At 45.1% G+C, this 72089-nt stretch overlaps 1 protein-coding gene across 2 annotated transcripts; it reads left to right on the forward strand.

Moving 5' to 3' along the window:
• Window positions 1–47320: 47320 nt before the first annotated feature.
• LOC133901244 (uncharacterized) lies at window positions 47321–50026 on the forward strand. Of its 2 annotated transcripts, XM_062342541.1 has the most exons (4): window positions 47331–47457; window positions 47536–48076; window positions 49291–49429; window positions 49507–50026. In XM_062342541.1, exons 2-4 carry the CDS (start codon window positions 47554–47556, stop codon window positions 49514–49516), a joined length of 672 nt encoding a protein of 223 aa, XP_062198525.1. In that variant the 5' UTR covers window positions 47331–47457; window positions 47536–47553; the 3' UTR covers window positions 49517–50026. The 2 variants fall into 2 exon arrangements, with proteins under 2 accessions (XP_062198524.1, XP_062198525.1); XM_062342540.1 differs by lacking the exons at window positions 49291–49429; window positions 49507–50026 and adding an exon at window positions 48647–49284 and having other exon boundaries at window positions 47321–47457.
• The last annotated feature ends 22063 nt before the right edge of the window (window positions 50027–72089 follow it).

Consider the following 72089-nt stretch of genomic DNA (forward strand, 5'->3'; position numbering starts at 1 on the left):
CTATCTAAATGTGCTTTAGGCTTATCTAGTGTGTCTACTCTACTATTTAAGAGAATTGCAAGGTAAATTGCAAGTAAGTAAATGCGGAAACATAAATGAGGTAGAGACAAATTTGGCACGACGGATTTTTATCCTGTGGTATCGGTAGTGCACAAGCCACCCCTAGTTCATGTTGGAGCTCCACAAAGGATATACTCCTAGTCGCTAAGTCTCTTCCGATCATGGCTCTTGAGATACTAAGTCACCAGGACAAGGCCTCAAGCACGATGAGCCACCAAGCCACCATGGCAAGGTCTCACTACTAACTTCTCTTCCGGCCACTTGTACGCCGTCTTCACTTTGGAGCTTTAGTCACAATGATAGGGGCCTCCACGTCCCCGCACAATCCTCTTGCCGCTGCTCCACACAAGTCGGAGGGTCAACAAGTTACTGATGAGTCACAAAGACTCCAAGGCGCCGGCGTACCTCTCGGTACACTTTTGGATCACTCATTGATCCACACTCTAGGTTGCAGCACCTAGCAACTCTTCTCTCTAGGCCTATAAGAACTAATCACTCACTAATGGTGTGCTTAACCACCTTGGATGAACACATTATGTTCTTGGATGGCTTGGATGTCTTCTTAGGTGTACAAGGGTTTCTCTGGACTCCAGCAACTTCGAATGATTGAGTGGAGGGGTATTTATAGCCTCAACCTCACAGACTAGCGTTATCCCAACGGCTCAAATATTCTGTGAACACTGGATGATCCGGCGCTAATAGAGGTACAAGCACCGGACCATCTGGTGTGTGCATTCTCAGAAACTAGCCGTTGGAACTCCATTCAGAGTTCTTCCAAACACCTAATACTCCGGTGTATACATCCTCTTCATCACCAGACTATCCGGTGAGTTATCCTGAGTCAGACTGTGCCAAACTTCTTCTCTACACAAAATACTCCATTGTGCACTGTCTTCATCACTGGACCTTCCGGTGTGTTGAACTTCTCCTTTTCTGCAATTTCCACACCTTCCGTTAAATGCTCCGGTGAAGTCTTCGGTGTGTTATCCATCTCATCACCGGATCATCTGATGCTTTATAATCTATTTCCTCTGAAAATACCAAGCTTCTGTTAAATGGTCCGGTGTACATATCTTTTGATCGCAGGACCTTCTGGTGAGTGCAATCCACTATGACCCCTTCTAACAGAATTGTTCCGGCATGTATATTCCTTACCACTGGATCATTCGGTGAGGCAAATTGTCTCTAGACATAATGCTCTGGTGAGTGCAATTCTTCCAGCGCCGGACCTTCTAGTGAGAATAATTTCTCTGGGACTTTTTCCAATTCAATCAAACTTTGTCCCGGCTGCAGTGGTTTCTTGATGTATTGCATCCACGAGACCTACTAACATATATTGTTGACAAACATGTTAGGCCATTTTTGCTACATTCCTGGGTGCCTACTCTGGGTACTACCAGGTGTGGATGGCGATGGAGGATGAGAGTAAGACCAGCTTCATTACCCCCTTTGGGGTATACTGCTACGTCCGGATGCCCTTCGGTCTTCGGAATGCTGGGGCCACCTTCTCTCGCCTAGTACACAAGGTACTACAGCAACAACTGAACCGCAATGTCGAAGCCTACATGGATGACATCAGGGTAATAAGTTAGCTCAAAGCCAACCACGTTACCAACCTACAAGAAACATTTATAGCCTCCGGGCTGCAAGCGTGTGGCTGAACCTGGAGAAGTGCGTATTCGGCACTAAGGCTGGAAAGAAGCTAGGATATCTCGTCTCCTAAAGAGGCATCGAGGCCAACTCGGGCAAGATTCGTGCCATCACAAAAATGTCACCTCCCACCAATCCAAAGAAAGTACAACGCTTGGCTAGCCGTCTCATAGCCCTCAGCCACTTCCTTGCCAAATCTGCCGAGCGTAGCCTCCCCTTCTTCAAAACGTTGAGGGGATCCGAACCATTCAGCTGGACTCCGGGGTGCCAGGTGGCATTTGAGGCCATCAAGGCCCACCTTTCCCACCTTGAAACACTCGCGATACCCCTCCCCGGTGAAGGGCTGCTTTTATACTTGTCTGCCTCTACCTCTGTTGTCAGCGCTACCCTGGTACGGGAGAAGAAAAGTAATAGTTGCTCTACTCAAAGAGTTGTATACTATGTCTCAAAAGCCATAGCCGGAGCCAAGACATGCTACACCGAGCTCGAAAAGATAGCATACTCCCTTCTGATGTCCTCACGCAAGCTCCGACACTACTTTCTTGCCTACGACATCACTGTCCCAACCTTTTACCCACATGGCAACATGTTACACAACTGGGAGGCGACAGGACACATCTAAAAATGGGCAATAGAACTAGCCTCCTTCGTGGTAAGGTTTGTGGCCCGCATCGCCATGAAATCCCAAATCTTGGTAGACTTCAACGCCGAATGGACTCCGGCGCCTGCCGAACCCGCCACTACCACTCCGCAAGACATCTGGACTATCTACTCCGACGAAGCATATGGCTCCATGGGCATCAGAGCCAGTGCGGTCCTCATCTCCCCCATAGGCTAGCAAGTCCAATTTGTTGCTCGCTTGGATTTCAAGACGACCAACAACATAGTCGAATATGAAGCCATCCTCTTGGGCCTCTAGAAAGCCTGAGCCTTGGGGGTAGTCAGAGTCATCGTTCGGATCGACTCTTACATCGTCGCCAACCACATCAACAAGAGCTTCCAAGTTCGACATCTGGACATGACAAGATACCTCGAAGCCATTCGCAAGGCCGAAGCGCACTTCCGCAGCATATCAATATGGAGCATACCGCGAATGGACAACGGCCAGGAAGACACCCTGGCAAAAGCTACCGCCACGGGCAAAGACCCACTGTTGGGAATCTTCCTCGAGACTCTACACCAGCTGACTACTAAAACTCTTGATGAGACGGCTGCCACCATCCTCCCCATCAAAACCACTGACTGGAGAGCTCCCCTCTTATCCTTCCTCAGTGAATAGAAGAGCTCGAAGACCCGATTGCACTCTGCCGCATTCAGCATCATGCCAGGGGCTACCGTCTCATAGAAGACGTCCTTCACAAGACAGGTGTCTCCGCTCCCCTCCTTCGCTGCATTACCAGACAAGAAGGGACCAACCTCCTCCGGGAGAGACATGAAGGCCTTTGCAGCAACCATTTGTCATCTTTAAGGCCTGGCTGACATGTGGCGAAGGGATAACCTCCCCGGCATCTTCTTGAAGGCCTAGCTTTAGTGCCAAAAAGGATTCATACAAAGTAATGATCCTGCACTACATCTTGAAGACTAAAAGTCTTCGTGCCAAAATCATCTTACCCCTCCAGTATCTTGAAGGCCTAGCCTCCATACTACAAGGCATCGCACATTGAAATATTAGTAAACGATATGTTCTTCCCTGCTCAGACCTAACGCAATGCAGTAACCCTCAAATCTTGCACCCCACGGCCGCTAACAGTTGCAAAATGCGAAGGGGCTGGGATAGGGGGCACAGGCGAGGCGTTGATACAATAACGAAGCGTTGATGCGATAAATTATAAATGCCAAAAAACAAAGCTAACACAACGCTTGTTTATCCATACATGACATACAAAGAGTTTGCATTCAGCTAACTGATGTACATCAAGTTGATGCCTAGCAAACTTGCTAGCCTATTAAGCCTCCCTGAAATACTACGGAAGGACGAGGGCGCTTAATCGCCACACCTCCTAGAAATACCACAGGACCTGGATAATTGACCCTGGTAACTGCGCACAGGGGGTCAATACGAATCCCCTCCATGGAGGGAGTTACTGCCTAAGATGGAGCCCTCTCGGCCTCAGGAAGACAAAGGATCCGCTGGGAAGGGATATGAGTCGAAGGTTGAGAAATCCAGCTCTTCCTCCTCCTACTCCTTTGGTGGGTACTCTGCAACCTGTACCTCCTCCACCTTCACCTCAGCCAGAATAGGCTCAAGGATTCTCGAAGGCACCCTTCTGTCAAGGATTTGGTGTATGCTCCAAATGTATATTTTGTTGCAACCTCCTGGGCACACACCAGTCTTCGTTTGCAACAAAATATACATTTGGAGCATATACAAGGGGGTCCTCTGGCTCGACCTTGACCAAGTGTAACACCCTGATTTTCAGATTTCTTAAATTTCTAAAATTTTCCAAGATTATTGAATAGCTTCACCAGTAGTATAGGTTTAAAACCTATTTTCTTTATCAATCAATCAATATAGGTTATTATTTTCTGTGCATTGCATGCTGAGTTTTGTTAGGAGCCAGGTAAATGCATTAGAGTTCTTTTTCCTTTTTTTTCTCTTTGATGTTTTGAGTGAAAAAGATTTTGAAAAGGTTTTTACAAAACTCAGTAGTGAATAAGTTAAGGATCTTAATGGTTGGAATTCAAAGTCTTTGAATTCATCATCTATTCAATCCTTGATCATATCTGATCATTCTCCAACTCAATTCAAATCTTATCCAAATTCTTGTTTAAATTCAATCTCTCCAATTTCTCAAATTCTACCCAAAATCTAAATTCAAATTCCTTATTTAGTCCTATTCTTGTTCAACCTCATCTTTTTCGTTTCTCTTAAATTCACTCCGAACACAATTCAAATTCAAATCCTATTCAAATTACTCTGCAAAAGTTTCTTTTCTCAACCCTAAATATAACTAGATTGTCTTTGGACCCAATCTTGCTCAAGTCCAAACCCTTAGCCAAGTCTTCTAGATGGCCCAACAAAGGATCCACGAAATCTGGAAATTTTCGCAGAGTCCTGGACAGCCTCATCTTTCCATGATGTTTCGGAGTTCAAAACGGCCTCAAATGCAAATCTTGACAATACCAAAGTTGTAGGTCTCGTCGGGAGCTTCGATTTGAAACTATGGAAGTCCTCTTTTCGATAATGGAGCTAGAAGTTATGGCCCCTGAAATCAGTGCTGCACAGATAAGTCCGAGTTCAAATTGTTTATTTTGTGGTGCATTTTTGGAAATCAAGATTGCGTTTTCAGAAGTTCCAATGACTACCAACGTTGTAGATATTTTCGAGTACTATAATTTAGGATCAAGAAACGTCCAATTTGGAGTCCGAACGATGGAGATATCATCCTCGGAATACAGAGCTCGAAAAAGGAAACCGTAACCGACTCGAACTCGAATCCAATTCGTGTTCGGTTTGGACTCCACCTCAACCATCCGCCCCTAGCCCTATAAATATGAGTTGCGCGCCCTCTTCTACCTCTATTCCATGCCCCCAAGCGCTAGAAGTGGCTTCTACCCTGTCCGTGAGTGGCCGAAGTGCCGCCGTTCGCCGGAGCCACCGCCGCCATCGTCCGTGATGTGCTACGTTGTCTTCTCCGCGAATCCTCCTTCATCAACCATCAAAGCAAGGTGAGGACCCCTTCTTCTCCTCCCTTACTACTGTTTTGGCATCATACTAAGTCCCTAGCGAAGCCCTAGCCCTGGTCAAAGCCCGATCTACGCCGCCACGGTCGTCGCCGTCACGGACAGCCACGAGACAATCACACTATAGCGGATTGGCATCGATGTTTTGGACCGACCAGAGGTCAAATCACCAAGCCCTTTCACCGGTGCATGTCCCATGATGTTCCCCACGCCCTCACCAACCGGTTCGGCCAGAAGAGCAGCCAAACCACCGCAATCAAGGTCGACAAACCCGCTGTCCGGTTTCTGGACGCGTTCTGCGCCCGCACCGGATTTGCATTCGCGTTCCCCGTCAATCCGAAAGCCGTATGGATGCACCAACCACGTCACAGCGTGTCCCCATGGAGTCTTCTACGTTACCCTAGGAGCCCATCCATGTTTATGCAGCGACACGACCATGACGCTCTTGCCAACCGAAGCACGTCGCAGCCATCACCCGTCTCAGCTATGCTGATCATTCTTCCTCTCAGTGGATGATCTACCCAAAACTATGCCGTAGCATTGTGTTCCTGGGATATATGAACATCTCTATTCAAACGGTTCTTCAAATTTGATAGCCAATCTCCTAGAAGGCGAGTGTCTTCGTTCCTGCATTTGTTCGCTGTCACCACCAAACCTAGAAGCAGTCATCGCTGTTTTGCCGCTACCTCAGATGACCCCTTCAAAAACCAACCATACCTCTGAGTTAGTCTTTCCGTGTTCTATGCCATGCTTCCCTCGTTTCACTAAAACACCACTGAAGCCGACATCGATGTCTGTGGCCACGTGCCCGATCGCCATCTTCGACGAAACCCGAACCACCGCTACATAGAGTGACAAGTAGTATCTTTAACCTAGAAGCACAACATTCAACCTTTCTGATTAATCATAGGTGGTCGATACTAGATCTCGGTGTATCCCTTCTTTAATCCAAGATGGTACTTGCATAGCATGCCAAGTCAGCGCCACATCATTCTCCTTAGCCTAGTCAGTAAAGTCTAGTCTACCCTGCACTTCTTGAATCTTGCGCAATAATGTTATAAGGGCTGACACAGTGATTGCGTAATAATGCCTTTCCCATAGGAAGATAGTTCCGGAAAAATCAGCATTTCCTTTTCAGTCTAATCCATCTCTCGAAAGCTGTTCTCTTTTTATCTTAACTCCGATTTAGGTGATTCTTGCGTCTAAATGTTCCTAAAATCATCCCTATACAACCATAGTGTTTTTAAAGTGTTTTAATGATGTTTGGTATGTTGTTCTTAGTGTTTTCCTTTGTGTTGTTTGTCGGTAGTTCTCGCGATTAGTCGATATCGTTCCGAAGCATTTCGAGGGACTCCAAGACCAAGATTTCGACAACACTGAGTAGCATTGGGTAAAAGGCAAGTGTCCTTGATCATCTTGAACCAATGTTTTTAAAAGTTTTGTTTTACAAAATTGCATGCAGTGTCAATATGATGGGTAGTCACCTATGTTAGGGTTTTTCCTAGATTTTCCCTTATCATCCCTTGGAGCCTAGATGATTTTTATGGTTAGGTGTCCTTTGTGGGTAGATTTCTTAGCCATGCTTTTGGGATGTCAATAAGTGTTATGATCTTGACTAATGAACATATACAACATTGATGGTTAATTTGTTAACGGTCTAGCAACGTGGAACCTTAGGCCTTGAGCATAGGGATGTTGCTGATAGTGGTCATGGTTATGATGTTGGTTTAGTGTTTGCTCAAGTAACCTAAGTAACGACCGGTTCGTGGAGCTATAACCCAAGAAGTAACATCCCAACCACGAGGCTGATATGGGTAAGGCATGACATACTGATTAGAGTCTATCCAGTGTGTGTTGGGTCAGCACAAAAGGGGGTTGCTGGGTAGGAGCTTAGCTTACGTAAAGCTTGGCGGTGAAACCTAGTGCGTAGACACATACTGGATTAGTCTCTGGTTATTGGAAAGTGTAATACAGTGATTCTTGGCGGCACACCACTGGCGTGTGTTAAGTGTCTTGCAAACATGGCAACATAGAATTCACTGACTCGTGGTGAAAGCTGGACAACCTCTGCAGAGTGTAAAACTGTTATAACAGCCGTGCTCACGGATATGAGAGACTTGGATCCTCACATGATTAGAGGGAGATGGGTATGGTTCTGGTACAGGGAGTACTAGTTGGTTATGGTTCTGGTACAGGGAGTACTAGATGGTTTTGGATAAAGTACAGAGAATACTAGGCGGATATGGTGTGCAAGGTGGGGAGCCTTGTATGCTGGATGCTGAATCGTTTGGGTTACATTCACTTAATAATTGCTTAATGCTTTTGAGTTCAAATATATTTTCATTACTCGCATTTATGCAAATATACCATTTGTTAGCCTATTCTTGATATAAGCCTGTATATCATTATTTTTTCCACACTTGCTGAGCACGTCATGTGCTCACACTTGCTATTTTCCCTACACCATGCGACATGTATGCTACTGCTCAGTGAGTGAAGATGTTGAAGACTATCAAGACGAGGTTGTGACTTTCTAGGCGCGTGTCTCCCGGTCGGTTGCCTGCGGTGTTGTTGGGTGCTTCTGTTCCGCTGCAGATATCTTCATAGAAGACAATATATGTCAATTGCTGTAAGAGTTCAATGTTTATTTAATAAAAGTATTATTTTGTTACTTCACCTGTGACGTCTTTATGTGTGTTGAACAACCTGGACACACATAAGCCACATCTGGTTTTGGCCGTTAAAACCGGGTGTGGCAGAGGTGGTATCAGAACCATACTGACCGTAGGACGCAAGCTGAGATAGAATGATCGTGCCATAAGGTCATATTTTAAAAGCTTATTTTGAAAACCCCATCCTTGTGCTTTTCTGACCTCTCAGTTTCTCTCTCTACTTACCTATTTTACTCTTTTGAGAAAAATGAATTTCCAACACTCCTTTCAAACTATTAGTTGTTGAACCATCCCAGTTACTCTGGTTGAGGAGGATGCACTTGAAGATCTCTCTTGGCGCTCCTACCTTGAGTGAAGATTTATATGATAAAGATGAAGCTCTATCACGACAAGAAAGATTCATCTACCATAACACTGAAGATATGAAGATCTGCCTCTGCGCTTCTCCCAGTTTTAGTTCTTCGAGTTATAGGAGGATTTTTCCTAATCTTCGGAAATGTTAGAGCGAGGTTAGTAGTGTGTGCTTGTGTTGTGTGCCTTGTCTGATTTGGATTTTCTATTTGAGTGCTGGAATGCGTTGTGGGATGCTTTAGCATCTGGTAACAGCAATGTTCCTTATATATCTCTATAGTTAATAGTATAGCTAGGTTTTCTCCTTCTAGTCCCTTCTTTTCATGCCTCAACCTTCCACCTCAATCCCGATCAGATGATGAACACAAAGAAAGATTAGCTTTGTAAGGGTACCAACAACAAGAACAACATCCAGTAGATGCAACCTCAATTCAATGGGGAACAATTTTTGGAGACGCAGACTCAGATCTTTCAAAACATGGCTCAGAATATGGAAAGTCTGCTATAGATCGTTGAAGCTCTAGGTGCAAAAGACGAGCGTGGAAAGCAAGGCAACATCAAGAAGAGGAAAAAATCCTTTGAAGACCATCAAGCAAACAACAGTTCTCTATTATGTTCCACTCCTGAACAAGCACTTTGTTTCGTCAACCAAGAAGTTTCATAGGTCGAGAGAAAATTTGTAGAGTACCCCTACAATGAAGGTATGTTTTTGCTGTGAAGAAGAAAGACGCTATGCAAATGGATGTCCCCTAAAGATCCTTGTACCTAACAATAAGAGGGTGTGTGTCCACTCTAGAGAACCTATGCACTGGGTCAAAAGATGTCCCATGAAGTACCCCGCACGGAACTGGATCAACCCCAAATCCCATATGAAGATCTCAGTTCAACATTCAGACTGTTATGACTTTCAAGTTGTGTTACTCAAGATAGCCAAGATCAATGAGATCCCATCAAGCTCACAAAAGCTCAATAGGCACAAAACAAAGTGATATTTTTCATGTCAAAGGCTACATGACTATCTACTTCTCAAGAACTGGAAATGTAAGTCAGAGAAGTCTGCTCCTTTTTAAGGGGGGTAGACTTTCTAGCCAATCTCTTGGTTCTGGAACAAGGAGTTATGATCGACAAAGCACCATTTCCTCCGCTATGTCTCGCTCTTCTATCAAGTGAAGAGCTATTTACATTCCCGTCTCTTAGAAAGAGCCGCTAAACATTTTCTTGATAAGACCTCTTCAATTGTAGCCAATATTTTTCTGCAGCGCTTGCAGCCTCTTCTCCAAACCCTCTATGCGCTCTCTGGTAGTGTGAATGCGCGCTTCTTTCTAATTCTAGGTTCCTCCTAATTTTTCTATAATCAACATGTTTTCCTTTTTCTTTTAATTTTGGATTTCTAGACAGATATTGGAAATGGCTAGTCAGCAAAAGTAATGTGATAATAAAGTGTGCTAATGGAAGGACAGTACCCAGAAGATGCACTCCGACCACAGAAGTGACTGCTAAGAGCAAGTACTCTTTCCTCGGAATTAGAATATGGCTAACTAAATCTTCAAGGATAAAAAGGTCCGTCAAGGTCAATCAACAGATGAGAAGATCCTTAAAAAAAATAATAAAGGAAACTTATCAGGAGGGCCGAAGCTACGAAATTCTCAGGAATCAGAAAGCACTAAGATGTATCATGATCTCAAGGATTGTTATCGGTAGTATGGAAACAAGAGTGGTGTAGCAAAGTATATGGTCTTATGTGACACAAGTAAAAAAAAAAAGCTAGAATAGTACATCAGAGATAATTACAACCTTTGAAGATACCAGGAATGGAATATTTGAGAAAATTTAACATACTCAGGGTAATCAATCAAGATTTGTCGAGACAATTGCAAAAGCCGTCAAAAACAAAGTGAGCAAAGTTTGTCAGGGCAATGAGGTTAACACTAAGAAGAAAAAGCAATTTGGAAAGCGAGAAGAAGACTTGACGATCAAGATCCCTTATCTCGTTTTTGATCTGCCTAAATCTCGAGGGCGAGATTCCTTTAACGGGGGTAGGTTTGTAACACCATAATTTTCAGATTTCTTAAATTTCTAAATTTTTCCAAGATTATTGAATGGCTTCACCAGTAGTATAGGTTTAAAACCTATTTTCTTTATCAATTAATCAATATAGGTTATTATTTTCTGTGCATTGCATGCTGAGTTTTGTTAGGAGCCAGGTAAATGCATTAGAGTTCTTTTTCCTTTTCTTTCTCTTTAGTGTTTTGAGTGAAAAAGATTTTGAAAAGGTTTTTACAAAACTCAGTAGTGAATAAGTTAAGGATCTTAATGGTTGGAATTCAAAGTCTTTAAATTCATCATCTATTCAATCCTTGATCATATCTGATCATTCTCCAGCTCAATTCAAATCTTATCCGAATTATTGTTTAAATTCAATCTATCCTATTTCTCAAATTCTACCCAAAATCTCAATTCAAATTCCTTATCTAGTCCTATTCTTGTTCAACCTTATCTTTTTTATTTCTCTTAAATTCACTCCGAACACAATTCAAATTCAAATTCTATTCAAATTACTCTGCAAAAGTTCTTTTCTCAACCCTAGATATAACTAGAGTGTCTTTGGGCTCAATCTTGCTCAAGTCCAAACCCTTAGCTAAGTCTTCTAGATGGCCCAACAAAGGATCCACGAAATCTGCAAATTTTCGCGGAGTCCTGGACAGCCTCATCTTTCCATGATGTTTTGGAGTGCAAAACGGCCACAAATGCAAATCTTAACAATACCAAAGTTGTAGGTCTCGTCGGGAGCTTCGATTTGAAACTATGGAAGTCCTCTTTTGGATAATGGAGCTAGGAGTTATGGCCCCCGAAATCAATGCTGCGCAGATAAGTCCGAATTCAAACAGTTTATCTTGTGGTGCATTTTTGAAAATCAAGCTGGCGTTTTCAGAAGTTCCAATGACTACCAAAGTTGTAGATCTTTTCGAGTACTACAATTTAGAATTAAGAAACGTCTAATTTGGAGTCCGAACAATGGAGATATCATCCTCGAAATACAGAGCTACGAAAAAGGAAACCGTATCTGACTCGAACTCGAATCCAATTCGTGTTCGGTTTAGACTCCACCTCAACCAGCCGCCTCTAGCCCAATAAATATGAGTTGCACATCCTCTCCTACCTCTATTTCACGCCCCCAAGCCCTAGAAGTCGCTGCTGCGCTGTCCATGCGTCGCCGGAGCACCGCCGTTCACCGGAGCTGCCACCGCCGTTCACCGGAGCCGCCGCCGCCGTTCACCGGAGCCGCTGCCGCTGCCGCTCATGATGCGCTACGTCGTCTTCTCCATGAATCCTCCTTCATCAACTATCAAAGCAAGGTGAGAACTCCTTCTTCTCCTCCTTTACTACTGTTTTAGCATCATACTAAGTCCCTAGCTAAGCCCTAGCCCCGGCCAAAGCCCGATCTACGCCACCACGGTCATCGTCGTCGCGGACAGCCCTGAGACAGCCACGCTGTAGTGGATTGGCATCAATGTTCTGAACCGACCAGAGGTCAAATCACCAAGCCCTTTCACCGGTGCATGTCCCATGATGTTCTCCACAGCCTCACCAACCGGTTCGGCCAGTAGAGCAGCCAAACCACCGCAATCAAGGTCGACATACCCGCTGTCCGGTTTTTGGACGCGTTCCTCGTCAATCCGAAAGCCGTATGGATGCACCAACTGCGTCACGACGTGTCTCATGGAGTCTTCTATGTTACCCGAGGAGCCCATCCACGTTTATGCAGCGACACGACCAGGACGCTCTTGCCAACCGAAGCACGTCGCAGCCATCACCCGTCTCAGCTATGCTGATTGTTCTTCCTCTCAGTGGATGATCCACCAAAAACTATGCCGTAGCATTGTGTTCCCGGGATATATGAACATCTCTATTCAAACGGTTTCTCAAATTTGATAGCCATTCTCCTAGAGCGCGAGTGTCTTCGTTCCTGCATTTGTTCGCAGTCACCACCAAACCTAAAAGCAGTCATCGCTGTTTTGCCGCTATCTCGGATGACCCCTTCCAAAACCAACCATACCTCTGAGTTAGTCTTTCCGCATTCTATGCCATGCTTCCCTCGTTTCACTAAAACACCACTGAAGCCGACATCAATGTCTGTGGCCACGTGCCCGATCACCATCTTTGACGAAACCCGAACCACCACCGTTACATAGAGTGACCAGTAGTATCTTTAACCTAGAAGCGCAACATTCAGCCTTTTTGATCCATCATAGGTGGTCGATACTAGATCTCAGCGTATCCCTTCTTTAATCCAAGATAGTACTTGCATAGCAAGCCAAGTCAGCGCCACATCGTTCTCCTTAGCCTAGTCAGTAAAGTCTAGTATGCCCTACACTTCTTTAATCTTGCGCAATGATGTTGTCAAGCCTGACACAGTGATTGCGCAATTATGCCTTTCCCATAGGAAGATAGTTCCGGAAAAATCAGCATTTCCTTTTTAGTCTAATCCATCTCTCGAAAGTTGTTCTCTTTTTATCTTAACTCCGATTTAGGTGATTCTTGCGTCTAAATGTTCCTAAAATCATCCCTATACAACCATAGTGTTTTTAAAGTGTTTTAATGATGTTTGGTATGTTGTTCTTAGTGTTTTCCTTTGTGTTGTTTGTCGGTAGTTCTCGCGATTAGTCGATATCGTTCCGAAGCATTTCGAGGGACTCCAAGACCAAGATTTCGACAACACTGAGTAGCATTGGGTAAAAGGCAAGTGTCCTTGATCATCTTGAACCTTTGTTTTTAAAAGTTTTGTTTTACAAAATTGCATGCAGTGTCAATATGATGGGTAGTCACCTATGTTATGGTTTTCCCTAGATTTTCCCTTATCATCCCTTGGAGCCTAGATGGTTTATGGTTAGGTGTCCTTTGTAGGTAGATTGCTTAGCCATGCTTTTAGGATGTTAAGAAGTGTTATGATCTTGAATAATGAACATATACAACATTGATGGTTAATTTGTTAATGGTCTAGTAACATGGAACCTTAGGCCTTGAGCATAGGGATGTTGCTGATAGTGGTCATGGTTATGATGTTGGTTTAGCGTTTGCTCAAGAAACCTAAGTAAGGACCGGTTCATGGAGGGACAACCCAAGAAGTAATGTACCAACCACGAGGGTGATATGGGTAAGACGTGACATACTGATTAGAGTCTATCCAGTGTGTGTTGGGTCAGTACAGAAGGGGGCTTCTGGGTTGGAGCTTAGCTTGCGTAAAGCCTGGCGGTGAAACCTAGTGGGCAAACACATACTGGATTAGTCTCTGGTTAGTGAAAAGTGTCATACAGTGATTTTTGGCGGCACACCACTGGCGTGTGTTAAGTGTCTTGCAAACACGGCAACATGGAATTCACTGACTCGTGGAGAAAGCTGGACAACCTCTACAGAGTGTAAAACTGTTATAACAGTCGTGCTCATGGATATGAGAGACTTGGATCCTCACATGATTAGAGGGATATGGGTATGGTTCTGGTACAGGGAGTACTAGTTGGTTATGGTTCTGGTAAAGGGAGTACTAGATGGTTTTGGATAAAGTACAGGGAATACTAGGCGGATATGGTGTGCAAGGTGGGGAGCCTTGTATGCTGGATGCAGAATCATTTGGGTTACATTCACTTAATAATTGCTTAATGCTTTTGAGTCCAAATATATTTTTATTACTCGCATTTATGCAAATATACCATTTGTTAGCCTATTCTTGATATAAGCCTGCATATCATTATTTTTCCCACACTTGTTGAGTGCGTCATGTGCTCACACTTGCTATTTTCCGTACACCATGCGACATGTATGCTGCTGCTCAGTGTGTGAAGATGTTGAAGACTATGAAGACGAGGTTGTGATGTTCTAGACGCGTATCTCCCGGTCGGTTGCCTGCGGTGTTGTTGGGCACTAGTGCTTCTGGTCCGCTACAGATATCTTCATAGAAGACAATATATGTCAATTGCTGTAAGAGTTCAACGTTTATTTAATAAAAGTATTATTTTTGTTACTTCACCTGTGACGTCCTTATGTGTGTTGAACATCCTGGGCACACATAAGCCGCATCTGGTTTTTGCCGTTAAAATTAGGTGTGACACCAAGACATCGGTAGCCACCTTCGGATCCACACGCCCCTCAGAATCGTGGGGCATAACTCAGCGACTCTGCCATCAAACGGACGGAGTGGCCCCAGATCCTTCGAACACACTCGATCCCTCCCCGGAGGCACCATCCAAGATACGAGCAAGGCCCCCTCCGGCTTCGGACCGCCGCACCTATATACGCAGATCGGACTCTAGTAACCTCAAAGGTACGAATATTCCAGAACAACACAGGCGAACCACAAGAGGATAGACATGGCTCTATTAGATAAGAAGAAGCCCAAATACATAAAGCAGAAGAGGGTAGTCAACATACTAAGACTTTGAGCCCCTTCAGAAAGAAAAGAAAGCAAAAAAATAGACAGCTTGCAACAGAGCTACACCTCCAAGGCGTCCACATGCGGAGACTACTCTTGCGGAGCAACGGCGTGAAGCGAAAAGCCTCCAGATGAAGGGTCGGACCTCCCAGCAAAGAACCCGAGCGAAGACCCCCTGGGGTTCCTAGAGCCACCTAACCTACCATGTAGCACTGTGTCACACTCCAGCCATGCCTCGCACATAAGTTATGGTGGAATTCTCCAGAGCCACGTGAATCTCCACTGAAGGTGCCTCTAGCTGAAAAACCTCAATCACGGAGTTCGGCACCTGCTCCAGTACTTTGAGGGCACCAACCCCTGCTTGGTGCAGCAGGGTCAACTGGAGTACTGCGGCCACGCGTGCACAAGACCTCATGTAGGTCTCCGCAGCTCTAACCATGACCTTCACAGCAGACCGAAGCCAGAAGAGCGGCATAACCAACACCTCCGAGTCGGAGGGTAGTGGCGGACTCCTGGCCCCAAGGCCGCTCATGGCATTGGAGGTGATCCGGGAAACCTCCGACGTAAGTGCAGCTAAATACTGGCACTCCGAGCGCAATACCCCCTCTGATGTATGAGCCTCCTTCAGCTCTTGCTGCAGCTCGTGCACTGTAGCCCGAAGGGTCTCAACATCACCTTCGGTCGACACACGGGCTGCGTTGGCTGCGTCAGCGAACTCCCTCACCTCCCGGAGGTCTTTGGCAGCCTGCCACGCCTCAGCCTCCGCGCGCTACCGCTTCAAAACCACCTCCCACTAGAAACCCTCCTCACGCTCGCGGAGTGCCGTCTCCTCTTGAAGACGACCCTCCGAAGACTCCACCTGCTTCCTGGCCTCCTCCAAGGCTTGACAAAGGCCTTCAACCTCGTCACATGCCATGGAAAAGGCCTAGAACCCCCATCTCCCAGTTCCCTCATCAAAATTACTAGCTATGAGGTGCAAGCAAGAAGGCCACTCAGGGTAATCCCTCTCCTTATAAAGATAAGGGAGAGATTACCTCCCCTAGAAAAATAGGTGCATGCCCTGTCCCTTCACTTGCCAGGCCACTATCATGGGGGAGCATAACCTCCCCCCACGACCCCCAAGTACAAGACGCCGTGTTTCCTACATCCACCTTTTCACAGGGCGCATTCAATGCCTCTTGTCACAAACATCATCAAACGTACATTTCAGATCAAGTGGATCGAATTTTTCGAGGCAAGCCAAGCGATACTAGGGACTATGAGCCATTAAACAGCAAAACTAGGGACCGCCGAAGGTTCTGCTCCAAAAGAACCGTGGGCCCAACAGCTCTGTTGGCCACCCTCGTGAGGGGCTACTGTTGGGGGTCATTGTTAAGGACCCCCGATGGCCCCTTGGCTCAATTAGCCCAAGCCCATGGACCCACGCTTCCCGAGGGCTGCTTTCGGACTTTGAGGCTTCGGAGTAACCATCTCCCTAGGCCATGTACCCCGAAGCCTCCATCTCCCAGAGCCATGCCTCCCATAGCCTCCATCTCCCAAATCCATGCCTCCAGAAGCCTCCACCTCCCAAAGCCAAGCCCCCCTGGAGCCCCCGTCTTCGGGGCTCAGGTAGGCTTCTCAAAGGCTACTGGATGAGTCATCAATCCTCAAGAAAGATCTGCCAGAAGGGAAACACCGGTCATCCTTTGTCTGCAAGGAAGTGACCGACATTAACTACCTAGGCTAGTGGACGCTATCCTGACACCCCATTGCAATGGATGTTATCTTGACACCCCTGGCAGTGCGGCACCGGGCAGCAATTGGTGACCGGCTCACCCCTCAGGGTGCAGGCACCGCAATAGTTACCATGGTGGATATTTATATTCTACGTAAGGTAAAAAGTAGTTATCCAGGATAAGGCCATGTAACTCAGCTGGGTCTTGGATATTTTACAAATAGAGATAACTTGTACGCTAAGCTACGTACAACCCTATAAATAGGAGGCCATGGTCGTCTGGGAGAAAGGAGGGTAACACACAGGACACAGAGGTGCACAAACACAAAGTCACACTGTGATACTCCCCCTAGACCGATCTATTTTCTACTATCAATATATTTATGGTGTTTCTTCCTCTCAAGCTTCATCTCCAAGCTTGAGTCTCCTCCTTAGAAGAAACTCTCACCGTACTTGCTGGGGCAAGACGATCTCTTGCTTCAACAATACATATCATCATTTGGACCTCCGACAGATGGTGTGGGCCCTCGCTATTATTGTATTGCGATAGGGTACCTGTCTGCAGATGGTGTGCTAATAGGTCATGTCGGCACTCCCGTTGAGGAGGGAGTCATTCGCATTCGATCTTTTTAGTTCCAGTGAGTAGAGTCGTGCGCGCGTGAGATAAGAGAGGAGAGGAGATGAGGAGGTGGAGGAGGTAGGAGAGGAGGGGAGGAGGTGGAGGAGGACGAGTTAATTTTTTTGTTGATTTTTCCTATTCATAGAATAGCTTAGAAATTCTAAAAATTTCTTTAGAATAGTTTAGAAATTTTAGTATAGCTTACAATAGTTTAGAAAATTTAGAAATAGTTTTAGAATAGTTTAGAAAATTTAGTATAGTTGTAAAAATTATAGCGTGATTTACAAATAGTTTTAGGAATATCATCGTGATCTGCGAATAAATTCAGCATGATTAAGGATAAATTTTAGACATTTTAGGAATGATTTTTGGAATTGTAAGAATAATTTAATGAATAATTATGTTGGAATTTAGGAACAAGTTTAGCATGATTTAGGAATAAATTTATGAATTGGAACGAATTAATGGAAATAATATGATTTCGATCAAGGATGTTAGGACACGTGAAATGCGGCGAGTTAAGTGATAGGGATGTTACATGATGTGTTGCACATTAGTCCGTAAAAGTAGTGTTTCTAATGACTGGTTCACAGTGGCAGTCAAGGACCTTCTCACTTGCTACTTTTCCTTCATCAGGACCTATGGCCATAGTCTAGATAACTGGTTTGCGGAGCCTCCCATCACTCAGGGCTTCTCTCAAATGCCTGAAGCCCCACAACTTACGTAGCATACTTAGGAGGAGCCTCCCGTCACCCCGGCGGCTGTGGCTTGCCCTAGATAGACACCATACCACTTGACATATTCGACGTACCAGATTTGTCGTCGGATTAGAGGTGGGCAAGCTAGAGTGCCATAGGAGGTGCCCTTGATGTCCTTGTACTTAGGCATACATTTGTGTTGCTACCGTTTGGAACTGTACTCCATACTAATGTTATGTTATTTGCATGCTGCTCTTCTTCTTTTTCTGTGCACGCACAGGTTCCACACAAAAGTCATAACTTTTTCTAACAACAAACATATACGATGTTATATGTTTGAAAAGGCCATGTCTAAAAAGCATATGTCTGAACAGTCTATGTTCAAGAACAGATTGGTGTTTTAAAATTATTTTCTCCTTAAAAAATAAAAAAGGTTTTTTAAAACAGCTAAAAATTAAAAGGACTTATCGGCATATGGGTTGCCAACATGCCCCTATCGGCAAAGTAGGGCAGCCTATCGGCATAGTTTCCTACCAACAAGATTGTCTGTTGACATGTGAAATCCTAACAAGAGGCATGAAGGCATTTCACATGCCGTTTCAAAAGTAGATATTACTTTTACAATTTTCTATGAAATTAACATTATTTAGAAAACATCTCAAAACTATACCCAGGTCAAAACTAGAAATAGTTTTAGCGTTGATCCATTTCCAGAATTATTTCCCAAAAGGGTTAAATAGGAAAAAACTGAAAATCAGTGGCACACAAAAGGAGAAGCATGTTACATGAACCTTAAAAAACGAAGAATGTTATATCTGGAATGTTGGAAAGGGAATGCAGGGATTGACAATGATGGACCCCGTACTTCAATTCAAAGATTGCTGTTGCTCACCGGCGTAACTGTGTAAGAAAACTGTTTAACTAGTGTACTACTAGTCTACTGTACAAGTAGCGGGCCAAGCTTAGTAAAATCTTTTTCCAACAAAAGAAAATGAATCGTGAAAGCATTTCCCCGTCCATCACCTAGCAATGCGTAATATGACAGTAGAAATGGAATATTTTGATGTTTATTGAACATTCACTAGAGAAAAATAAGAAAAAAGACTGCAACTTTAAGAATATATTGATCAAAACAGTTGGTTCGGGCCTCATTATTCAAATCAAGCGCTTGCTTAAGTTGCACCAAATACTTAAGAATTTAATAGAATTCCTATATATGTTGCAAAAAAACTAGTCTGAGTCCCAGCCTTGGGTAGCTTGTAGCGGTGTAAATCAGTTATCAAACTCTACTTGGGTTTTTGTAGTTGATTTGGTCGGACTGCGTTGGGATATACGCTATTGATACTTTTGCGAAATACTACAACAATGGTTGATTTGAAATATTGTATTGCAAATAGCTATTGTTTCACGACAAACTTAGTAAACAGTGTAGCATTAGAAACTTTAAAACTAGATGTGCAATAAGAAATTAGAGATGGCTATTCAAGAGTCGAGATTCAGATGGAACGCAAGATAATATATGGACCCTGCCCTGTTTGTTGACATCTCACGATCAGCCCTGGACTTGATCCCTCATGCCTAACATTTTACTGTTCCTTCTTATCAAGAATCAAAAGAAGTACTAGTAAAAGCAGACCTGATTTTCTTATTAAAAAGAAACAGAGCTGCTTTTGGCATTCTGAACAGCCCTGCCCTGCTATTTTAACCTTTTCTTTGTCTTTAGCAAAAGACCTGAAGAGCAAAGCCAAATGTTTTAGGCAGTCTGTGGGCGATATTTGTTGGGGTAGGGCGGCGGAGATTATAGCCGAAGTGCGTGAGTGGATGAAGTGGTGGAGTGTTGACCGGCAACCTGTTGTTGCAGGTGACAATGTGTGCAGGCAGAGGAGGCGGTGGCGCTAGGGCAGAGAGAGGGAAGCGGGTTCAAACACGGGACGGAGGAGCACGAGATGAGGAGAACCTCGTTTCTTTATTTAGAGAGGTCCAACTTGATGGGATCTTATAGCTGCAATCACATATTTCCTAACTTAATCTCGATTTCCTAAACAAACCTAAATTATATACTAACTAAAAGATAACTGGGTGACAAAGCCGCACCCCATGGCTGTGTGGCCCTAGGATGCTGGCGGCAGGGCCCTAACCCTAGCGGCTACCGCCATTGGGTTGGGTTGGCCCAGCTGACCCATGTTAGCTCGGCCCGTGACACAATCATTACAGTTAGAAGCGACCGGTGTCCTCCCTATAATCTCACAAACAAACTTCCAAATTACTTGAAGCAAGTATGTTTCAACATCTAATGATACCGTTCATGATGACTACTTTTTCCCAAAAAATGAGCAGAAGTATTGTTGTTCATTAATGTAGGTGAGAGTTTATAAATCCATCGAGCTGGATAAGAAGGCAGAAAACATTTTTAGTTTTACCTCATGAACTAGAACCGTTAACTAAAAGATAGATTATCTCATATGTTGAGAGAAGAGGACACTACGCTAGAACAACACGTTAGTGATGGGTGATAACCCTCAATAATGACGGTTACCATACCCGTCACTCTTATTGTGTCACTAGTGATAAAACATTAGTGATGGGTTGGGACCCGTCACTAATCATAGTCACTAGTGACGGGTCATAATTGAGACCCGTCACTAAATTGCGTCTCTTATGGCCTGAGAAGGCCTGTTGCGCATCACTGTAATCGTCATTAGTGACGGGTGTATGTACCACCGGTCACTAATTATTGATCCCAAGTGACGGGTAGCTTTCCAATCCGTCTCTCTTAGTCGGTAATTAGTGACAGGTTCTAACCATAACCCTTCATTGGTGACTGATTCATCAGTGACAGGTTGGTTTTGAACCCGTCTCTGGGACTCTATCATTAGTGACGGTTTGTAACAACAACCGGTCACTGGTGATCGAGTCATTAGTGATGGGTGTATTTACCACCCATCACAAATTATCTAGAACTAGTGACGGGTAGCTACAACCCGTCACTGGTGACTGAGTCATCAGTGACGGGGTGTTACCACCCTTCACTGGTTATGAGTCATTAGTGAAGGGATCCTCTTTCACCTTTTGAGCAACTGACTTAGTTTCGCTAGATTTAAAGGTAATTTCTCTCTAATAGCGTACCCCTCGTGCGCAAATATGATTGCGATCGTCCTAGGAATTGCAACCAAGGATTCTCGCGGCCTTCATTGTCTAACTTTGCATCCTCCACCTGTCATTTATCCCTTTTCCCCACGTACTCGCCTGTGCTCAGGTTGTGATTCTGCTTGTTCTTTGCCCAAAGCTGCTTCTTTGTTGAACTCTCATTTTGGAATGTCTCAGAGCTCTTCAATGCTACAAAAGCCTCCCGTTCCTCTCTTTTAATATATGGGTACTTGTTGAAGGGCTCCAACTCTTTTTCCATATACTCGTTCACAAGCTTGCTCTTGTGGTTTCTCCAAAGTTTGGCTATCATTTTCATAGCAGTCCTGCAAGACTTCGTTCATGTTCTCCGAGAACTCCAAAAACGTATGATACCATCATTGAACAAGGCGTTCTTTTGATCCACAGTGAGGTCACCGAACTTCGAAAGGGTCAATGGCACCCTCTCCCGAGCATTAAGGCCTGCGAGCTTCCACAACATCTACAGGGCCTTCATCTCCGTAGGCATACCGTCATCATTTATTTCGGTGATGGTAATCTTTTTAGTTGGCCACTTTGCTTGTGCCCTTGGCTTTCATACTATTGCTCCACTGGGACCTGGTTGCACAGACGTCTGACTGGGAGCTCGTGCTTCATCAGAGGATCCTGATGCGTTGGCAGACATCAAGTAGATACGAATACATAGATACAATTGTATAAGTCTTAGTAACTATATTCACTTTTATACGAATTTATGAAAATATGATGTATTTCTAATCTAAAGCGAAGGATCCTAGCTAATTTCTAATATGCAAAGATAGGTCCTAATCCCATTCGAGGATATGTGGCCTGAGTAGTTTTCCATGCTCTTGTACGGTTCTGAAGAAAATTTTGGCAGCACCTCCCCGCTGTTCTCCAAATACACGTCTCAACAACGAGCCGAGAGGGTGTGTATCTTGAGAACAACAGGGAGACGCCACCAAAATTCTGTCTAGAACCATACAAAAGCACAGAAACCTACTACTCGGGCCACATATCCTCGAACTGTCTAAAGTACGTAAACAATTCGGGAGCATCTTCTTATAAATATGACAAGTTGCTAAGTCATATTTATAATCTAACACTCCTGAAAGGGAGACGACGTAATAGGTTATGCAACTTAAATTTAATTTTGGGATTTTCTTACAAATTTAGTTTTTATTTCCTAAATGTCATCATCAGAGCAATATGCATACATATAAACAAGAATAAAATGACTAGAACTTGCATATAGGTAAATAAGACTAGAAGTATCATATGATTACCACTGGAAGCATATGAATCGATCATATTGGTTTGGCTGCTTACAACTACATTTAAGCATATGCATCACTTCAGACCAAAAAAAATTCAAGTATGCTCAAAAATAGGTAGAGATGAAAGAAGAAGGACAAGCAAACAGTAGCTTAACTAAAATTTAAACTTAACTGAAATTGTAGCAAATAATAGCTTACACTACTACAGAAACCCCCTTCACTGCCGGCTCCAAAACCACCTTCACTGCCAGTTTTGGAGCCGGCAGTGGGCAACAGGCAGTGATAGTCGTGGACTATCACTACCGGCTCGGTGGACCGGCAGTGAAGGGCCTTATCATTGCCAGCTCAAAGATTCAGTCGGCAGTGATACCCAAGGCATCACTGTCTGCTGAAGGATTCAACTGGGCAGTGATAAACCTAAAATCACTGTCGGCTGAAGGATTCAGCCGACAGTGTTTTGCCTCTCCTCCCTCCCCTCCTCCCTCTCTCTGTCCTCTCTATACTCCCTCTCACTCCTCGATCTCTCCGTCTCTCTCTCAATACATGCATACAATGATATATATATTTAATGTAAATCAATAATAAATGCACCTTCATTAATACATAGTAATGAACACATATTTCAAGTCATAGGCATCGACAAACACACATATGTACATAATAGTTCTCACAGGTCACCCCCTAAGAAGTCGGTCAAGTTCAGCCAGTCCAGTATCCCTCTACCTCTACCTCTACTTCCTCTCCCGTGATGAGGACTACGTCTCCGCACTGTCGACTATTGGCGTGTTTACACTCGGGGACACGAGGGGGCTAATGGTGGTAGAGCGTTGGACCTGGCCACGCCTGATAGACCGCAGCATCGCCTAAGCTCTAGGCTTACCGCCGTGTCAAAGACATCGAAGTCTGAACGCCTCTACGGTTTGAGCCTTCGGCCTCCTCCGTAGCACACTGACAGGCCACCCTCTCATCATCCTCCTCCTGGGCATGCTTACGGGATGCAGCTTCTTGCTCCTCCCCAGCGCACAGCTGACGGGCTAGCCTCTCATTCTCCTCTTGGGCACGCTTCCTAGCCGCTGCTTCTTGCTCCTCCTTCGCATCATCATGGAAGGCCATCCCGTCGATACCAACTTCGCATCATACATAGTAATTCATATCATTCGATAATAAATAATAATTAATGACATATATTAATATCGTGTCATTTGGCAAAATATAATACGTTGTCAAGCCCCTTGGTAGCCTTCCTCCTTGTCGCATACTCTCTACAAGAAGGAATTGTGTCATCTAAAGATCTGTGACACGTGGACGGCATGATCGGTTCATAAAACTTGCCATTTCAGTTGATAATATGTTCAAAGAAGAACCCGGCGATCTGTTCTTGAAGGGCATGTATTTCTGCAGGTTGTAACGCATTTGTGCGTAGTTTCGAGCACTGCATTTGAAGAATCAAAAGAATTAGTCCTTGAACACATATAGAAATTGAAAAGAAGGTATTGATATATTATTTCATACCTCAAGATCATTGAACCTAATAGTGTCTCTGTCCGGGCTGAATGCATGCATGTTAGTAACAACATAAAACGCGCAAAGATTGTTGTCAGCTACCTGCCTCATACACTTCAAGAGGGAAGGATTCGTCAGTGGAATGAATTAAACCTTCTTATTCAGTAGGAAATGCTAGACATGAATATTCTCTGCGTACCGAAAAGTCGGTTTGAACATCATATTGCTTCCTGAATGGAAAGTAGATGATACTCTTTTTTTGGTATCTTGTGTACTCCCTGTACATGAATATGAATACCAATTAAACTTAGATGCAATCATCGAGAAGATTAAATGATCGATTTAACCTATTTAGCATGTCGATGAGGTGTTGGTAAGTTGTCTGATCTTTCTTTTGTGAGTCCAAGACAATGATCTTGCTCAAGTCTGGGTGGATGACAAGGAGGATCCAATGAAAACTACAGAATATGTTACCATAGCAAATTAGTACTAGAATCGAGTTGTCCATAAAATGAGGACACCCTGGTGCGCAAACACGTACTCATAATTGTAGGGTAAGAGTGTGAATTTTTTGTATTGGTGGTGAAGCAGACACTTCAATAAGTAGTTCTCGGTGAAGTTTGAATTCTCCCTTATAAGTTTCTGGCTCACAAGCCCAAGATCGATGAATCCTACTTTCTTATCTAAGTCTTGTCCACATTCTTGGATCTCCATTCTACAAAACAGAGAAGTTAGCTATGCAATTTCAAGGTACAAGATCATATAACATGAATTATATGCATAAGTCACTTACAAAGTCCACACTCTGACTATAGCCACGTCGAGGGCATCTGCCTTCTACAATTCATACAAGTCCTTGAAATACACCCAGAAGGAGCCATCCCCGTTGAGGAAATAATCATCTGTATATCTTACGGGGAACGCTTGAAAACCCTATCTGGAATGCTCCAAGTACCATTGATGTAATCGAAGCATTTGAGTTGTAAGGTTTCTTTCTATATCTGGTTTGACAAAAGGTTTGGTCAATTCAAACGGCCATTTAACATCCATCTTTTGGATATCCGCTCCTATAGTAAGCTGTGCTAGTTCCTCTGCTGTTATTCTTGATTCAGCTAGGAAGTCGGCAACTCTTGGAGCATCCTTAATAATTGGGCCTGACATGCTCTTGGCCTGCTTCTTACTGATGCGTTCATAATCAGTCAGCGGCTTTCATGAAGCTGCCCCCGTTTGTTTAACTTTGGCCATTTTTGTGAAAAATTTCACGGCATCTTCCGGCACAAAAGACCTCGATGGAGGTGGTGGAGGATGGAAATGAGACTTGACACTGGCATTCACAGTCTTTTTAGTTTCCTCAGCAGTGAATGAATAGACATCCTTGGGTTCTACCAACTTCTTAGATGCCACCAACTTTTTAGATGATGTCTTCTGCTTGGATGCTGTGGAACCTGATCGTGTTTTCTGAGCTGATGGTTGAGTTCTTGATGGTGCTGGCTTCTTGAGTGGTGGACTTCTTTGAGGTGATGGCTGAGGAGGTGGACTTATTCTAGGAGATGGGTGAGGAGAGGGAAATCTAAGAGGCAACAATGGCCCGAGGTGTACTGGAGAGTAGAGGTTCTCGGGAGTTGTCCCTGGTGGAAACACTATATAGGCCTTCTCCCACGTGATGAGTGTGTGTTCGTTCTCTCCTATAGTGTTCGCCCCCTCCTCTGTGGGCTAGTCCACCTCAACATGGCGGTACTAGTCAACTGCCTCGTCTACTTTGACGACAGAGTAGCCCTCTAGTATTGGACATCCTTGCAATTGTTCATGGGAGCCACGGGGATAAGCCACGCTGGAAGCCACCTTGATGGTAATGTTCCTAGCACAGTGTCTGTGCTGTGATGAGGTCCATAGGATAAGTGATGGAGTCACCTCCCGGAACTCCCGTAGATGCACAACTACTTTGACGGCCACCGGGCTGGAGCGCGCACCATCAGGAGACACTTTCGGCCGTTCCTGTTCGCTCACAATGGCACCCCGTTGACGCATGAGGGCTTGGAACACTGCTTGTGCTATTTTTCTTCTATATGTTCCCTCTCCTTTTCTAGCACTTGTTCAAGCATCTCCATCATCCTAGCTTGTTCTGTCGCTCGTTCTGCATCTTGCGCTGCTTAGGGTCTCTTTCAGCTCTTATAACTGTCGATGTCGCTTGGGAATCCAAATTTCCAACCCATCACCCCAACGCCTCGTGTGCGACCACCGTGCTCCTTGCTTCCCAGTGCCAAGGTGATCTTGTCACTATCCCTGTCTGGCTTAAAAGAGGCCTGTGAAGACTACTCGTGGGCTTCCGTAAGCTTTTTTGCAAGATCTTGCGTCGCTTCCAGGTCATTGGAGGTCGTAAAGGATAAGCTTCCATAAGATGAGTAAGAAGCACCCCTCCTAAGAAGGAAGTGTGTCGATCATTCACTCCGGCCTTCTGTCTCAGGCGTGACAACTCTTTCTCCCAGTTCATCTAGCTGTTGTTGCCACTGCCTTTCTTTACTCATGTATCCACCACTGCCGACTCTATGGGGGTACGAGTTCTTCTTCGAGTTTGCTTTGTTCACCTCACTCAACCTCTGTGCTTCTTTCGACAACTTGTACTCCACAAAGGCTTGCCAATGATCTTCCAGTTGCGGCCATTTGCAGAAATCTGGCATTGTACCTTTCTGCACATACGTTCTATTCAGTGTCCCCTTCCAATTCTTAATTGAAAGGCCCATGATCATCAACGTCTTCCATATCTGTCTCTTCAGGGAAGTCGAACTTCTCTAATATCTTGGGCCACAAGATGTCTGGATCACCTCGTTCACCAGTCCACAATCTGTAGCTGATGGACATGTGATCCTTAACAACAATCCCACAGACTGACTTGTATGACCCCAGAACTCTCTCTGGTGCAGTTGGCTCCCCTGCTGGTGAGATCTCCGTGATCACAAATCGTCCCGTAGGCATCTTCGAGGGACCTCAAACACGATGTCGCTCCTGGGATTACTCATTATCGTGACCCTCCGGAGCATCAAGCATCTGTGCATAAGCGAAAAAACTATTGGGAACCTATACGATAATATGTACAACAGATGCATTCATCTACTTATGAATTACCTCATCACCTCCACAGGCATCTGTTTGGTCCACGTTGAGGTAGTGGCTCGGGCTACCTTCTTCAATGTTTGATGGCGGCACTACATCTCCTTCTAACACCTGGCCTGGATTGGCGGTTGGTGTTGCCATCACTTCCTAGGAGTTCTGCACTACATCTCCTTCTAACATACCATGCCATAGCTTGGCTAAAAGAAAACTCTAGAGGTCAACCTCAGATAGTGCGTCCAACTCGTCTTGAGAGAAGCTGCTCTCCAAACTAGTAGGACAGGCACATAAATGCTGACTTGAGAAGAATGCTTCCTCTCTAAATAGGCCATGTTGAAGCATCCTCGAGCCATATCATCATCGCCACTATATATATATATATTTCTATCACCATGCCACCCACTATACTTCTTCTATTTTTTCTACATGCATGACTCCAACCTTGTACAATGCGTACATTAGTAGTATACAATGCTTGGCAATGTGATTATTTTCTCCTAGGCAATGATCAAGTACTGAACTCCCTTGTGAATTTTGGATTACAAGTTTCATTTGTATGCGGATGCTGTTTGAATTGGATGACAATCTGATACATCAATCATACTTCATTTCTTCCTATTGGTTCTCAATAACCACATATCAAACTACCCGATAATAGCATGCATCAAGCAAACATCAGTCGCAATTAACAAACATGTGCTATGAAAATAATCATAATGGATGAAAATAAACTGCATCAGTGAAGAACAAACTGCATCAAGCAAACAGCCTGCTAGTTTTTGAACTCTAGCAGAACAAACTTTACACCACTACCAGGATAAATTGTGAAAAGGGACCTCTGTTACCACTACCAATCACCAGCAATGTGGTAAAAAAAAAAGAGGTTCTGCCAATGCGAGCGCAACATACATGCCCAAATGACCTATCATAGCCAAGGTTGGCAAGCAATCGACACTGTGGAAAGGGACCTCTATTACCAATGCAACTATGATACATTATCATCTAGTTCTACTTCATTAATCACAATGGTGTTTCAGCACAGCTCATAGTTCACCCAATACCAAGTTCCAAACTGACAGTGGTCGGCGAGGCACCCAATATCAAGGAGGGCGGGGGATTTACCTTTGTTCTATCGGTTGGCGAGGCGGGCGAGTGCGGACGACAGCGGCACGAGCGGGACGGCGGTGTACGGGACGAAGATGGCGGTGTACAGGACGGAGAAGGCAGTGTAGGGGACCGAGACGATGATGTAGGGGATGGGGGTACGGGGGGACGGCGGTGTAAGGGATGGAGACGGCGGCCTCAGCTCTGGGATAGGGACGGCGGGGCTCCAGGGACGGGGACGGGGATGATGGGGCTCTGGGAATGGCGAAGTGGGGGAGGATGAGGCGTGGATGGTGGCATCAGGGAGGATGCGGTGAGGACGGCGGTGTTGGGAGGAGCCAGCGGTGTCGAGGAGGTGGTGGTGTCGCGGAGGGCACTGGCAGTGCTCAATTTTTCTAAGTGTCAGAGGGTGGGCATCGAGCAATATAATATAGGGGAGGGCTTTCACTGCCGGCTTAATTTGAGCATCAGCAATGAAAGGGTACTTTCATTGCCAGCACAGTTTGAGCACCGCAGTGAAAGGGTACCTTCACTGTCGGCTCAATATGACAACCGGCAGTGAAAGGGTACTTTCACTCCCAGCCCAATAACTTCACCGGCAGTGAAAGTAGTTTCACTGATGGCCTAATATGTCCATCGGCAGTGAAACTCCTTTCCCTGCTAGTGGCTTGGGGTGCAAAAAAAATTTCAAAGTTCCGCGCGCGCGCGCGAAGAGACTCAAACCCATGACCTGCATAAGACCGAACAAAACGCCGCGCTACTCAAGTGATTTCGATTTAATTTGTACTATCTATACTTATTAACATTCTGTTGACCTAAAATCATAATACATATTTATTTAAATTTAAACTTGCTATATACCAAAATTATGTTTTGTATATACCTAAATTTCATGGTTCAATTTTATTATACAATAATAAAATAAAATAAATATGTTCATAACTATAGGTAATTCACTAAAAATTGAAAATAAATATGCTCATATCATAGGTAATTCATTAAAAATAAAAAATAGTAATACATAGCAATAGTGCTAGCTTGTGCTATTGCTAATTCATTATTAAAAATAAAAAAACAATATGCTCAATAATAAAGACTCCCGCGTGACATCCATTGCATGTCGAACCACCAAATCCGGCCAATAAGCTAAGTCATAAAAATAGATTTCTTTTTGAACATAGGAGCTCTAAGTTTAGATTTCGGAACCGGTGTACTCCCGCGTCCCTTTCCAAGGATAACCCTAAGTCCCTTAACAATGTCATATACCTGTCTCCCAGTGCGATGCTTAGGAGGTGATTCAGTCTCAACTTTCCCTTCAAAAGCTCTCCTGTTGCTACGGTATGGGTGATTCTTGCGAAGAAATTTACGATGACATAGTAAACCATTTTTTGGCTATTCTTCAGCCACAAGCTCTCTGTTTCATCCAAACAATACACGCATGCACAGTAGCCTTTGACAGTCTGGCCTGATAGGTTGCCAAGGGCAGCCCAATCCTGGATTGTTACGAACAGCATTACGCGTAGGGTGAAGTTCTCTCATTTGTATGCATCCCATACCTACACACCATCGTTCCATAATATTACAAGATCCCATTAATGGTTTCAAGTATAGATCGATATCGTTGACAAGTTGCCTCGGCCCTAGTATCAGCACCGGCATCATAATGTACTTCCGCTTCATACACAACCAAGGAGGAAGGTTGTAGATACATAGAGTCACAGGCCAAGAGCTATGACTACTGCTCATATTGCCGAATGGATTCATCCCATCTGTACTCAACCCAAATCTTATATTCCTCACATCTTTTGCAAAGGGCTCCTTGTATTTTCTATCGATGTTTCTCCACTGCATAGAATCAGCGGGGTGTCTCAGCATTCCATCATCCTTGCGCTCCTCAGCGTGCCATCGTATCAGTTTGGCATGCCTTTTGTTTGCAAATAAACGCTCCAAATGGGGGACTATAGGAAAATACCACATCACCTTGACAGGAGGCCTTTTATTCTTTCCTTCTCCATCGATATAATCACGGTCATGCTTGTACCGTGATGCACCACAGGCGAGACACGCTTCCAAGTCTGCACGCTCTCTGCGATACAACATGCAGCTGTTTGGACAAGCATGTATTTTCTGCACTTCTAACCCCAATGGGCACACAACCTGCTTGGCTTGGGACGTGTTTTCTGGCAGCACAGTTCCCTTTGGAAGCATTTTCTGCAAGAACAGTAACAACTCTGTGAAGCTTGTATCAGACCACCCGTTGCTTGCCTTCAATTGTAGCAGTGAAAGCACGGTACGCAACTGTGTGTGCTCCCTCTTGCAGCCGAGTACAACGGTGTTTTAGAGTCCCCTACCATATGCTAGAACTTTTGAAACTCTCTTGCATTGGTGAAGTTCCCCTCCCTATCGCGTAACATCTGCTTCAGATCATCGGCGTCAGCATCAGCCAACATCTCCTCTAGATCATCATCGACCAACGTATCTCCGGCAGGGGGCATATCGGTGTATTCGTCAGCTAGTATATCGGTGCACAAGTCTTCGTCTTCTCTGCCAATGTGTTGCCCTTCTTGTACGATCTCAGCTTCACCGTGCTTGGCCCAATGAGTATGACTAGGCATAAAGCCCCTTGGCATCAAGTGGGAATGTATCTGCTGGGTGGTGGAAAATCGCTTCTTGTTCTCGCAATTGACGCATGGACAGCACATGTATTGAGACTATGTATTTGACTTGTGCGCCGTGGCTTGTACCAGGACAATCCACGCTGTTCTTGTACTCTGCGCTCACACAGCTCGCATCGTACATCCATTTTCTATCCATCTACAATTATATCATTATTGTAAATTCAAATTCATAACATCTAGAAAATTTTGCGATCACCAACAAATAAATTACCTCGTCATCTCCTACCAGCAATTGGCCTGGGTTAGAGGAGCCGCTTTTTGTATGCTATCGCGTACGCTTCCGATGAGTATTTCTTGGTGCCATCCCTACAAATTTTCTTTATTATTCAACCCTTTTGTAGGACTAATTAAGTAAAAATAAAAAATGCTCATACATAAATTTTATATATTGGAGCTTGCTAATTAAATAAAATATAAAACATATAATTGGATCTTGCTACATACCTAAATATCATGGAGAAATTTTCTAATTCATTAAAAATCAAAATAAATACGCTCATACCTAAAGTTTTCGTATAGGAGCATGCTAATTAATTAAAATATAAAAATATAATTGGAGCTTGCAACATACCTAAATATCATGGCTAATTTTTCTAATTAATTATAAATCAAAAATAAATATGCTCATACCTAAAGTTTCTATATAGGGGCTTGCTAAATTAATTAAAAAATAAATATGCTCAAACCTATAGCAAATGTAAATCAATAATAAAGACACTTTCCACCATAAGCTACTAATTGAAGCTTCCGTATAATAAATGAGATATAATTGCATCTACATTGTCTTAAAACATCATGGCCATAGGTGCATCTCCATCTTTTCAAAATCTAGAGCAATTTACTAAATAAAATTCAACTATAAATGGATTGGAGATGAAGTTACATACCTTAGAACACCTAGGGCATGAGGATTCCTCAAAATTTTGAAGCCACTAAGAACTCGGTGACAAAAATGGCCGCCACTGAGCAAATAGAGCTCCTCTCTGTTGTGTGCTCGGGCTTGGGGAAGGAGAGGGCGACTTTTATATAGTCGAGACATCACTGCTGGCTCATATAATAGGCCGGCAGTGATGCCCTGCTATCACTGCTGGTCGGTGGATTAAACTGGTAGCGAAGATGGAGCAGGGCATCACTGCCGGCTCAAGCCAACAGCCAGTAGTGATGCCCTTATCACTGCCAGTTCGTAAGCCACGATGACTGTATTTTTCCTACGCGGCTTATGAACCGGCAGTGATTCCCCATCATTGCCAGCCCATTAGGAACTGGCAGTGATGAGACAGTATATATAAAGGTTTATGTAGTAGTGTTATCTAAAACTTAAGCTTAACTGAAATAGTAGCAAATAGTTGTAGTAATCAATTTCAATTTCAATTCCTTTTGTGTTTAGACTTTAGCAATTTTCTGAAGTGGATTTATACAATAATAGGAACCCTTTTGGATAAAGTATAGCCACCTGCATTTGCATTCTGTAAGACTTCCAAAGGGTCCTAGAGCTCCAATATTTTTGCTAACCACACAAGTTGGTGGACTTGGACTTACACTCACCAAGGTAGACTATGCTGAGTGTTAAATGGGTAGGATAACAGCGCACCTAAGTAGACTACGCTGTCACACACAATCTCACTTAGCCTCTGTCATCATCGAGTAATATAATCCGACATACCATTTGCATTCATCCCCGGCACACAAAGTATGGCAATGCACAGAAGTAACTCACAATCGTGGATGACGACGATGGTAGCAGGCGTCAGTGAGAAGGGGACGGCGGGAGGCCTACCTTGACGGAGGAGGACAATGGTGGCGCAGAGTATGGTGGTGCGGGCTCCTCAGCGTCAAGGTAGTCGGGGACGAGGTCGCAGGGGAAGATGGCATCGGGGAGAGGGATGGGGACGGTAGGGAGACGACGGTGGCCTCAGGGATGACTGGGAGAACGAGGCGAGGCAGGACTTAGGCAAAATTGGAGGCTAGGGTTCCCGGGCCCACTATTTATAAACATATCATTAGTGACGGGTAAATTTACCACCCATCACTAATGTCTGAATTACAGTGTTGGGTGAACTTACCACCCGTCACTAATGTTCGGATCACAGTGACGGGTGAACTTACCTCCCGTCACTAATGATCAGGTCACAGTGATGGGTGGATTTGCCACCTGTCACTGGGACTTGTTAATTAGTGACGGGTGGAAAATCACCCATCACTAATGACCTCTTTACTGATGCATAACCTTATCACCTATCACTAATGAGCTCATCACTCTAAGGTTTTACCTGTATACTGGCTGCATCCTAAAGCAAAGTCATGATTTGGCAGCCATCTTCTCCTGCAAATATGACACATCCAGATACATTCATGCCATAATCACCATTCATTTGAAGATATGCAACCACAAATTACATAATCACATTGTAGGGACATCCAGATACATTGAAATTGAGACTTAACATATTACAAATTTGAGGATAAGTAAGTTCATCACTACAAAAGTAGGTCTGGATTACACAAAAAAGTACCCATCCGAACTACAAAAGAAGGGTGCTAAATCCAAATTGCTAATTCGGATTACCACCATAAACCTAGGTAAGTAATGAACTACGATTCATCAGTGTTGACATTAGAGTCACCACCGGCAATGGCCATCTCCTCCTCCTCCTACTCCTCGTCGTCAGTCATGTCGGAGTCAGAGTCGCACATCTCCTCATCCTCCTCCTCCTCCTCCTCCAATCATCGTCGTTCATATTATAGTCACCGCCCATCTCCTCATCCTCCTCCTCCTCCTCGTCGTCATCAGTCATGTTGGGGGCGCTGCCCATCTCCTCCTCCTCCTCGTTGTCGATGTCGGAGTCACCACCCATCTCCTCATCATCGTCCTCCTCATCATCATCCTCCTCGCCATCGTCGGTGTTGGAGTCGCCGCCCATCTCCACCTCCTTTGCGATGGCCCCATCACTAACGATGGCCTCTGCTGTTTCCTCAGCTTCGCTGATGAGTTCCACCTCAAGGCCGGCTAGAGTGACAGCCTCGTCGTTGGCAATCACTTTCTCCTTCTCATCCTCCTCCTCCACCTCCACCATCAACAGGTCCCAATCGATGTAGTCGTCGTCGGGGGCTGGCACCAAGGACGATGATGCTAGGTCCTTATCATTGGCAGCCATAGATGGTGCTGGATTAGAGGAGCACGGCGGTGGGTGCAGCGGCATTGAGGGGGATGTGTAAATCAAAGGAATAGGCGGCGAGCGTGGTGGGACTTAGGCAAAATTGGAGGCTAGGGTTCCGAGACCCGCTATTTATAAACATGGCGGACGTGAGTGGACGTGAGCGGAGATGAGAGTAGTCAAGATAGAGAAATGGGCGGATAAGACTGATCGAGTAGATAGTAGTGTTAGGCGAAGAAATGAGTAGCGGGTGATAAGGACACATGTCACTAATGAGTTAGTCATTAGTGACGGTAACAACTACGACCTGTCACTAATTACTTTAATATAAGTGACGGGTATCATAACGAGCCGTCACTAATGAGTAGGCTATATTTAGTGACGTGTGCCCCATATACCTGTCGCTAATGACTGAATTATTAGTGACAGACTTTATTGTGACCCGTCACTAATATCTTTTGCGACGGGTCATTCGCTCGCCGTCACCAATAGTACATTAGTGACGCTTACTGAGAAGCCGTCACTAATGACATGTCTCCTTTGCTGGTTTCTTACATAGTGGGAGATAGCATGGTTCCAATGCTCCAAAACAACAAAACTGTTAGAAGGTGATAATAACACAAAATACATTCAATTTATTGCAAATGGCAAACACCAGAAAACTCGTATCTTTCAGATGGAGCATGGCAATAGAAATATTATAAAGGAGTGTGAGCTCAATGAATATATCACCACATACTATAGGGGTTTATTTGGACCTCCAAAGAGTAATCAATTATCGATGATTGAGACTCAACGGGTGACATTCCTCATGTTTCAGGGGTAGAAAATGATATGCTTACTGCTCCCTTCACCGAAAAAGAGATTAAAGAAGCTACATTAGACATGGAACACGTCAAAGCTTTGGGACTTGATGGTTTCCCAGCTGAGTTTTATCAAGTGTTCTATGAGATCATAAGGGCTGATTCGATGGCTCGTTGTTATGATTTTCATAAATGAGTCCTTTTAAGCTTCAGTTTTGAGATCATTGCACTACTACCAAAGAGTCAGAATGTAACACGAATACAATAATGTTAGTTATAATATCTTTACATAGGTAGTGACAAATAGGATCATTAGGGTAGCTTAGAAAGTGATTAGACCCACGCAGACAGTATTTCTGCCAGGGAGATATATTTTGGAAGGTGTGGCGATCCTCCATGAAACAATCCATGAGATGCATATGAAAATGTTAAATTGTGTAATTCAAAACGTTAATATTGAGAAAGCGTATGACAAAGTAAAGTGGCCTTTTATTCAACAATTTGGTGTTCATGGATAGATTAGTTGGTAACAGGGGGAGTGTCGGTGTTGGAGCAAGAGTTCATCTTGCCCTAGCAAGTACGGCGAGGGTTTCTTCTAAGGAGGAGACTCAAGCTTGGAGATGAAGTTTAAGAGGAAGGAACACCACGAATGTATTGATAGTAGAAAAAATGGATCACTCTGGGAGGAGTATCACAGCGTGACTTGGTGTGTTTTCACCTTTGTGTCTTTTTTGCTGTCTTGCCGTCCCCTGCCCAGAGGACAATGGCCTCCTATTTATAAGGCCGTGCATAGCTTGGCGTACAAGTTATGTACAAATATCTGGGATCTAACCGAATTACTGAGCCTTATCCTGGATAACTACTTTCTACCCGATCAGTGGAGATAAATATCCACCGTGGTAAGCACTGTCAGGGGTGTCAGGATAGCCTCCATCATGCAGGGGTGTCAGAGCAACGTCCATTAGCATAGGCTTTTAATGCCGGTCACTTCCTTGCAGGCAAACCACAACTGTTGCTCCCCTTCCGGTAGATATTTCATAAGGCCTGCTGACTCACCTTGCTACCTTCAGGAAGTCAACCTGAGCAACCCGAGGCGGAGGCCTCGGGAGGCATGGGACCGAGAGGTGAAAGCTTTAGGAAGCAGGACTCCGAAAGGCCAGGGCTTTAGGAGGCCGAAGCTTCGGGGGACCGAGGCTTCAGAGGTTGGGTGTTTGGGAGGCTTCAGGAGACCAAGCCAGCTGAGCCAAGGGAAGGCTTCACAGGTATGAAGGGGTACTGTGAAGGGATCTGATGACTTCAGAGATCGAGCCTTTAACTGAGGGTCCAGAGACCAAGGCTCTGGAGGGACTGGATGGTAATCTTCATCCATTATCCTCAGGCTGGTTTATTTTCCCCCCAATAGTACCCCCTCATTCTCGGGCCCTGATGTTTCGGAGGGGGAGACAATGTAGAGGAAAAATCAACCCCAGCCTGGTATGGCATCAAGGATGTTTGATGGCAATTCTTAGTTTTTAAGAAGTTTTTTTCAATTTAGAAAGCTTGGACGTCGATGGCGAGCCCAAGGCTGATGGTGTACTGGTGGTGGTGATCTGCCCTGGAGCTTGTTGGAGCTATCATGCGCGGCATAGGGACCCCGGGTTAGAGGGACATCGATGGATGTGGTGTACTTCTAGGGTCCGTGTTGAGACCGATATAGGTTATCTGAATTCCTTCGGTATGGCTCTTCTTGTCCTTTGAGGTTTCTAGAGTAGAGGTTATGTGTGGGATTGGAGGATCCCACGCGTTTTCCTGGCGGGACAAGACATGCCACTGCCACGTTCTGACTGGACAATGCAGCGGGTCATTTAGGGTCTTGTGCCCACGCCCCTGTCACGCGCCGAAAGGGGTTTGGGTTATTAATGTGACGGGATGTCCATGCGAGAAAATGAGGCATTCGTTGTGGAGCGCTGCCACATGTTGGAGGACACCCGGATATGGCCATGGCCCCCCCAGGTCTTCAATGGGGGGACACGTCAGTGTTGGTTCCGCTTCATCTTCCAATCCTACATGGCTATTTGGCCTGGGTATAAAGCTAGGGTTACCCTACTGGACTCTCCATAGCCCCATGAGCGAGCAGTTAACCTTGACTTAAGTATGGCATCGTCTTCCTCCTTATCCTCTTCAGAGATGTCGATGATCTTGACGGCTTCTTCGGGAGCCGGACCATTTCAGTTGTCGACAGAGGCGCCAGTGGCCACACCGCTTCCATCTCTATAGGGGAGGCGGTTGCCCGCGCCTCCTGCCTGACCTTTGGCCGGGGAGGCCATGCCTATCGAGATCATCGATATGTCTGATGACAATGAGAAGATCGACTGGGATCTCCTGCGGAGGGAGAGCGAGCAGGCGTCTGTGGAGCCGGCGGCGAAGCAGGAGGAGGCCGAGAAGGCGAGTGAGAAGGCCCCGCCAGTGACCTCCTCAGACTCCTGTCCTCCAATAACTCAAGAGCCGGCTACTGTATCAGCTTCCGCAGCGGTAGGCCGCAGATGTGGCATACACACCGTCCCATGCGTGGCCCCTGTCGGGACCCGTAGGAGGTGAAGGCGGTCATCAAAATGGTGAACTTGGTGACGCCATGATATATCCATGTCTCATGGCTGAACTTGTAACGTGTACTCTATCTCGCCCTGTTTTGCTCCGTAGGGATCTATCTTATTCGTGGCAATTTCTGTACTGTTGCTTCAGCATGTGTCCCCTGGATGTACTAGTTGTTTTATAATATAACATGGACCTTCAGGAACGGTCATATCTCCTTTCGTATCGAAGTGCGAGGGAATCTTTTGAATGGGTGACCGCATGCGCGCGTGCCTTCATGTCTCCAAACCGTGCTTCTTCGTCCCCTTTGAAGGCAATGGCTAGTTTTTCTGATGACCAGGGCACCGAGCCTTTGCATAGATCATTGCTGATTTCGTTCCATCTGGGGGAGAGGTGACCTCGGGAATCTGGTGGTGATAGATACATAGGGCAACTAAGGAGAACCGGATGGAGCAGTGGTGACCTCGTCACCCCCGATTAATGCGTACTCCCTGGGCCTAGCACTGGTAGGGCCTCCTTCCCAATTTGTTCTAGATTTCTGACTCAGCGAAGTCCATCTGGAACCTTTGGAGACAAGCTCCGGAGGTGGTCCTTGACGCTTTGGGTTCCTTAGCAACTACCCGGGTTGAAGGCGATGATGTGTCGGTGACGCAGCCGAAGGCTAGGCAAGAGAGATAGTCCGCAACCCCCCTTGGCCCTTAGCCGCTGCCTGGCTCCAGAGGTACTCTATCCGGAGCCTAGCGACGGTGCGTCAGAGGCGAAGCCAAAGGCTAGGCGGGAGAGGTGGTCCACGACCCCCTCGGCCCCTAGCCGCTGGCTGGCTCCGGAGGTATTCCGTTTATTACTTGGCAATGGAGCGTCGGAGGCAAAGCCGAAGACTAGGTGGGGGAGGTGGTCCGCGACCCCCTCGGCCCTTAGCCACTGCCTAGCTCCAGAGGTACTTCGTCTGGAGCCTGGCGATGGTGGGTCGGAGGCAAAGCTGAAGGCTAGGCGACAGAGGTGGTCTGTGACCCCCCTGGCCCTTAGCTGCTGCCCGGCACCGGAGGTACTCTGTTCGGAGCCTGGTGGCAACGCGTTCAAGGTGAAGCCGAAGGCTAGGCAGGGGAGGTGGTCCGCGACCCCCTCGACCCTTAGCTGCTGCCCGGCTCTAGAGGTACTCCTTCCGGAGCCTGGCAACGGCGCGTCAGAGGCGAAGTCGAAGGCTAGGCAGGAGAGGTGGTCCGTGACCCCCTCGGCCCTTAGCTGCTACCTGGCTCCGGAGGTACTCCGTCCGGAGCCTGGCGACTGTGCGTTAGAGGCGAAGCCGAAGGCTAGGCAGGGGAGGTGGTCCGCGACCCCCTCAACCCTTAGCCGTTGCCTGGCTCTGGAGGTACTCCGTCCAGAGCTTGGCGACAGCGTGTCGGAGGCGAAGCCAATTGCTAGGCGGGAGAGGTGGTCTGCGACCCCCTCAGCTCTTAGCCGCTACCATGAATTGCGGTCTCTGTAGTGGACAGTTGAAGGTTCCACTATGTTTCTTGTGCCACGAAGCGTGGGCTTTTATTAAATGTTAGTATAACACTCATAAAATGACATATGAGATGTGTCTTTAAAGGAGATGGTAGGGTACCGATTTTACCTTTTACCATACGTGTTTGAGTCACGAGGGTCATACCTTTCCCTATAGGGAGGGGGATTTTTATACCCCTTTGATCTGCGTACTGTGCTCTTTGGAGGCGTGTGGGTTTCGTATCCCTTTGGCACGGAGGCATTAGACTTCAAGATGCCAGGGTACTCTTCCCATTAGGTCCTTTCAGAACCCTTTCGCCCAGTGGAGTTTTCGGAAAACATCCCTATCGCTCCGTTTTGCCGGAGGTTTTGTAAGGTTCTCTGTTGTGTGGAGGTTTGGTAAAGCTCTCCGTTTTTACCATAGGTTTGGTGAACCTCTCCGTTGTGCTGAGGTTTTTTAAGACTCTTCGTTTTTGTCGAAGGTTTTGTAAGATTCTCTGTTTTTATCGGAGGTTTTGTAAAGTTCTCTGTTTTTGCCGGAGGTTTTATTAAGTTCTCTGTTCTTGTCAGAGGTTTTTGTAAGACTCTCCTTTTTGTCGGAGGTTTTTGTAACACTCTTCGTTTTTGTCGGAGGTTTTTGTAAGACTCTCCATTTTTGTCGGAAGTTTGTGTACGACTCTCCATTTTTGGCGGAGGTTTGTGTAAGACTCTCTGTTTTGCTAAAGGTTTGTGCAAGAATCTCCGTTTTTGCCGGAGGTTTGTGTAAGACTCTGTTTTTGCCAGAGTTTGTGTAAGACTCTCCATTTTTGCCGGAGGTTTGTGTAAGACTTCGTTTTTGCTGTAGATTTGTGTAAGACTCTTCATTTTTGCCAGAGGTTTGTGTAAGACTCCATTTTTGTCTTTGGCTTTTGTAAGACTCCTTGGCATGTATTAATACCAAAGGTCCTACACACTATCGGAGCTACGCAATAACTTCCAGGAAAACTAGACAGTCCTGCCTTCCAGGTGACCTAGACATGCTACGCCCGTGGTGTGTAGTCATGTTGTGCCTCCTTTGTTGACCTAGACATGTTGTCGCCCGTGGTTGGAGGCATCCCACAGACTCTAAACTGGTCATATGTGTCACACCCAGTTTTAGAAAGGGATAAAACCAGATGTAAACTACATGTATGCTAGGATCAAGTTTCATACATGCAGCAACTTCATCAGTGTATCACACACAGTGTCATTATTACAACGTTTAACTTGAATAGGCAAAGAAAGACCTCAAAGTCTTAAACAAAAGCACACAGACTAAACTCCCGAAGCTCCAACTTCCACAGGCAATTGACCGGGGGGAAACGCCAACCTAGCAGTCTTCATCTTCATCAACGAAGAAGTCTGAATCTCCTTCAATGTCTGAGCAGCGCTTAGAGGACATTTGGATAAAAACAGCAAGTATGAGTACAGCTTGTACTCCGCTAGTGTGGGAAGATAAAATGCCATGTGAGCTTAAACAAAGGAACAAGCTGTAACAGCTTAAATTTGCATAAAAGCCAACTATACTAACAAAGTATTATAAAAGCATCCTACTTGACTAGGTGAATCATCAGTAGACCTCTAACTCCTAGAAACATTTCCACATGTTTCCCAACCACCTGAATTCCACATCAGGCTCCCAAACTGACCAAACCAACCCAAACCCATCCAACTAATTAATAGGCTAGGCATGTCCCATTCCAAGTTTTGTGGTTAGTACGATATTTCTTGGGTTGTCGCTCCACGATCTGGTCCTTACTTAGGTAACTTGAGCAAGCACTACACCAACAACATAACTTCATCATCAACCACACTACTTTGCTCAAGACCTAAGGTTCCATATTGTTATACCATCATTAATATTCCCAACTCATAGTTGCATTAATTCATTAGTCATGCTTAACCATTAACCCTTTCATCCCCTTGTGCAAAGCTAAGCATAACTACCCATCATATCCAATGCTAACAACTAGGCAACAAGAAATTATATGGAACAGGATACTATAAGTACAAAGGATTCAGAATTAACAGCATGCATGTTTTAAGTAAAGAACACATTTTAAACAAAACTGGGATAAAAATGTTCAACAACACTTGCCTCTTCCAACATGCTGCTCAGACTCTTCAAATACTTGGTCCTGTAGATTCTCGTACTGCTCCTCATCTACTCTCAAAACACATCGGAAAAACACACAAAAAAACTATCTAAGAACAGTACACCAAACAATAGTTATCATCTATGAAAAGGGTACTAAAAGATAGTACACATGGCTACAAACACGTGAGCGCGAAAACCATCTAAATCGGAGCTAAAACGAGAAAGTTATGCTATAAACAAATTAGAGTTAAATCTGAAAGTAAAAGGACTTAGTTTGAATAAAAACAGAGAGGTTAGGGGCCTTTTTGCAAAAATTGAGGGACCTATTTGTAATTATGTGAAAGTTTAGTGGCTAAACTGTATAATGATAGGGGCTTTTATTTAAATATAGGAAAGTCCAGGGGCTTATTTCCAAAATTTCCATTATTCCCAAATTAAAACAAATAGGAATATTGACTGGATAAAGGCGTGCTGACGTGGCATTGCCACACAGGTTGATTCGCTGAGGTAGTCGGCTTATGCAGGCGATGATGTGGCTTGTCTTACCGACTGGGATTAAGTGGCCGCATGGCATCATGTGATTGAACGCTAAAAGGGTACTTGAGGCTTCTAATCGTGGCCATCCAAAATAGATCTAACGGTCATGGGTGAGGGAAAGGTTAATCGACCGGCTCCAGAGAGGAAAGGCGGCGGCAAAAGGCTTGGGCGCGGCAGCGTTTTCGCCGGAGAGGTGGCGGACCTCGTCGCTGGGCATGGGGGTTGACGGCGAGCGGCAGCAGAGGAAGAAGGGGACAAGGGGAGTCCGTTTTAGTGCATACCTCGGGCGGCGGGGCTCCGAAAGGCGAGGTGTCGAGGTAGACAGCAGCGACCTCAGGTGGTTAGGATTCGGACTCGGTGAGGGAAACGCACGGCGCGCGGTGCTCGAACTCGAGTCCAGTTTGGCTGCGGGAGGAAGAAGGAGACCGGGGGAGCTAGCGTGCGGGCAGAGGTGGAAATCGGCCAGCGCGAATAGCGGACACAGCAACGTTGCTGGGCCGTGGCCTTCGGCTGGCCCAGGCGGGAAGGCGGGGTGGAGATGGGTGGAGTGGGCTGGAGCTCGGCCCGGGAAAGAGGAAGGGGCAGTTCGGGCTCAACCCAAGAGGGAGAAGGGTAAAACCGCCGGGAGGAAGAAAAGAAAAAGAAGAAAAGGAAGAAAAGGAAAAGAAAAGACAGTTTTCTTTTTAGGAAAAATTTAGCAATTTTTTCCAAAAACTTGAATGGTGCGCCTCGGGGTTTTCAAAGCTTATTTTTCGCACAATAAAAACCCTAATGCAGCTATTTCGGCATGAATGCAATCAATCTATAATATAGCCTAGGTTAATTTCTAGATTTTAGAAAATAATTTCTTCCTCCTATGATTTTTGAGACAAAGACTAACACCCTATTCTTAAGAAAATAATTTTTATTACTATTTCCAAAAGGTTGAAAATTAGGGTGTTACAGTATGAAGGACGGATCACTAGGTAAACTACTTGGTGGTTAATATCGGGCGTATTTTTGTAGGGATAAGGCCTCAATTCCGAGGCTTGGTGGCCTTGAAGCCTGTGGCTAGGCTGGAAGAGGTGGTGCTTGATCCCCTTAGCATTTAGCCATTGTCCGACTGCGGAGGTAATCCGTTCAGAGCCTGGCGATGGCTTGTTGGAGGCATAGTCGAAGGTTAGTGGGGAGAGGTGGTCCTCGACCGCCTCGGCCCTTAGCCGTTGCCTGGCTTCAGAGGTGCTTCGTCCAAAGCCTGGCGACATTGTGTCTGCAAATCAGTGCTCGTTGCTAGACATGGTACTGTTGGTAGGGTCGGTAGCGACAATGCAGGGTCGAGGGGCCATGGATTTGCCCGGGAGTTGGCCCTAGGCCTCCAGACCCTGCACCGTCCTTCGCCCGCTCCTTCTGCGGCCAGGTATTTTACTTGCCTTCCGAGGTATTCCTCCCGGAAGGTCATGAGGGTGCGGCAGTCGTCGGTGTTGTGGCCGCACCCTGGTCCGTGCAAGATGCACCCGTGTGTCTCCGGGGGCGTCAGAGCTTGGAGTTGTTGTTGGGGTCACTGCCGAAGGCGGTGTGTCCCAAAGCCTGTGGTTTCCCTGGGGTCTTCTTCCCCCTTGGGAGACCATCAAGGCTACCCGGTGCACCGGCTTTTGGGCTGTTCTGACTATACCTCCCCGGACGAGGTGGGCTTAGGGTTCCCTGTGCGCGGTTGGCGTTGCGAGGGCAGCGTCGGAGGTGCTGGCGGGTTCCGTGCACCCCGGAGCCCTCCGTCTCCTTGGAACCCTCTTTTGCCCAAAGATGTTCGGTCGCTCGGGGCATCCCAGGTGTGGTCGGAGGGGATACCTGGGGACTAAGTTCAACGCATCAGATGGTCTAGTGATCAAGGCTATGTACACCAGAGCATTATTTCCAGAGAAGGTTGTATTGGCTCAGTTGGTTGAAATCAACTCACAGGATAGTCTGGTGATGAAGTGATGTGTATCGGATGCTTTCACCAGAGCAATTTATATAGAGAAGAAGAAAAGGCTCGGATGGCTCAGGATAACTCACTGGATAGTCCCATGATGGAGATGAAGTATACACCGAAGTGTCCGATGTTCACAGAAGCTTATGTGGGGTTCCAACTACTATTTTGTGAGAGTGTACTCACCGGATGATACGGTGTTAGTACTATTGTTCTAACTAGATCATCCGGTGTTAACAATTTTTCTGGGCCATTGGGTTAACAGCAAATGCACAGGTTTGATGCTATAAATACCCCTCCACTCTGTCATTTGAAGGTGTGGCATGCTGTTGGAGTCCAGAGAAGTTCATGTACACCTGAGAAGACATCCAAGCCACCAAAGTGCTTAATGTGATTATCTAATGTCATTAAGCACAAGATTAGAGAGTGATTAGTGCTTATAGGCCTAGAGAGAGTGTTGCTAAGTATTCTCGTTTGAACATTCTTGTTAATGAGATCAATGAGTTAGGTTTGACACTAATTGAAGATGATCAAGTGGTGAGAACAATACTTCAAGCTCTTCTTCCGAAGTACAAGTTGATAGTCTCTATCATCTACAACAACAATGACATCAAGAAAATAAATCCAAGTCAAATGCTCGACAAGATCATCGCCCATGAGATGACAATGAACATGGAGGTGGAAGCTTTTTTCTCATCTGACACCAAGAACCTTGCTCTCACAAGTAAGCAAGCTCAATGCCAACACATGAAGGCAAGGATGAGGTGATAAGAGCAAGAGTCAAGCTCAAGTGAAGATGATGGAGATGAAGATGAAGAGAGCTATGAAGAAGATGAGCAAAGCAACTCAAGCGATAAAGAGATGGATCCCAAAGTTGCCAAGCTCATCTCACAAGTGGAGAAGAACATCAAGAAGATCAATGCCAAGATTCATCACCCAATCTCCATAAAAGACTTGGTCAACACAATTGATCATATCAAGAAGGAGAAGAAGACCAAGAACAAGAGGGAGACAAAGGGAAGAGCCAAGGCATTCACAAGCATAGGGAGATGGGTGAGCGATGACGAAGAGTCAAGCTCAAATGAAGAAAGCTTCACCATCCTCCCCTCCAATAAAATCTCTTCCTCATGTCATCATCACATAAGTTGTCATCACGCAAGTCATCTTACAAGTGCCTTATGGCTAAAGATATGGATAGCGATGTAAGTAATAATGAATCCGATGAGGATTCTCCCTCATATGATGAACTCCTTCATTTGATCAATGAGCAACAAAGGGCTGTTAAGAAATAATCAAAAGAGCTTAAGAAATTGAATGCACTTTAGTGACATTCATGCTACCTTTGTTTCTAATTATGAATAATTATTGAGCAAATTTAATTTGCTAAACAAGGAGAATGATGAGCTTAAGGCTAAATTTGAGTGCATGGAATCTAAAACTAAGGTCCCTTTGAAGCAATCTACCTCTCTATTTAATTTCAATCCTAAGGTAGATGCTTCTAATTCTTGTGATGATTTAATTGCTTTATCTAGCTCATCCTTTTGCAATGAGATTTGTGTTAAGAATGTTATTGTAGAATCATCTAACAACCTCATTGCACAATAGAATGATGAGTTTAAGTAAGAAGTGCAGAAGCTTAAAAAGTACTTGGCAAGTTTAAAGGGCAAAGGACATGTCCAACCTCCTCAAGATAACCATGCTTTCATGGTGAAGAAGGATGTGGAGGGGTCCACCGTGACAAGCTTCAAATGTCATCAAGAAGGTCACAAGTCCTTCCAATGCAAACAAATGAAGAAGGAGACTAAGGAGAAGAAGAAGATGGTGAACCTCTCCAACAAGACCTCCAACCTCTACACCAAGCCCAACTACAAGATCAAGACTAAGAGTAACCACTACAGGCTCAAGAAGAAGGACAATGGCAAGGTGACTGCACACATGGTTGGGAGAAATGATTGGAGGTGAAAATAACCCATTTGGGTGCCCAAGGAAGTCATCACAAACATGAATGGGCCCCAATCGGTTTGGGTTCCAAAGAAGACTTGAAGCTAGAAGCGGCTATGGGGATTTAGAGACTTGGCTCACAAGATGAAGTGAAGGTTCAAGCAAAAAAGTCAAGTATATAAGTTTGTGCACTTTGATGAAAATCATGATCATCATATTCCCAAATCCCCATCCAAAGGTAAAAGAGGTAAATGGTAGCTAGACTTATGTTTATGCATTTTGTTTTTTTTGCTTCTAGCTTATTCGCCTCATCTAGGATTGCGTATATATATTTCAATTTATTGCAATGCTTATTGTAGGTTTTAATATGGTAGGTTCCTTGTGTTTATCTCTAACCCATAAGCAATCTATATGGTTTATTAGTTGTAGGTTCATTTTTTGGCACCAGTTTTTACAATTTGTATCATTTATGTGCCATGATCCAATCTATAGGATAAATCTTTATTCTTATCAATAACAAGTGCATATATATCTCACAAGTATTCAACACTTGTATGCACACATTTCAGGGGAGTATATCCTATAGGTTGTGATTTTGAGACTAACATGTCTTGTAAGTTGTATCTATTGCAGTCTCATGGAGCTATCAATATGTCCTCGGAGGTATGCAATGCTTAAATACTTCAATTGGTATTATTCTCAAATCTTTTATTTATTTAAGCTATCTCAATGCATCATATAGCTTAAATTTCCTATCTTGACATATTGTCTAGTTGTGCATATATTTCTTTTTTATCATATGTATGCACAAATATAGAGGGAGTTCAGCCTATATTATGTGAGTTTCATAAATTATGATCCATGTGCTTTCATAGCCTACAATTGGTATCATTCATTTGTAGTGATATCCATATAATTAGTACCTTTTATTGGATAATGATTTGTGAAGCTCTCTCCCATGTGCTCTAATGTTTTTCCCTTTGAGTCCAACATGTCCATATAGCCCTTTTTGGGAGATTGTTGACAAAGAGGGAGAATTTTGATGACCAAAGCAGGATGCAAGTTTGAAAGATGAACAATATGGAGGAGATTGTAGCGACTAGCAAGATATCTAGGAACGCCGAAGTCGATAAAGGGGGAGAAGAAGAGATGCTATGCGCCTAGATTGACAAAAGAGAAGCTCTTACATAGATCGTTTAAGGGAGATAGTGGCAATGGAGAAAGAGAGAGTCACAACAAAGGAGGACTAAGTGATAAGAACATGCATCCAAGCAATGTAGTGTAAAACTTTGTGCTCGATTATGATCTTTGCATTTGGTATCATTTGCTATTTGCCACTTGCTTTGGTTGTGTTGTCATCAATCACCAAAAAGAGGGAGATTGTAGCAAAAATGGCCCTATTAGGTCATGATTGTGATTAAAGATGGCCAAATGGGCCGTGCTTACTGGGCCGGCCCGAAGCACAGAACTGTAGGCACGGCCCAGGCACGGCCCAGCCCGAGCCGAGATGGGCCGGGCCGGCACGGCACGAGGCCACGGGCCGTGCCTGGGCCGAGCGCGCGGCACGGCCCGGCCGAGTCGGGCTGGCACGGGCACGGCCCGGCCCACGGGCGGCACGGGCACGGCACGGCCCGGCACGGCCCGGCTCAGGCACGGCTGGCCCAGGAGGCACGGCCGGGCCGGGCCGGCACGGCACGCGGCGGCCCATCACGGCACGGCTGGCCCATCACGGCACGACTGGCCCGGCACGGCACGGCCCACCGTGCCGGCTCGGCACGCGGCGGCCCACAGCACGGCCGGGCCGGCACGGCACGGCACGGCCCACCGCGGGGGGCACGGCCCGGCCGGCACGTGGGGCACGATGGGCCGGCGGGGGCACGCGGGTTAACGGGTTAAACGGGTCGGGAACGGCCCGTTTAACCCGTTAACCCGATATTTTTGAATTTTATAGCCGTTTTGTGATCGTTTGAGCTCCAAAAAATTCGAAAAAAATTGCAAAAATCACCATTTTTCACCTATAAATAGAGGAGCACCTTACCCTTCCATTCCACACCCGCAACACCATTTTCTCTCTTGTTTCCTCCTCTCATTCTTGTCTCAAAGTTCGTGAGAATTAGCGATAATTTGGCAAAATTAGTTTGAATTGTTGCAAAAAAATCCGAGCAATTCCAAAATCGTCATCCTGCTGATTTGCTATCTTGAAGTTGAAGAAATCTTGGTGATTTTTTTGCATCGTTGTTGAGTCTTATTTTATTAATTGATTATTTCTAACTCTGAATATTTGCAATTTTTGTAGTGTCATTCGACATTGATCATGGATGCCGGTGATCATGATACATCCATAGATCATGATTTTTTTCTCCAAGGACTCACAGGGGACTACGGCCCCTTTGATACTAGTGCTGCAGGTGATGATGGACCCGACGGTGAACCTCCGGTTGGTTCACATCCAGATCCAGGTGATGCAGCAGGAGTGCCATCGTCAGGCTCTACAAGTGCGCACACATTAGCAAGCAGCGGGTCTAAAAGATCAAGAGCCGGTACTTCCGAAGTTTGGCAAGACTTTGAAAGGATCTACAAAGAGGAAGATGGGGTAAGTGTCAGGTATGCTAAGTGTTATATTTGTAAAAATGAATTATCTGCAAAGCCCTCGGGTGGAACGGGGCACTTGAAGAGGCACGCCATAAGTTGCAAGCGAAAGAGTGGAGCAGCCATGAAGCAGACGGTGTTGCAGTACAACCCCGACGGCTCTGTTCATCATTGGGAGTACGACTCTGCCAATGCTCGAAAAGAGCTATGTCGCTTCATTGCAAGAGCGGATCTACCACTCAATATCGGTGAGTCTGCTGCATTTGAAGATTACATTAAGCAAGCTCATAATCCTAGGTTCACGCATGTTTCTAGACAGACAACTAGTAGGGATATGGTAAAATACTACAATATGTGTTGTAGCAAACTTAAAGAAATGTTGCAAACATGTACATTTTCAGTTGCTTTGACCTCGGACATATGGGCAGGTAGGGCTAGAGAGGATTATCTTAGTGTGGTTGCTCATTTTGTTAATAATGATTGGGAATTAGAAAAGAGAATAATAGGTTTTCGCTTGATTGACAACGCGCATACCGGTGAAAATATTGCTGAAAAAATATCTCAAGTAGTTGCAGACTTTGGCCTCACGAATAAAATATTTTCTATCACTTTAGATAATGCCGGTGCAAATTCTAGAGCAATGGATATTCTTACTCCGTTGTTTAGTACTTATGCTGAATCTTTCTTGTTACATCAACGTTGTGCTTGTCATATTATCAATCTTATAGTAAAATCCGGTTTGAAGAGGTTTTCGCGATACTTAGAAGATTTTCGTACTGCAATATCTTTTGTGAACTCCTCTAACCAACGAATTGCAGCATATAAACAGTATTGTGTTGCAATGGGTGTGCGTCCACGTAAGTTTGCTCTGGACATGCCGGTGAGATGGAACTCTACTTTCTTGATGCTTAAAAATATTATACCATATAAGAGCACATTTGGTGTGTTTATTCATACACATTACCATCAGCATGGGGTCAAACTTTACTCACGGAAGCGCATTGGTATGTTGCTGAAAGGATACTGGAGTTTCTTGAATTTTTTTATGATTCAACTGTGAGTTTATCAGGAGTTTATTATCCAACATCTTGTTTAGTAGTGCATAATATTGTTGAAATTGCTACTCATTTAAACAACTATGAAAATGATAATCTTTTAAGAGATTGTGTAGTTCCTATGAAATCTAAATTCTTAAAGTATTGGAAAGAAATTCCTTTGTTATACGCTTTTGCCTTTATTTTAGATCCTAGAGCTAAAATTGCAGCTTTCTGTAGAGTTCTCGCAATTCTAGGTGATGCTCTTGGCCATGATTATTCTAATTATTATACTAATGTTCGTTCTAAGTTATTCGAAGTTTATAGTAAATATGAAACAAAGTATGACGGAGTTCGCCTGCAACGACCTCCACTAGCACCCACAACAAGTAAGAAGACGACAACGTGGGGGAAAATATTTGGTGCAGGTTCTTCATCAAGAAGTTCAGACTCTTCGTCACGATCGTCTACGGGCACCGGAATTCCAACATCCGGAGGGGAGCTAACTACCTTCATCGACAGTGACGTTATCAGCCACGAACAAGAAAACTTCAACATACTGCAATGGTGGCATGAGGACAAGACGAATTATCCAGTCCTTTCACTGTTAGCGCGAGATTTGTTAACGGTTCCTGTATCTACAGTTTCTTCTGAGGCTGCCTTCAGTCTTACAGGAAGGATAATCGAAGAGAGAAGAACAAATCTGTCAAGTGAGATGGTTGAAATACTCACCATAGTAAAGGATTGGGAACAAGCTGAAGCACAAATGCAACACACTGCAGAAAATACTGAGCTTGAAGAATCATTCCAAAATTTGTATCTAGATGCTGATGAGAACGTGTAATTTTAAATTTTCTGAGCTATGTTGTACTCTTTTTTCCTTTGCTAGAAAGGTTTTTAATGAGGCAACCTATCAATAAAGCTCATTTTTAGAATTAATCATGTGCCCCTATTATTTCTAAGTTTTTTTATTCATGTTTTTTGTTTATTTTTTTAAAATACCCCCCGCGGCCCCACCCCCACCTACCTCTCCTCTCATCCCTATAAATACCATCTACTCCATCTCAAACTCCACCCTGCCCACCCATCTCTCTTTTCCTATTTGCTAGCCAAGTAGCCAGTATTCACTTCACATCAAGAAACTAATTCCATATTTCAATTCATGGATCAAGGCGCTGAGAACTCAGGTGCATGGTCCCAAGTGTGGCAACATTTTGAAAAGGTCTTCAAAGAAATTAACGGGGAACAGGTAAGATTTGCTAAGTGTAATATATGCAGTATAGAAATAGGTGCCAGATCTTCACATGGAACGGGACACTTTAGGAAGCATATGAAGAGAAGACCCCTTCTTCTTCCCGGCCGCTCGCAGGACGAAGAAGTGTCGGAACAAGGCCACCGACGGCTGCACTCCCACGAACATCTGGCAAAAGTGCACGAAGATGGCCAGGATCACCACCGTGTTTGGACTCAGGTGGACGAGCTGGATGCCAAAGGTGTCCAGCACTTGAAGGAAGAAGGTTGAGAAGGGCGGCACCAGCCCGGCGGCGACGAACGATACGAAGATGACGATCCGCTCTGGCTGGCGGGTGGAGGGCGGAAAGCCGGGTGGACGAGCTGGATGCCAAAGGTGTCCAGCACTTGAAGGAAGAAGGTTGAGAAGGGCGGCACCAGCCCGGCGGCGACGAACGATACGAAGATGACGATCCGCTCTGGCTGGCGGGTGGAGGGCGGAAAGCTCGCCGGTGTCACCACCGACGCCTCCCGCTGGCCGGCGAGCACCATCAGCTTGCGGACTTTCTCCGCCCCCTCCTCGTTCGTGATGCGTGACTCCGGCAGCACACTATCGGAGCTCGACTTGTCCCGGTGGCTGCTTCCTGCGCTCGACATCTTTCAGGGTGGGGAGTGTGCTAGAAGGGATGAGAGAGAGGGTGCGCTGCGGGCCGAAAGGAGGGCGAGAGCTCCTGAGCGCAAGGAAGAAGAAGACAGAGGTAGTGATCGCAAGAATGGTGTAAGGGGCAACGGTTCACTCCCCGTCCCTATTTTATATCCTGGGGATTTCAAATGGCGCTTTCCGCGGTGCATTCTGCGAAGCGCATACCCTCGATCGGCGTGGATGCTAGGCAAATCTCCCTCAATACGTGTGGCTGCCAGGCGCACTATCCTCGATCCGCGTGGTCGCCACGCACGCCTCCCGCCTCGTTATCACGCTCCTCGGAAGTCGAAAGGACATGCGTCCTTTCGGTTCCCCACCTGGGCCGTACCAAGAGCCTGGGCTAGAAAGACCACCACCCGAGAACAGGCCACGTGGCATCGATGCTGGGATTGGCCTCAAAGAAAACGAGGGCCCCATCCGCAGTCTCTGGGCCATCGCCTACCAATGGGCCCGGGGGCTGCTGTCGGTGACATGGGAACCAGGGGTCCCCGAGTCCCGAGGCCAGGATAGCAGAGTGCCACGTGGCGCCCTCCCTCGGGGATTATCTCCCCGAGGTTCGAGAAGATCAAGTTCCAAGAGAGGGTGCTCGGGGCCATGAACAGTGGTCCCCGAGCACCCGAGTTCCCCGATGACAAGAGAAGTCACAATTCTGGGAGAGGGTGCTCGGGGCTATGAACAGTGGTCCCCGAGCACCCGAGTTCCCCAAGGACCCGAGCAGTCAAGTTCCGGGAGAGGGCGCTCGGGGCCATGAACACTAGTCCCCGAGCACTCACAGTCCCCCGAGGACCTGAGAAATCCTTCACCGGTGGTCTCGACAGGGGCTCAGCGGTGAGGTGTCAATTGGTGAGAGGCCCAATGCTGCATTTAAGAGGGCACGTGGCCTGTCATCCTTCACCGGTGGTCCGAACCTGTCTAAAATCCCCAGAGCACTTATTTCCTCCTGCATCTGATCATCCAACCCACCTGCATCTCATTTACTCCCATTTATTTCACGTACGAGGTTGATTCAGAATCATCCCCCCGGCCGAATCTCAAAGGGGGTCCCTCCGGATCCCCGCTTGTGGAGTTCATCCTCCGACAGGCACCCTGGGTGCTCTGGTTGTGGTGCTACATCATCGGAACTTTATCGTCACCCACGCTCAGGTGGGACCCTGTCGGAGCGTGGATGACTGACGGCTTGTCATTGGTCATCGAGATCAAGAACAGGCATCAATATAGATAGAAATAAGTCAGGACTATAGAAGCTAGGTAAAAGATGAAAGGTACTATAAATTGTGTTTGATCGATTGATCGATGTCCTCAATTGGCCATGACTCTCTCATATTTAGAGGGCAACATGTCTTAGCCATAAGAGATCATGACTCCTAATTCAAATAGAACAAAACTTATAGGTATGATACGGCTATGCCTACCTGATCTCTAAATTTTCTATAACTAATATATCTTTCCTATTTGAACACGTAAAACTCGCATATATCTACCCAAATATGCTTTGACATAGTTTGGCCTTCTTGAATTCGACCAACTCTTCTATCTATCTGTAGACCGACTACGTGAACAAACCGTGATCACTGATCACTTGGTCATTGATCGTGGTCACAAAGTCACTGTTCACTGGTATGAAATCATTGTTCATGGGTCGTAAATTGCTATTCACTGGGCAAAAGTTGTTGTTCACTGGTCAGAGCACTATTTTCCTGGTCGGACAATGTTCACCTAGTCGTGGTACTGTTTACTGATCACCCATTGAGTCAGTCATCGCTGCAATGGCCACTATAAATGCCAAATCTTGTCATCAACACATGTCCCCTTGTTTTTAGGTGAAGCTTGCTCACTAAAAACATATCATCTCCCCTTTCATCTACTTAGGGCAATGATTAAGACACCAACCATGAATATTCCTTAGGGCGATGGTAATCAATACATCGGCCATATTTCTATAAGCATCTTGCCATACACTAGAATAAAATTTCTTCAAGTATCGCCCATTAATAGCTCTAGGCAATTTCTCCCCTTGCAAACTTTCTAGCAAATAAGAATTTCCAGGGACGATACTCACAACTTTGTATGGACCTTCCCAGCTCGGAAACCATTTGCCAAACTTGTTGTCCTTCAATCCTACAGGCAAAATAGTCTTCCACACATGATCATTAATCTGAAATGACTTGGCTTTTACTTCTTATTGTAAGCTTAGCCACTCTTAGTTTGTCTTTCTTGATGCCCTCAAAGCCTTCAACCTTTCATCTGTCACTTCATCAATCATGTCCATCATTAAATCATTATAATCCACAACCAATAGGTTATTCTGCTCGGCAAATCTCAAAGCATTAAGATTCACTTCAACAGGTAAAACAGCTTCTTGTCCATAAACAAGTTCATATGGCATTACGTTAGTGGCACCATGTCTAGATATACGATGTGCCTACAAAGTCTCCGACAGAACTTCATGCCATCTCCTGCGATGTTCCTCTATTTTCCTTCTTGATAAGCTTAATTACAAAAGACTTCACCTAAACAACTTTAAAAGCTAAACAATGACAGCAGGACAAAAGCTTCGGTGACCAAGGACTCCACAGGCACTGACCAGAAGACACGCTACTAGAACACCAAGTCGTCATCTTGGAAATCTCCAAAATCTTCCACTGAGCAGCATATGTTTTGTAGGAGATAGCAAGGGTGAGCACATAGAGTACACAGCATGGTCCATCAGTTAGGTCATGGTACTCCAACTAATACCAGCTAGGTGTCTAATTGATATGCTAAGCCTTACCCATATCGGCCTTGTGTTTGGTATGATACTTCTTGGGTTATCGCTCCATGAATCGGTCCTTATATGTGACTCTTGGACAAAGACTATCCAACAGGGAAATAACCGACAAAATCTAACACCTCTGCTTGGAACGTATCCACAAGCCCACCACCATTATCAAACCAACACCGAAAATAACAACAAATGTCTTGGAACGTATCCACAAGCCCACCACATAAACCACCATAATCAAACCAACTCCTTGCCCAAGTCCTAGGGTTCCATATTACTAACAAGTTCATCATCTCCATTGTATTTATCTAGTAAACATGTATATGATACTTCCCAACATCCCAAAAGCATGGCTAAGCAATTCTACCCATAAGACACCTAACCATTAACCACTTAGGCTCCAAGGGATGATAAGGAAATATCTAGGTAAAAACCCTAACACAGGTGACTATCCATCAAATCGATAGACATTGCATGCAGTTTCATAAAACAAAACATTTAAAAATATAGGTTCAATATGATCAAGGACACTTGCCTTCTCCTTGCTGCTGCTCAGTGCATTCTTGCTCCTGGTCTTGATGTTCCTCAAATTGATCCGGGTCGTTGTCGACTAATTGCACAATAACCGGCAAACACACAAACAAGATATACTAAGAACAGAGCACAAAACAAAAGAACGACAAGATCAAACCTATCTAGAAAGAAAGAGCACTGAAAAACGAATCTAACAGCGTGAGAATCGCTTAAACGGAGCTACGACAACAAAGATATGGCCAAAACAATTCTAGGGTTTAATCTGATAAACAAAAGGGCTTATTTTGAATAAAATCGAAAGTTCAAGGACTTTTTTGTAAAAATAGGGGGACCCAATTGAAATTATGTAAAAGTCTAGGGACTAATCTAAAAAAGACAGGAACTTCTAGGTAATTACAGAAAAGTTCAAGGGTCTAATTGCAAAAGAGCTATTTCTTGGAATTTCTGGAATTATTTTTGTATTGGAAATTCTTGAAATATTGACTGGGCTACTTTGGCTGACGTGGCACAATGACAGTGATGACACATAGGCACTTTTGCTGATGTGGTGATGACATGGCGGCTGACACGGCACATATGTTGACTAGATCAAGTGAGACACGTGGCAGCTTCTGGTTGGTAGGCTGAAGAGGTAAGTTAGATCTAATCTGGGCCTTTGATGAAGGATCGGGCGGCTGAGGGAGTTTGGAGACATAACCGGCAGCGGCACGGATGAAAGACAACGGCCCAGTACGGGACGTGGCGAAGGCTCACCGGAGCGGAGGGAAAAACTCGTCGTCGGCCTCAGACTTCGACGACGAGCGGCGGAGGTGTTCCTGGAGGGCAAGGGGATTCCGTTTGAGTCTTACCTAGGGTGGTGCGACACGGGAGAGGTCCAACGGCAGTGAGGGAGGCAGCGGCGCACGGAAGCTCGTCGATGGTGGGGTTCCGGCGGTCGACCGACAAAGACGAGGATGGCTACACGCTGAGAAGGCTACAGCGAAACTCCCAGGTGGCTTGATTGGGACAATCACAGCGCTAGGCAACTCGGCGGTGAGAACACCCAAGGGCAGTGGCAGTGGCGGCTCGGCAAACTCGAAAGTTGGCGAGCTTGTGGTGGGAACATATTGATGGGGCGACTGGGATTATATAGGCAGCAGGACGAGTCTCGGTAGGGCTCGAGACTCTAGGGCGGCGGCGCAGCGCATTCAAGTCAAACTCGGCCGGGAGTCCGTGAGGAAGATGACAGGGACATGGGCCCACATGTCGGCGGCACACGGCAAAAGCGCAAGGGCAGGGGCGCGTTCGGCAACGGCGGCATGGCGAGCAGGGCAGAGGCACGTGCGAATGGCCTGGGAGGCGGGGTGCGGCTGGCTCGGGCCGGCGGGTGCGCTGGGCTAGGCCGAAAGGGAAGAGTGGGTTGATCAGGCCGGAAAAAAAAAGAAACGGGCCGAAGGGAAATTGAAAAAGGCCCGGGATATTCATCTTTTTCCTTTTTTTTTCCTTTTTCCTTCTAAATCCTTTTCTAATTCTATTTTCTATGCAAAACAACTTCAAACAAAAACCAACAAAAGCCAATAAAACCCTACTTGCCTAATTCAGCATGAATGCATAATATTCAAATATATCCTATGTCAAATTGGTTTTTTCTTTAAATAAAATAGTTTTTTACCTTATTCAATTGTTTAAACTCAATTTAAACTCTAGCAAATTTTAAGAAATTTACAAAAGTGGAAAAATTCGAGTGTTACAAACCTACCCACCTTGGAATGAATCTCGCCCTCGAGATTCGGATGGAGTGGAGAAGAGATGGGGAAACTCCGCCTTCATTTCTTCTTCGCTTTCCCAAGTTGCTTCATCTTCCGAGTGGTGACTCCATTGCACTTTACACATTGGTATTACCTTGGTTCTGGTTACTCTTTCTGATCTCTCAAGAATGATCTCGGGATACTCTATATAGGAGAGATCTTCCTAAACATCCAGTTCTTCCATTGGTAATTGTTCTTCCGGCACTTGAAGACACTTCTTCAACTGGGAAACATGGAAGACATCGTGCACATCTGACAGTTGAGGTGGTAACTCCAACTGATAAGCTACTTCTCCTCTCTTATCTAGTATCTTGAAAGGTCCAATGAATCTTTGTGATAACTTTCCTTTACGAAGACCTCTTATAGGTGAAACCTTGAGATAGACGAAATCTCCAATTTCAAAAACCAATTCACTTCACCTGTTATCAGCATAACTTTTCTCTAGAATTATCTGAACTTGCTTTTGTGCATTTTGTAGAACTTCTGGACCAAAAACTTGACTTTCTCCTGTCTCATTCCAGAACAGCGGTGTTCTACATTTCCTTCCATACAGGGCTTCAAATGGAGACATTTGAAGACTTGCCTGATAATTGTTGTTGTACGAGAACTCCGCATATGGCAGACTTTTATCCCAACTTTTACCATACTTTAGAGCACAAGCTCTTAGCATATCTTTGAGTATCTGATTTACTCTTTCCGTCTGACCATCTATTTGAGGGTGATAGGCAGAATTGAAATTCAGCTTCGTGTCCATAGACTCGTGTAGCTTCTGCCAAAACTTGGAGGTAAACTAAGTTCCTCTATCCGAAACAATCTTCTTCACTACTCCGTGCAAACATACTATTCTTGACATATACAACTCTGCTAGTCTGGCTCCACTATATGTAGTCTTAACGGGAATAAAATGGGTGACTTTAGTCAAACGATAAATTATAACCCATATAGAATCATATCCACTTTTTGTACGGGGTAATCCGACAATGAAATCTATACCAATTTCCTCCTATTTCCATTCAGGTATCTTTAAGGGTTGTAGTAACCTGCTGGTCTCTGACGTTCTGCTTTGACCTTCTGGCAAGTATCACACAGGGATACGTATTCTGCAACCTCTCTTTTCATTCCATACCACCAATAACGATCCTTAAGATCTTGATACATCTTCGTGCTTCCAGGGTGAATGGAATACGCTGAATTGTGAGCTTCTCTCAGGATCAACTCCTTGATGTCCTTTTTGTTAGGCACACAGATCATTTTCTTGAAAAACACAGTACCCTGACTGTCTTCTGTAAAGCCTGGCGCTTTATCATCCTTGATAAGCTATCTAATTCCCTTGAGTTTCACATCCTCGAGTTGACCTTTTCGAATGTCTTGCTCTAACGTGCAATCAACTTTCATGGCAATTGCTTCCATATCTTCCACAAATCCAAGGTTGAGTTTCTCAAACTCCTTCCATAACCCAGGTTGACTTTCTTGAACCATCATCGAGTTACATTAACTTTTTTGACTCAAAGCATCGGCTACTACGTTAGCCTTTCCTGGGTGATAGTGAATTCCCATATCATAGTCCTTGATTAACTCTAATCATCTGCGCTGACGAAGGTTTAGATCCAGTTGGGTGAAGATATACTTTAGACTCTTGTGATCCGTATATATCTCACACCATTTTCCAATGAGGTAATGTCTCCAAATCTTCAATGCATGAACCATAGCTGCTAATTCCAGATCATGCGCAGGGTAGTGCTCCTCATGCTTCCTTAACTATCTTAACACATAGGCCACGACTCGACCTTCTTGCATGAGAACACATCCAAGTCCTTGTTGCGAAGCATCACAGTAGATATCAAAATTCTTGCTAATGTCTGGTAGAACTAGCACTGGGCTGTAGTCAATCTATTCTTCAACTCTTCAAAACTTGCTTGACAAGCCAGACTCCACTTAAAAACCACATTTTTCTGTAGCAAAGAGGTAAGAGGTTGAGCTATCTTAGATAATCGTTCTATGAAGTGACGATAATATCCTGCTAAACCAAGGAAGCTTCGGATCTCTAACACAATGGTAGGCGGTAACCAATCCAATACATCCTTCACCTTGCTTGGATCTACTGCTACACCTCCAACGGTTATGATATGGCCAAGAAAAGTGACTTGATCTAACCAAAAATCACACTTGCTAACCTTGGCATACAACTGATGCTCTCTGAGTGTCTATAGCACAATTCTCAAATGTTCTTCGTGTTCTTCTTCACTCCCAGAGAAAATTAGAATGTCATCAATGAACACCACTACAAACTTGTCCAGATAATCCATAAATAACTTATTCATGAGATTCATGAAATAGGTTGGGGCATTGGTCAATCCGAAAGACATAACAATATACTCATATAGTTCATATCGGGTACTGAAGGTGGTCTTGGGTACATCTGACGGTTGAATCTTCAACTGATAATATCCAGACCTTAGATCAATCTTGGAGAACACTCAAGCTCCCCTCATCTGATCAAACAAATCCTCAATCCGGGGCAACGGGTACTTGTTCTTAATGGTACATCATTGAGCGCTTTGTAGTCTACACACATCCTTCAGGTACCATCCTTCTTATCCACGAAAAGAACTAAGGCTCCCCAAGGTGATGCACTTGGTCTAATGAAACCTTTACTTCACTGTTCTTGGATTTGCTTCTTTAGCAGACATTCTATATGGCCTTTTAGCTATAGGGGTCGTACCAGGTACCAATTCAATGACCAACTCAACTTCTCGATCAGGTGTCATACCTGGCAATTCATTGGGAAAGACATCAGAAAACTCACAAACCACCTTGATTTAATCAATGGTTGTACCTTCAAGCGAATTGAGAGAATGATCCTCTGCTGCTGGTACAGTAGCCACGAACTCAACTTTGCTACCATCTCCATTGGTTAGGTGAACTGCCCTTCTGGCACATTCTATAATTCCATTGAACTTAGCTAACCAATCCATTCCAAGGATAACATCTATGCCCTTTGATTCCAAGACTATAAAATTTGCTGGAAAGTCTACCCCTTTTATTTTAAGTTTCATCCTAGTGCACATATATTTTGCTCTCATTTCTCCCTCGGGAGAACTAATTAGCATAGGGTGTTTCATCATAACCATAGGCAAAGCATGTATGCTTTGCAACATACTGGATAGTTATGAAAGGATGCGAAGCTCCAGAATCAAACAAAATTGATGCAGGCTAAGAGTTGGCGAGGAATATACCGTACACCACATCCTGAACATCTTGAACTTCTTCTGCTGTGACATGGTTGACCTTCCCTTGAACGAAGTTCTGCTATCCACGGTTGTTCTGAACAAGGGTCTAATTTCCATTACGTGATTGGGGTTGAAATTGAGTAGACTTTGGGGTGTTGGTGTTGACCGGGCTTGGATTTTTCTTAGGGCACCGATTCACATAGTGTCCTAGCTCTCCACAATGGAAACATCCTTTGTTGGAACTAGGGGTGATTGGACTACTCTTGATTTGCGGGGTCCAGTTCATCTTCTAAGGCCATAGTGAGCGCAACTTGTTCACGTAGTTTGGGGTTTTCTCTGAAAGGGCGCTTCACGAATGGCTCAGCACTCCTACGAGTTCTTTGGGGACACTATGCATAAGGAGAGTCGACCATCTTGTTGTTGTATTGGTCTCAAACACGGGATATGGCTTGTCGTGCTGCATCTCGAACACCGGCAATGAAGGTTGCTCTTGGGGTCATTGCTGAGTGAATGCCTAAAATTTGGTGAACATCCATTCCTTCATCTTTGCTTCACTCGTAGTCGTAGATGGTGACTTCTACCTTCCACTCCACATATCCAGAGTATTGCTTCTTAATTCCCCTGTAGATCGGCTTCTGCATATGTCCAAGTCTAGAGAGTATTCCCCACAGTAGGTGAGGGAGGTGTCCAGTGTGAAGACCGTCACTCTCATAGACATTGGGAACATGATCCATGTTGCGGAAAGTGGGGTCATCAATCTCCTCTTCAGTTGGAACACGTTGAAGAATGGGTGGACACCCTCCAGTTGACTTGCGAGTGGTAAGTAACTGGCGAACCATCTAAAAAGGAGAAGTTAGGATGTAAGAACTAACCTTAAGGGTAGCAAGAGGCGAGTATGAGGACTAAGAAAAACTTCTATGGGTTTTAGACGAACTAGAAAAAACCTTAGGACGACCATTCTATCTAGGCTTGCAGTCCTACAGTTAGTATGGCTCTGATACCACCTCTGTCACACCCGGTTTTAACGAACAAAACCAAGTGTGGCTTATGTGTGCCCAGGAAGTTCAACATATATAAAGATGTCATAGGTGTAGTAACAAAAGCAATACTTTAACTTACAATCGTTCACTTCTTACAAAAGACTTCACCTAAACAACTTTAAAAGCTGAACGACGGCATCTAAACGACAGCAGCGGGACGAAAGCTTCGACAACCAAGCACTCCACAGGCACTGACTGGAAGACACGCTCCTAGAACACCAGGTCGTCGTCTAGGAAATCTCCAAAATCTTCTACTGAGCAGCATATATTTTGTAGGAGATAGTAAGGGTGAGCACATATAGTACTGAGCAAGTATGGGAAAATAATGATATGGAGGCTTATATCAAGAATAGGCTAACACATGGTATAATTGCGTAAATACGAGTAAATGAAATAATAAAGTAATTGAAAATCATTAAGCATTTGTTAAGTGAAGGCTATCCCCAAACCATCCAACAACTATCCATACAAGGTAACCATCCCTAAACCATCACCATCCAGTACCTCCTGTACTAACAAGACCATGATTAAAACCATATCCATCTAATCATGTGAGGATCCAAGTCTCTCATAACCGTGAGTACGGCTGTTATAACAGTTTTACACTCTGCAGAGGTTATCCGACTTTTAGCCACGAGACGTGATTTTCATGTTGCCGTGTTCGTGAAACACTTAACACACGCCAGTGGTGTACCGCTAGAAGATCACTATGAAGCATGGTCCATTAGTTAGGTCCTGGTACTCCAACTAATACCAGCCAAGTGTCTAATTGATATGCTAAGCCTTACCCATATCAACCTCGTGTTTGGTACGGTACTTCTTGGGTTGTCGCTCCACAAACCGGTCCATATATGTGACTCTTTTGCAAAGACTATCCAACAGGGAAATAACTGACAAAATCTAACATCCTCTGTTTGGAACGTATCCACAAGCCCACCACATAAACCACCATAATCAAACCAACTCCTGTCCCTAGTCCTTGGGTTCCATGTTAGTAACAAATTCATCATCTCCATTGCATTTATCTACTGAACATGTATATGACACTTTCCAACATCCCAAAAGCATGGCTAAGCAATTCTACCCATAAGACACCTAACCGTTGACCACTTAGGCTCCAAGGGATGATAAGGAAATATCTAGGTAAAAACCCTAACACAGGTGACTACCCATCAAATTGACAGACATTGCATGCAGTTTTATAAAACAAAATATTTAAAAACATAGGTTCAATATGATCAAGGAAACTTGCCTTCTCCTTGCTACTGCTCAGTGTTTTCTTGCTCCTGGTGTTGATGTTCCTCAAATTGATCGGAGGCGTTATCGACTAATTGCACAATAACCGGCAAACACACAAACAAGATACACTAAGAACAGAGCACAAAACAAAAAAAATGACAAGATAAAATCTATCTAGAAAGAAAGAGCATTGAAAAACGAATCTAACGACGCAAGAATCGCTTAAAACGGAGCTACGACGAAAAAGATATGGCTAAAAGAATTATAGGGTTTAATCTGAAAAAGAAAAGGGCTTATTTTGAATAAAACAGAAAGTTCAAGGACCTTTTTGAAAAAATAGGGGGACCTAATTGTTATTATGCAAAATTCTAGTCACTAATGTGTAAAAAGATAGGGGTTTCTAGGTAATTACAAAAAAGTTCAAGGGTCTAATTGCAAAAGAGCTATTTTTTGGAATTTCTGGAATTAATTTTGTACTGGAAATTCTTGAAATATTGACTGGGCTACTTTGGCTGACGTGGCACGGTGACAGGGATGACACATAGGAACTTTTGCTGATATGGTGATGACATGGCGGCTGACACGGCACATATGCTGACTAGATCAAGTGAGACACGTGGCAACTTTTGGTTGATTGACTGAAGAGGTAAGTTAGATCTAATCTGGGCCATTGATGAAGGATCGGGCGGCTGAGGGAGTTTGGGGTCATAACCGGCGGTGGCACAGATGAAAGACGGTGGTGCCGGTTCGGGATGCGGCGGAGGCTCGTCGGAGTGGAGGGAAAAACTCATCGCCGGCCTCGGACTTCGACGACGAGCGGCGGAGGTGTTCCTGGAGGGCAAGGGGATTCCGTTTCAGGACTTACGTCGAGTGGTGCGATACGAGAGATGTCTTGCGGTGGTGAGGGAGGCAGCAGTGCACAGAAGCTCGTCGGTGGAGGGGTTCCTACGGTCGACTGATGAAGACAAGGACGGCTACGTGCGGAGAAGGCTACGGAGGAACTCCCCGGCGGCTTGATTGGGACAATCACAGCGCTAGGCGACTCGGTGGTGAGAACACCCGAGGGTGGTGGCAATGGCGGCTCGGTGAACTCAGAACTCGACGAGGGCTTCGGAACTTGGTGAGCTTGTGATGGGAATAGATTGAGGGGGCGGCTGGGGTTATATAGGGTGTGTTTGGTTACCCGCATGCCCTCAGCTTGATTCGTATGAGTCATGCAGTCTGAGTTGAGATAGGCTGGAGAGATGCAGTAGAGTCTGTTTGGTTGGCTGCATATGCTCAGCCTGACTGAGAAGAGATTGTGTTTGGTTACCCGTATGAGTATACGTTGCAATATAAAAGAACTCACTTTTTTATCAATAAACTAGGGTTGAAAATATTTTTATAAATTATTACATCATATGATAAGAATATTAGTGATTTTTTTATGATTTTTGGAGAATTTTAATTAAATATTAACTGAGGCTTTTTGGATCAAACTAATTAAAATGGGTTGCCAGTGAGCTCTAGTTTGCTCATGAAAATGTTTAGAATTTTCGGACCACTCTTGCACCCTTAAATAAAATCGAGAGTTAAATAAAAAAATTCATATGTACAGTGAATTTGCACCGTTCTGAGCAGGCCCGGTGGATGCGGCCGAATCCCGCGTACGCGCCGAGCCCGGCTGGAGAGATGCGCTGCACGGGCGGATGCAAGCGTGAGCCAGCAGTTCAGGCAACCAAACATATAACTCACGCTAGTGACTGCATGCCTCGGTGGTTGCACCAGCGGAGCAGAGAAACCAAACACGCTCATAGGTGATAGGATGGGGTCTCGGCAGGGCTCAGGACTCTAGGGCGGCGGCGCGGCATGTTCAAGTCGGACTCGGCTGGGAGTCCGTGAGGAAGACAACAGGGACACGGGCCCACATGTCGGTGGCATGTGGCGAAAGAGGCAAGGGCAGGGGCGCGTTCGGCAGCGACAGCACGACGAGCTGGGCAGAGGAGCGCGCGAACGGCCCGGGAGGCGGGGTGCGGCTGGCTCGGGCTGGCGGGTGCACTGGGACAGGCCGAAAGGGAAGAGCGGGCTAAGCAGGCCGGAAAAAAAGAAACGGGACGTAGGGAAATCAAAAAAGGCTCGGAATAGATTAATCTTTTTAATTTTTTTCCTTTTTCCTTCTAAATCCTTTTCTAATTCTATTTCTAAGCAAAACAACTTCAAACAGAAACCAACAAAAGCCAATAAAACCTTACATGCCTAATTCAGCATGAATGCATAATATTCAAATATATCCTATGTCAAATTGGTTTTTTCTTTTTATAAATTAGTGTTTTGCCTTTTTCAATTGTTTAAATTCAATTTAAACTCTAGCAAATTTTGAGAAATTTACAAAAGTGGAAAAATTAGGATGTTACACAAAAATATTTAGATCTTAGTTTTTCCGCTGTCCAAACCACTTTGTGCCTTCGCAATTTTATTTTCAGTATTCGTGTTGTTGAGTTTGAGTCCATCGCCGGTGTCTTTGTTGCTGGTCGAGTCATCGTGATCTAGTTTCTAGTGTTGAGCCACCTCCTAGTAGTCGATAGGGATAATTTATCTTTAGTTGTTTTCTATCTTCGACTAACAATGGCAGGAGAAGTATTGGATGTATGGAGTGTCTTTTGAGGGTTGAATGATCATCGACAAGCTATTACTAACGACTTCGATAAGAAGCTTGCAGAGACAAACACTACATTTGTAACGACTTAATGATAGTATTGCCATGCTCAATACACGGTTTGATCGAATGGTTAATCAGCCACCAAACCATAGGTGTGTGGATCCTCGTGGCACAGACCATGAGAAAGAGTAGTCTATCACAGATAATGAAATTTTGAGGCAAAAACAAGACGTCTTTGATGCACGACAACGGGACCGATTAAACTTCAACTCTCAAGGTATGAGAGGTAATAATTTTTAGCAACATAACCTACATGTTAATGTTCCATGAATTTATTTTTAGGATTGCCTAGGTCAAAGAGGGGGAGGGATAGTATATTTGTAATTATGGATATTTTTTCTAAAATGGCACATTTTATACCTTGCTATTAGAGCGAACACGCTACAAACATTGCTGATTTATTTTTCAGGGAAATTGTTTGACTACATGGAGTATCTAATACTATCGTCTCGGATCGTGACACAAAGTTTTGAGTCACTTTTGGCGATCACTTTGGAATAAATTAGGGACGAACCTGCCGTTTTTTACTATGTGTCATCCCCAAACCGATGGTCAAACAGAGGTTGTCAACCATACATTATTGACCATGTTACGGGCAGTTCTAAAGAAAAACTTGAGGATATGGGAAGGGTGTTTACCACATATTGAATTTGCTTACACTAAGTCGGTACACTCTACCACCAAGGTAAGTCCATTCCAAGTAGTGTATGGATTTAATCCTCGTGCTCCTATTGATTTACTATCTTTCCCTACTTTTGAAATACTTAATTTAGATGCTAAGAAACATGCTGAATTTATTCTTAAGTGGCATGAAACCACTAGAAAGAATATAGAGAGCATGGCTGAAAAGTATAGGATTGCTGGAAGTAATGGTAGGAAGAAAATAAAATTTGAACCGTGTGAGTTAATTTGGTTCTATTTGAGGAAGGATAGGTTTCCAGAACTAAGAAAGTCAAAATTGATGTCTAGAGCAGGACCATTTAAGATAATTGAGAAAATTAATGGTAATGCGTACAAATTGGACCTGCTTATAGATTTTGGGGTTAGTCCCACATTTAACATTTCAGATCAGAAGCCCTACTTGGGAGAAGAATAAGAGCTTGAGTCGAGGACAACTCCAATTCAAGAGAGAGAGGATAATGAGCCCATAGCTCCTTCGGATACGATCAATACCGTCAATAATCTTCAAATCATACAAGGTCCAATTACAAGAGCATATGCACAACAATTAGACCACCAGGTAAACTCGTTTCTCGCTGTTCATACTTCCTTGGATGGATTGCTACTAAATTCTTGTGATATTTTATTGCTTAGGAATATGGGAGAAGCACCACAACCTTATCCAAATATCACCCCTCTAAGACCAAGTCTACTCGGACTCGAGGCTGAGCTCTAGTCGTGGTCATGGTCGTGGTCGAGTCGCAGGATATCATGTCAGTAAAACGGGCATAACTCTCTCATACGAAGTTCATTTTAGGCAATCTTGGACATTCTGGAAAGCTTACGATGATCCCTTTCCAATGTATATGAGTTCAACCAAATATTCCTTATAGTTTAGTCAGCATTATAGGAATAAGGTGCTATGCCTCTGTTTTGGACCTAGTTGGGTCTTGTAATAGTGTCGGGGTCGGAATCCAAGTTGTGCACATCTCTTTCCATGGTTGCACAACCCTAGGTCGACCTCCTCACGTCCCTCCTATATATACATAGTAGCCATCATAGTCTAGGCTCGAATTTTGCTTAGATTATTCTATTTTATATGGTTTCACCGTTTGTTCGGTTTGTGGAACCCCAACTTTAGTGCTTCATTGGTAATTAGCAATATTCAGATTGCATCTACCTGTTCTTACTTTTGTTCTCTATTCGCTTGCAGGAAAAGCCCTCTTGGTGAGGTCAACCACATTTTGGCACGGTTGGTAACCACGGAGTAGTGGTGTAGTGGTTGCGAGGGTTTTTGATCTGTTTTGTTCGGAGCCTTTGAATCATCAATGTTGAAACTCCACCAATCAACTTATCATATTACCTTTCAGAAGATCAGGCCTAGCTTGGGTTACACCTCTATTGAAATAGTGGATGGTAGAATTTAAAATATATCTCTACACCCAAAGGTGTTGCCTAGGTAGGAGACACGGCCTCTCCGGCATTGCTACATGCCAAGAGCGGAATGGAACCCTTCTGGCATTGCAACATGCCGAAGTGGTGTGGACCCCCTCTGATCTATTTTTATGCTGGAGTGACACGGCCTCTTTGGCATATTTTTAAGCCGCGGTGACACGGCCTCTTCGGTATTGCAACATGCCCAGAGAGGAGCGGACCCCTTTCGGCATTGCTACATGGCAGAGTGGTGTGGACCCCCTTCAGCATATTTTTATGCCAGGGTGACATGGCCTTTTCGGCAAACACCACGGGACACCAGGTGGCCTTGCCTCCATAGCCCTCACCGTGGCCACAAGACAAGGGGGTCGCGGACCACCTCCATCGGCCCCATCATCAGCTCCATCTCTGGCAAGCTCCACGGGACACCGGATGGCCTTGCTTCCGGAGCCTCCTAAAGGCCAAGCGGGTCACAGACCACCTCCCTTGGCCCCATCATCGGCTCCACCTCTGGCAACTACCATGGGACTCCGGTGACCACCTCCCTCAACCTCATCGTCGGCTCCACCTCTGTCAATCATCGTGGGACTCTGAGTGGCCTTGAATCCAGAGCCTCATCGTGGCTAAAGGACAAGGGGGTCATGGACCGCCTCCCTCGGCCCAATCGTTGGCTCCACCTCTAGCAACAACCGCAGGACTCCGGGTGGCCTTGCCTCTAGAGCCTTGCCACGGATAAAGGACTGGGGGGTCGCAGACTGCCTCCTTCAGCCCGATCATCGGCTCCACCTCTGGCAACCACCACGAGACTCTGGGTGGCCTTCCCTCCAAAGCCTAGCCACGACTAAAGGATAAGGGGGTTACGGACCACCTCCTTTGGCCCGATCATCGACTCTACCTCTAGCAACCGTCGCAGGACTCCGGGTACCCTTGCCTCCAAAGTCTCACCGTGGCTAAAGGACAGGGGGGTCGTGGACCACCTCCCTCATCCCAATCGTAGGCTCCTCCAACAACCACCGTGGCACTCTGAGTGCCCTTGGTTCTAGAGCCTCACCATGCCTAAAGGACAAGGGGATCGTGGACTACCTCCCTTGGCCCGATCATCGGCTCCACCTCCAGCAACCACCATGGGACTCTGGGTGGCCTTACCTCCGGAGCCTCGCTGCGGCCAAAGGACAACGGGGTTGCGGACTACCTCCCTTGGCCCGATCATCAGCTCCACCTCCGGCAACTGTCGTGGGACTTCGGGTGGCCTTGCTTCTGGAGCCTCGCCATGGTTAAAGGACATGGGAGTCACAGACCGCCTCCCTGGGCCCCATCATCGGCTCCACCTTCGGCAGGCACTACGGGACTCCGGGTGGCCTTGCCTCTGAAGCCTCGCTGTGGCTAAAGGACAGGGGGTCGCAAACTGCCTCCCTCGGTCCCCTCGTCGGCTCCACCTCTGGCATCCATCGCAGGACTCTGGGTGGCATCGCCTCTGAAGCCTCGCCATAGCTGATGGTCGAGGGGGTTGCAAACTACCTCCCTTGGCCCTCTTGACTGCTCCATCCCTAGCGATCACCACGGGCTCCGGATGGATTGCCTTGAATCAGAAATCTAGAACAAATTTAGAGTGAAGTCTATATCGGCTTTGGACAGAAGAGAGGGCTCGCTGCTCCAACTTCTAACACAACCACACCGTGGGAAAAGGCTAGTGAAGATACCGCACTTGGGGGATCAAAGGCATGTAAAACAGACGTATGTCCACCTATTCGGAGGATCACCCACATTTCGATCTGATAAAAGACATCAAGCAGTTCCAAGGTTTTATTTTCATTACTAATAACTTGCACATCCAAATGACGTTTACAAAGGAGGTATTGACAAATGAAAAACAAATCCTGAGAGAGCAACCCAGGGGGAAAGAGAACAAGGTGATGATGAAGGATGCTACAATCGGCAGCGCATGTCGCGACTGATGCACTTCATCTGTGGCCTACCACTACAAAGGCTAATATAGTAGATGATCCCTGAGTCGCTAGAGGACGAGGAAGAGAACAAAACAAGATTTGTTGTGGCCCCCTTCCCCTCCTCCTCAACCTTTTTCTTCTTCGCCTTGGCTACCTCCTTCTATGCCTCCGCCTTCTCCTCTGCATCAATCTACCTCTCTAGAGAATCCCAGTCAACCTCCTCTTCATCATCAGAGATGTTGATGGTCACGGCTGGAGCAACCGCCTAGACTAGAGGCCGAGACGGAGCACTGGGTGATAGCCCACTCTACGTGGAGGGGAGTGACATGGCCGTCGGCTCCAACCCTACAAGTATCGCCACCAGCGCTAAAGGCAACCTCACCATTGAGAACATCGACATCTCCGACGATGAGGAGAAGGATGCAAAACTTAAAAAACCAAGGAGAAACGCTCCTCTACAAAAGCAGGGAAGGATCAGCTGGGTGAACCCCAGTTGTTATAGCCAGGCCGAATGGTTGCACACCCCTAGGGAAGGAAACGGAATTGTCGTGGGCATCATTTCATGGCAGTTCCAATTACTCCCCTGGGGAGCTGTGGCCATGCCCCGGCTGATTCCGATCCACATGGTGTCATCCTGCAGTGGCACTAGGTTTTTTACGCACACATCCTATCGCATTCATAAACCAAACCCTTTTTGGCACATGCAAGGAGCAAGGGTGGCAAACCCCAAGAAAAACTGCGCATAACCTTGTCAGATGCACTGCCATTAGCTGAAGGGCCCGTGGCCACGCATTGGCTGATCCCCGTCCATGTGGCATCATCCTGCGGTGGCACCCAGGTTTGTTGCACACCTGTCTCATCACATTTATGAACCAAGCCCCTTTCGGCGCATGCAAGAATCATAGGTACAAGACCCTAAGCGAGACTAAGCATGACCCCGTTAGACGCACTACCATTACCACATGCCATCTAGTACTTATGTCGAGAATAAAGAAAATATCTTGCCTCCACACACGATCCCCGCAATGATTGTTCAAGTGGCAAGAAGACTCATCATTAGAGAAGCTAAAGGGTTTACTCCGGCTTCCACATGGACTCTAAAACATGGTGCCTCTGCCAGCATCTAAACGGCCTTCGACTCTGATGTTATCTACACTTCCAAGCCTTGCCGCTTCCATCAGGCCCCGACATCATCGTTATGGTTATTACTGAGAGACTCCATTATGGATTTAAGCTATGTCATGGGATATCCTGACTACGATGTCGGGTTGGAGCTAATTCCCTTTACATCTGCTCACCCCTTCTCACCTCGGGCTAGCGAATGTGGAGGTATTATGGGGGAAATACCCCAGCCTATAGACATTGCTAAAAGGTCACCACTAGGATCTCCTTTGGAGCCCTTGGGCTTCAAATCCAAAGAAGGAAGCCTGGCTTCTGGAGGCCATAGGCCCCTCCGGCTAATGTCCCCCAAGACAGGAGAAGAGGCCATCCTCCTATGGAGGTTGGGGGTCATCTCTGAGGACCCTTGATGCCCTAGTCTCACTGGCCTCCCGGAGCCCCAATCTCCCAGAGCCACAGCCATCCAAAGCCTGGGCCTCCCGGAGCCACAGCCTTGTAGAGACCCGGCCTCCTAGAGCCACAGCCTCCCAAAGCCCTAGTCTCCCTAATCCATAGCCTTCTGGAGCCCTAGCCTCCCGAAGCCCTGGTCTCCTAGAGTCATAGCCTCTTAGAGCCTTGGCCTCCCGAAGGCCCCCATCTCGCAGAGCCTGGGTGGGCTCCTTGGAGCCCACAGGAATTGGCCATCAGACCTTGGAAAAGATCAACCAGAGCAGGCCCACCAGCTATCCTCCACATGCAAGGAGGTGACATACATTTAATATGATGCAAGTGGAGGCCATCCTGACATCTTGGTAGTACGACACCACAAAAGGCGACTGACATAATACCACGCCGTTAGGGCCACTTGCATCACTATATCGCCATAGTAGATAATATCTTCTAAGTTAGAGGCAAAGGTATCCCACCTAGACCCGTGTAGTGTGGTTCAACCGGCTCTAGGCCCATGATGTATTGTGATACTTGTATCGCTGTAAGGGCATACCTGTATATCTCTACCCCGAATAGCCCTATAAATACAGACCCATGGCCATCAGGTCAAGGGACCGATCCTTTTTACCATCAACATATTGGGTGTTCCTCCCTGTCCACTTCTTCTCCAAGATTGAGACACTCCTGTGAGGGAACCCTCGCCACACTTGTTTGGGCAAGATATCTTCTTGCGCCAACAGTTGCATACCTACAAGTTGTTCATCACAAGAGAGTCTCATCGTATGTATGCACACATATAGGGAGAGTTTAGACCCTATTATACGAGTTCCATGAATTGTGATCCCTATTCAATTTCGCATATTCCTTTCAATTGGTATCCACGTAACCCTTTCATATCTTAAGTGATACTATTCAAATGGATCACGATTTATGAAGCTATCTCCCATGTGCTCAAATGTTTTCCCTTGAGTTTAACATGTGTTTGTAGCCTCTTTGATATTGTTGACAAAGGGGAGAATTTTGGCAACTAAAGTAAGATGTAAGATTGTTGGCAAAAGTAGAAGCATGATGCAAGAAGCATGCATGGAAGGATTACAAGTGATATTAAGGCAAGATGCATGCAAAGCAAGGATCTTTTGCATGGGTCGATCAAGGGGGATAGTGGCGATGGAAACTCCATGGCAGCCACAACAATTTCAAGGTTACCAAACAAACATGCATCTCTCAAAGCGTTAAAAACAGCACGTAAGTGATCAAAGTGTAGTTCATATGACTTGCTGTAAATCAAGATGTCATCAAAGTAAACCACCACAAATCTCTCAATGAAAGCACGTAAAACTTCGTTTGTCAATCACATGAAAGTACTAGGTGCATTAGTTAATTCAAAAGGCATTAGTAACCACTCATACAAACCAAACTTAGTTTTAAATGCAGTCTTCCATTCATCTCCATGTTTCATTCTAATCTGGTGCTATCCACTTCGCAAGTCAATTTTAGTGAAAATTATAGAACCACTCAACTCATCAAGCATATCATCTAATATAGGGATAAGGTGATGATATCTTATAGTAATATTATTGATGGCTCTACAATCAACACACATATCCCAACTACCGTCTTTCTTAGGAACAAAAAGAACGAGAACAGCACAAGTGCCAAGACTTTCTCATACATACCCGCGTTCCAAAAGGTCTTGGACTTTTCACTAAATTTCCTTAGTCTCTTCTGGGTTGGTCCTATATGCAGCACGGTTTGGCAAAGTTGCTCCCGAAATCAAATCAATTTGATCTTCAATCCCTCGAATAGGTGGTAATCTCGGGGGTACTCAGCTGAAAATACATCTACAAACTCCTAAAAAAGGTTAGCAATAGTAGGATACAAAGAGCTTGATATATTCTCGAGTGAAACTAAAGCATCTTTATATATCAAAGCATAGCATGGCAGCACATTATCACAAATTTCAGTAAGGTCAGATTTAGTAGCAAACATAACACACCCTTTTAATCTAATTCCATCGGACTTAGAAGTTGTTGTTGCTTTCTCCTTTTTTGGGTGGATAAACTTTTTCCGCTACTTACTGATTTTTAGATTCATTCTCAAATTCTTTTCTCTTATTTTCAGCTATCTCTTGTTCACATTTCACAATTTCAGGAGAGGTTAAAGGTAGAAAAGTTATTTTCTTTCCTTTATGCATAAGGGTGTACTTATTACTTCTACCATGATGTGTTGTATTAGTATCAAAATCCCATGGTCATCCTAACAAAAATGAACATGCTTGCATGGGTACTACATCAAAATCAGCACAATCATGGTATGGATCAATAGAAAAATGCACCCTAACTGTTTTTATTACCTTCACCTTACCACTGTTGTTAAACCATTGAATATGACAAGGATGAGGATGGTTTCTTGTCGAC

The sequence above is a fragment of the Phragmites australis genome, chromosome 20 (genome assembly GCF_958298935.1).
Source record: "Phragmites australis chromosome 20, lpPhrAust1.1, whole genome shotgun sequence".
Classification (NCBI taxonomy): Eukaryota; Viridiplantae; Streptophyta; class Magnoliopsida; order Poales; family Poaceae; genus Phragmites; species Phragmites australis.

Excerpts from the sequence above, each read along its gene's own strand:
- LOC133901244 (XM_062342540.1), top strand. The coding sequence starts at position 47,554 with ATGGATGCCGGTGATCATGATACATCCATAGATCATGATTTTTTTCTC. Across the intron at positions 48,077-48,646 it reads GGATCTACCACTCAATATCG|CATATAAACAGTATTGTGTT; the intron begins GTGAGTCTGCTG and ends AACGAATTGCAG.